The sequence below is a fragment of the Melozone crissalis genome, unplaced genomic scaffold, assembly GCF_028551555.1.
Source record: "Melozone crissalis strain CALT ecotype California unplaced genomic scaffold, PUWL_Pcris_2 ptg000198l_1, whole genome shotgun sequence".
Taxonomy (NCBI): Eukaryota; Metazoa; Chordata; class Aves; order Passeriformes; family Passerellidae; genus Melozone; species Melozone crissalis.
The window spans coordinates 1,998,074-2,066,184 of NW_026535962.1; the positions used below are offsets into that span (position 1 = coordinate 1,998,074).

A 68,111-nucleotide genomic window follows, 5' to 3' on the forward strand; every position below is an offset into this window, starting at 1 on the left:
GGGAAGGGCCTGTATCATGAGAGGCTGAGGGAGCTGGGAAGGGTGTGGAGCATCAGGAGGGGCTGAAGGAGCCCAGAAGGGTCTGGAGCATCAGGAGGGACTGAGGGAGCTGGGAAGGGTCTGGAGCATCAGGAAAAGCTGAGGGAGCTGGGAAGGGTCTGGAGCCCTAGAAGGGGCTGAGGGAGCTGGGAAAGCGGCTTAGCCTGGAGAAAATGGGGATTAAAGGGGAACCTTCTGTCTCTGCACAACTCCCTGACAGGAGGGGATAGCCGGAGGGGCTCGTGCTCTGCTCCCAAGGGACATGACAAGGGTAAAACGCCCTCAAGCTGAGCCAGGGGAGGTTCAGGTTGGAATTTCCTCACGGAAAGGGCGGTGAGGCTTTGGAAAGGACTGGCGGGGCAGTGTTGGAACCCCCATGGCTGGAGGCGCTGCTCTGAGCTGCCGATAAGTCGGACATCGAGCGCACTTTAGGACCCACCGCCCCCGTCAGGACTTTCCCCCCTCAGGCGTTCCCGCCCAGCCGCGCCCGCACGTGACCCGGCGGCGGCGCCACGTGACCCCTCCCCGGCGCACGTGACCCGGCGCCATGGCCGCCAGCCGGTACCGGCGCTTCCTGCGGCTCTGCGAGGAATGGCCGGTGGAGGAGACCAAGCAGCAGCGGGACCTGGGCTCCTTCCTGCGGCAGAAGGTGGCGCAGGCCTTCCGCGAGGGCGAGAACACGCCGGTGAGGGGCGGGAGGGCGGCACGCCCGCGGCGCTGGCCTGGGAGGGCGCGGGGAGCGGCCCGGCGGGGGCTCTGAGGGGGCTCTGCGGGGCCGGGGTTCAGGGCTCACACACGGCTCTGCACCGGGGCTCGCTGGGCTCTAGGAGGCTGTGCTCGGGCCTTCATGGAATATTAGAGCTGGGAGGGGACGGGAACTCCAGAGGTGATGGGGTCCGGCTGCTCCCGGGCCGGGCTCGGCAGAATTTGGGACACACATCCCGGGAAGGCTTTGGAATACCGGGCACGGGCTTTCCAAACTGTGCCCGGGACACCGGGGCTGCACCTGGGACAAATGATTGGTAGCCAGGACACCGGGTTTGTACCCGGGACCACCTGGTTTGTACCCTTGACTCTGGGCTTGTGCCCAGGACACCTGGGTAGTGCCCAGGACACCTGGTTTGTACCCGGGATAAATGGTTGGTGCCCAGGATAAATGGCTTGTGCCCAGGACACCTGGGTAGTGCCCAGGACACCTGGTTTGTACCCAGGATAAATGGTTTGTGCCCAGGACATCTGGTTTATGTCCAGGACAATTTGTACCCAGGACACCTAGTGCATGCCCAGGACAATATCTGACCAGGACAGTTTGTACCCAGGATACCTGGTTTGTACCTAGGACAATTTGCACCCAGGACACCTGGTTGGTGCCCTGGACAAATGATTTATACCCAGCACACCTGGTTCATCCCCAGGACAGCTGTTTTATCCTCAGGATTACTGGTTTATACCCACTTCTGGCACCCTTTACACCATGTTCTTTGGAGAACCCCGTTGCTGTGGTTGTGGGGTGGGGTACAGGGCTTTGGGAGTTTCTCAGCCCTGCTGGAATCCAGTTAATCCTGTGATGTCCTTACCTCGAGGCTGGCACGATGGGATGCTGCAGCACTGCCTGACACTGATGGAATGCAGTGGTTGTACAATTGAATTCCGCCTCCAGATGTAATTCTGTTGGAGTTTAGGCTTTGCTGCTGAAATAAATTAGGGAATCTGCTGCCTGGCTTGGCTGCAGACCTTCCCAGGCACGGAGGTGTTGCTGCAGAATGCAAATGTGCCCTTTCTTAGCATAAAAACATTGTTCCAGAGATGCACTTTAGACCTCAAGGGGCCATTAGAGGCTCCTAATCCTGTACTGGTGTCCAGAATAGTCTGCAGCAGGCAGTTTGGGAAGGGTTTTATTGCTTTTCCATATGCTCAGGACAGCTTAATGTGTTGCACCAGTTGGCTCCAAGATCCCAAAGCTGCCACTGATCCTGGAAATCTGAATTGATGCCTGCAGCAGTGGTGGCAATTTGTGTGTGGAGAGGCTGAATGTGCTGGCAGGAGGAGCTTCTAAGAGGGGAACTAGAGCCACAGGACTTCTTTAGCCATCTCATAGAATGAGATTTGCTGGATTTCCAGGGTTGGGATGCTGTTTGTGCCACCCTTTTAATGGCTGGATCTGCTGGAGCCTTGGGGATCTCCTGCAGGGGGATGTGGCTGTCCCTGTATCCTCTCTCCTGCAGAGACCTTTTCCTTACTCTTCCTACTTCATCCTGGCATGGTTTGTGTTATCTTTACTCTTATTTTAACCATTCATGGACCAACACTGAGTTCTGGGGTGAGCTGGGCTCATTGTACCCCAATAAAAAACCAGCAGGGAAAACATTGTAGACTGGGAAAGCATCTGAGCAGGGGCTGTGCCAGGCAGAGACACCGGGGTGAGCCGGATCTCCCAGCTGAAATAGAAATCCAGTTACCCTTCAAGCTGTTCCTTGTCATTTGTGCTGATTTCCCTAATCAATTACAGGTTATTTTTAGCCCCCTACAGGTGTCCTGGCACCTTGTCCTGGGTGATTCCCTACAATGAGGCAGGTGACAGCGTGGCCTCGCAGCAGGAGGGGCACAGATCTCACAGCAGCAGCCAATAACGTTCTCTGGGGCTGTGCATTCACTGTCAGATCTTGTTGGGGCAGAGTTTCAGATCCATTCTGGGAATCCCAGCTGTTGTTATTCCTGCAGGCCGAGCTGGTGGGAGATGGAGGGGAAAAGCCTGGAGCAGGACAGCAGATGGGCAGCATCCAGCACTGCACTGGGAATTCTGATTGTCCCTTGGAACGAGGAGGGATTTGTTGTGGAGATGCAAAACCAGACTTGTGTGACGCTTGTGTCCCCTGCAGATCCCTGACCCCGAGGCCTGTGACCAAATGTACGAGAGCTTGGTCAGGATCCACACCAACTTCTACAAAAACAAGGTGAGAGCTGAGGCACTGGCCTCTGCCCCTCTGTTTGGGGGCAGCCACCGCCTGCTGCAGGATTCCTGGGGATGGCAGCATGGCTGGGAGTGCCTGAGGGACAGCTGAGGGGTGGGTGATGCAGCTGTGCCTGTGGTCACCCTTGGCAGCTGCTGGGTGAGCAGGGCAGGCCTGGTTCTTGGTGTGGATGAACAGAATCCCAGCTAAAACGCTCTCAGACTGAGCCAGCTGGTGACATTTGTGCCTTTTTCATGCACTACAAGTGAATTCTTTGTCTCTCTCCCTCCTTTTGCTTCTCTCCTGGGAAGTACCCACGCCTGAAGGACACCACCTTCACCGGGGTGACAGTGGAGGATTGCAGGACAATCCTGGCCACAGGTACTGCTGCTGGGCTTGGGCTGAGAGGGCAGGGGAAGGGGACATTCTGGTTTTTGGGGTGCTCCCTTGCACCCTTCCTCAGCCCCTGGGACTGGAGGGTACCAAGGGGCTCCTGCAGTTCTGTGGAGGTGTTGGATGAGGAGTAACTCAGTATTTTGGGGTGAGGAATCAATTGGATTTTGCACTGTCAGGAACCACAGAGAGTTTGCAAAGGCTGTGTGGGGTCAGACAGCAGGAACACATTTGCTATGTCAGCCCAACACTGAGCTCAGCTTCTCTTTCACCATCTTCCAATTCCCTTGGTATTCCTTGTGTGCCAGACCCTGGGAAGGAGCAGGTGCCCCACACAGAAATGCTCTCACCACATCCCTCATGAAGGGCAGAGCTGGGAGCCAGAGCAGCTTTGTTCTGCTCCAGTTCCTGACTTTGATTGCAGTGCGTGGAAAGTGAGTATCAGTTGTTGGTGATAAGAGACTCCCTGCATTGATTGGAAGGGAAACCAACCTCGCCTCGGGCCTGGAATGAAAATTCATTAAGAAGAGAAGTCAGGAAAGGAAATTAGATGGAAGGCAGAGCTGTTTTAAGAGGGTTTCATTTCTCTGCTTGCCTGCTTATCTTCTTCTGGCCCATCTCTGTCTCCCTTCTCCTTTTTGCAGACATTCTGAGACAGATGGAAGACAGGAAAAAAGGAACGTGGAAAAGACTGCGGGAAAAGTTCTCTGCCAAGAAACCCGAGGAGGGTTGAAGTGAGGGCCCAGCTCTCAGCTTCTCCACTGTACATATCCCTGAAGCTCTGTGTGTTGCCATGATGAATAAAACCACTTATTCCTCTTAGCAACAGCATTTTTGTTCAGCCCTACCCTTTATATTCTTCATATTTAGTGCCTCCTTTTTGCTGCTGAGAATCTGGGGCAGAGCTTAACACATCCATCCATGCTGGAGCAACAGAGGGAAGGGGACTTTGTGGTGTCAAACCTGACCCTTTGCATCTCAAAAAATGGAACAAGCAGGAGTTGCCCAGAGGGAGGAGGTGCAGCTTTAAATGTTCTTGTGAAGAGAACAGAGAGGATGTGAAAACCTGTCTGTGCTTGTGTTTGTGTGTTAGCCCAGGGACCAGGGAGGGAGAACTTTAATCACCACATTTATTTTCCTTTGGAGAAGACAGAGGACAGAGGGTGACTTTGCCATGGTGACAGTGGAGCACGAGTTTAATTGAGATTTTAATCAGCTGCTGCTGCTGGAGGAGCCAGCTCTGTGCAGATCCCCCCCAGCCTGAGGAGAGGGATGTGTGGGTTAGTGCAGAGCTGAGGGTGAAGGCAGGATTAAATGACATGCTGCTAGATGGAGCCATAAACACATTTCAAGTGTTCTGCAACTTCACTGTTATGGGCTTTTTTATTCTCTTTTAGAGTTGTACTGCTTTCATCAGTGTCTGTTCTTGGGCTTGGAGCTGGGGCTGGCTTGGGAAAGATGAGTGTCTGGAGCAGAGCTGTGCCAGGGCTCCACAGCACCAACAGCTGCTCCTTTTTATGGGTTTCAGCAGTGATTTCCTGGCAGGCACTGAAAGAATTCAAAACTGCAGCAGGCTATGGTCCAGAGCTCCAGGAACCAAGGCTGGTGCTGGTGGTGGCTCCTCATGGCAGCATTTGGCAGGGGATGTGCAACACCTGGAGCTGGGAGCAGCAGCCTGGGGAGCACCTTGGGTGCCAGCCCTGCTTTGGGTTCTGCTCCACAGCCCCAACACACAGAGGGCACAGGGAAGGGACTTTCTTTACCACGTTGAAGTTTTTATTATAACATGATTCTGTATTTAATTTAGTTAAGGCAATTTACACTTCAGTTCTTAAGTAACAATGATAACAACTAAAAAAAAAAACCAAAACAACAAAAAAAAAGGTAAAACATGACACCAGAGATGAAACTAAAACACAGGACACCCCTTCACAGTGAACTCCTGTAAACCTGCAGGCTCCTACTACTGCTGCCCAAAGATCCTTGGTCCACAGAAGGCAAAAGACTTTTTAGTTCCCACTAGGACAAGCTCAGCTCCTCATCTGGCAAGTTAATTAAATTAAATCCACCTCCTTGAGTTCAGCTGCTCTTTCCTGCACCACAGGATGGAGAGAATTCTGTCAATGGAGAGGGGTCAGCGTGGAGCAGGCACAGCAGATAACGAGGGCTGCTTGGCAAATATCCACAGGGACAAGTGGCACTCGGAATAAGTTAAATAGTGCGGCCCTACAGCTACTTACCCCACAGCTGAGGGGGGCTGGAGCACATGGAGATAAAGATACAACCCTCCACAGTTGCAAAATAAAAGAGTTATTGCCATGAGGAATGAAAGTCCTGTATGGTTTATCTTCCTACGAGGGTGTTGGAAAAACACCTGGGCCCAGGTGTGGGCTCCGGCCGGTCCCTGCTCCTGGGATTGCTACAAGCTCTAAGGGAGATGCTGCCTGGGAAGCCCTTTCCATGTGGTCCATTGTCCCCAGGCAGTGACAATCCATGCCTGGAGGCCAGCGAGGAGCAGCCTCAGCTGCCACAGGTGCAGTCCCTCGGTGGCAGGAGCTGTCTCAGTGGTTCATGGTGTTCTGCACATCCACAAACCCCATCCTCTGCCTGCGCTTCCGCTGCTCCGTCATCTGCAATTCCAACAGGGACATGCTGAGGCAATTCCAGGCCCTCCTGCTCTTGGATGTGCTTCCCAAGTGTCTGACTGTGCTGCTTTGAGCCTCTGCCAGCAAGCTCTGAGCTGGTGAGGCAATTCCCAAACCCACGTGTCCCAAGTGTCCCCAATTCCCCCAAAAAAGAGCTGCAGGAGCCCTGTGCTTGTCTTTGTGCTGCCTTGGGCAGGTCCTTTCTCCCATTCCCTGCCCTCAGTAGCTATTTTGGGAAGGACAGAGGGTTCCTACAGGGGATTCCCATTTCCATACCTGTTCCTTCAGCTCGTTCAGCTGGGAGGTGAGGTGGGACACGAGCTTCATGGTGGTGTTGAGTTTGTCCTGCAGATTGCGGATCTCGTTCTGCTCCCCTTCCCCTTCATTGCTGACCAGAGACATGGCTCGCATCCGGGGGAACCAGTCCAGGTTCTTGTTCTGGGAATGTGACCAAGGGGAGTTGGAGTGAGGGGTCAGACAGGAGGAGGGAAGATAGGGTTTAACAGGCAGCCTCCCTGTGCTTGAGGTTTAAAGAAACTCTTTGCAAAAATCTGCCATTTTTCCATGCATGGTCCATTTCTAGGTTGGTTCATGGGCTTAAGTGCAGAAATTTTTTTTCCTTGCTTTCCTTTCCCCCCCTTGCCTAGAAACCCCATTGAAGCCCCACTCTGCTTGGTTCAACCTTTCAACCCACAGGACAAACCCTCAAACAGACCACGTGGAAAAAACCAGCAAAGAACAAACTCAGGCACTGCACCATTATCCAGTATTTTCCAAAAGGACTTCCCAGAGCTGTTTTTCCTTGGCCAGCCCCTTGTTCCCGGGGCAGGCAGGTTGGGATGGCCAAGGAGCTGCCCTGAGGGCACCTGTACCTTGATCATCTGTGCCACGTAGCTCTCAGGGCCAGTGTAGTCAGTCTTGTTCTTCACCCGCACCAGCACGATGAAGTACAGGTAGTTCCACATGTTGTGCTCGTATTTGATGTGCTCCTCAAAGGACACGGTCTTGTTGTCAAACTTGTCCCTTTCCAGCCCTGAAGGGTGGAGAAGGACAGGGAGGAGATGGGGACGAGGTGAGTGAGCAGCAAACACGTGGAAGGAAATTCAGCCCAGTGCATCCCCTCCCAAAGGTGACATTTAAGTGCTTTTAATAATTAGTTGGCATTCAGCACATAAACATCCAAACCAGGGGGCAACAACCCAGCTGGGGGTCAGGAAACTTCTGTTTAAAATCACAGAATCAGAGAATCGTGGAATGGTTTGGGTTGGAAGGGATCTTTCACCCCCTTCCCCTATCCCAGGGTGCTCCAAGCCCTGTCCAACCTGGCCTTGGACACTTCCAGGGATGAGGCAGCCACAGCTGCTCTGGGCACCCTGTGCCAGGGCCTGCCCACCCTCACAGGGAACAATTTCTTCCCATGTCCTGCTGGCTCTGTCTCTGCCCAGTAAAATAAACCCAGAGGATCTTTAGAGGAAAAAAGCAGAAAGAGTTACCGGGGTTTTCTTTTTTTTTTTTATGTCTACTGCTGGCTGAAAGGATTCCAGAGCATTTTCTCTATTATATTTCTCCAGTGATATGCTGCTTTTTTACCCAACTGGCCAAGGGAAGGTCTCAGTACTGAGATGCACAGCCACAAGAATCCCACAATGTGGTTTTAGTTTAACACCTCATTAGCAGGGTGAGGAACAACTCTGAGAATTTCCCTCCAGCTGTGCCCTTGTTTAAACCCCTCCCAGTGCAGTGACCCCTCAATGAACAGATTCCAGTTTTGCAGTGATAAATAAAAACCAGAATCCAGCTGAAATTCTTTTCCTTCCCCCAACCTGGGAGGGGAGGAAGAACTTTGGGGCAATTCCTGTATTCCCAGTGCTCACCACAAATAAAACAAGTGGTCTTCAGGATCTCTTCCTTCTTCTGTTTCTCACTCCTCAGATCAGCAAAGGTGTCAATGATGACCCCAAAGATGAGGTTGAGGACAATGATAATGACAATGAAGAAGAAGAGGAGGTCGTAGACAACTCGAGCAGGGAACAGGGACTCCTGTAATGGGTGAGAGGGAGAATTGGGTGTCTTGCACAGCTCTGCTCCAGCCAGCCCGGTGACACAGCTGTGCCTGAGGCACCGGGGAGGAGGACGTGAGAGATGGAGCTGGATGTGTTGCAGCTCCCAGGGAGAGGGGCCAGCAGCGATTGCAGCAGGGTTTGGCAGAGGAAAGAAGTCGCAGGTGCTGTCCCCACTCACGTCCTTGGAGGGTTTCCTCAGGATGTCCCCCACGCCGCCGCCGTTGCGCAGGCCGTGGTTGAGGACGGTGACGATGCACATGAGCAGCGTGTCACAGGCACGTTCCCACTGCTCTGGCTCAGCTTCTGGGGAGGAGAGCAGGGCAAGGACTCAGAGCACAGCACAGCACCAGAGCCTGGCGGTGGCACGGCTCCAGCTGCAGTGGCAGTGACACAGGAGCAGCTGCTGCTGTTGTGATGTCCCAGCCAGCAGCTCCTCCAGCAGCCAAAGGCTCCTGCAGCTCCCACCTCCTTTCTGATTAAATCAATCCACCCCAACATTTTTTATGCCAGGGTCAGTGCAAAATTCACAGGCCTCTTGCCCAATACGTCCCAGGAAGCAGATTGAGTTTCTGCCTTGGAAAAGCTGGGATTTTCCTCAGCTGGCTGGCAAATCCACGCTGCCACACACAGCTGGCATTTCCACAGGGTTCTCTTACCTTCCAAGGCAGTGGGTGCAGCAGAGCAGCTGATTTTGTCACTGCTGCACGACTCCATGAAGGTCTCCACGTTCTTTTGCATCCCCAAGGGATCATCTGCAAGGAAGAGACCCCAGCCCTGTGAGAGCAGCACCTCTCCCCAGCAAACCACTGCCATGGGCTCCTAGGAAGATGCCAACCTTCCTGGGAAAAGCTTGCCTCATATCCTCCTGCTTTTTGTAGGCCCTGAAGCTTTTTCTCAGAGTTTAGACCCCACAGAGCTGACCCTTCTCTGTACCCCCTTCTCTGCCAGCACTAACCCCAAGCCCTGCTCTGTGCAGCACGAGCACAAAGCTGTCCCCTCTGTGACCCCCAAACCAGTGTAAAACCCCACCCAGCACACCCCGAGATGTGCGTGGAGGGTCCCACAGCGTCCCACGAGCCCCAGCACTGCCCAACCTTTGGCTTTGCTGTCCGGCAGCCGGTCCACCTCGAGGATGAAGTCATCCTTCAGGAACAGGAAGCCCACGATGGAGAAGAGGTAGACGAGGATGAGGGCCAGCAGGGCTGTCAGCAGGATGGAGCGCCCGTTCCGTGTCACGCTTTTGATGACATTAAACAAGGTCTCCTCACGGTAGATCAAGTCAAACAGCTGAAAGGACCCAGGAGCAAAGAAATGCTGCGGGGTGCTTCTCTTGATAATGCCTGGCCTATCTATATCCCCTTTTATCCTGAGATCTTGGATCGCTCAGCAGACCTTGACTAACTTTTCTCACAAAGCCTTTAAGTTTCCCAGCTTACTGAAGGGAAGCAGAGAAGAATGGTGTGACTTATTCACAGCAGGAGAGCCAAGAATAGGCCACATGTACCCTGGCTCTGCCCTCAGCAGCTCACGTTGCCTCCCAGCTGACCCAGATAAAGCACGCAGCAGATTAGAAGGAGAGATACAGCCCAGGACCAGGAGAGAGACAGCAATAGATGCTGTCAGGAGGCAGAAAGCTCAGCCCATGCAAAGATTAGAGCACAGGGAATTGTTCTCTCCGCTATCAATCAGCCCCTGGGAGGTGTCACAGGAACCTTCCAGCTCCCAAAGCAGCAGCCAGGCTGCCTGTGCCCCCAGGCTCCTGGATTTATCATACCAGGATGCTGTAGAAGAGCTCGTGCACGAAGAGCCCCAGGACACTGGTCACGATGTAGCCCACGTGGTAGAGGAATTCCACATCCATGATCATGGCCTTGTAGCCACGGATGAAGGTGCCTCGGTTGCCCACGAAGCTCACCACGAACACGATCTTGTTGGTCAGCTGGGGACAGCCAGAAACAGGAGGGCGTTGAGAGTTTTTTGCAGGACAATGGACATTGCAACGTTTGCACAAAGCAGCCTTCATATAGACTGAGTAAGTGCCACAAGTCAGTGCATCCCTCCGGGTGTCCAGAGTTGCTGGGGGGCTCGGAGACCCTGGCACGCAGCCCAGAACACCTGTGGGTTTGATTATGACCCCTGGAGCAAATTACCAGCTTTGTATGAGGACATGAAAGTCACAGAAGTTTAAATAGCATAATAATAAAATTATCACAGGGTGAAAAGGTCGATTTTAGGATTTTTGGTATGGGGGTTTTGGGGACAAGATGGAGGGACTTGGGCATGTCCAGCCTTTCTCCTTCTTCTTCTTGTTCTCCATTTTCTGCAGTGATGTTGGCACTTTGGGATTGGTTTAGAATAGAAGTGCACTGTCTAACATAGGTGATGGGTATTGGAAAATAATTGTAAATATGTTATACATAGTTTGTAGTATAAAAAGACAACACTGCCCTGAGGACAGTGAGAGTGCCTGTGGCTGCCCTGCTGAGCAGAGCTCGGCTGGGCAGAAAGAAAATTTTATAGATAAGAATTAACAAACAACTTCAAGACCAAAAACTGAAGAGCTCTGACTCGTTCTTCAGCCAAAACAGAGACATCCTGCACATCTTGGGGCAGCAATTAACAACTAACTAAACTCCGAAAAGTAAGGTCACCATGTCCTTGAAGGACACAAAACAAGAAGAACACGCTCAGAAGCAGACAGTGACAGTTCAGGATGCAAAGGCAGACAAGAAAACCCCAGTGAGACACATGAAGAACGAAGACTAACTAAAATTAACCAAAATATTAAAATGCGTGCGTAAAAAGGATTTAACCAATCATGCATTAGCTTGAGGCGTGAAAAATAGAGAATAGTATAAAACTGGCTTTTTGTAATAAATTGGCTTCACTTGATCATATTGATCATGGTGTGATGTCCCGCTAATGATCCTCCGCATAGGAGGGAGTGGGGCTGGCTGTGCTCTGGGAATGTGGGACAGTGCTCAGGACAGGTTCCTGATGCCCCATCAGGTGCAGAACTCACATTGAGAGTGCCCAGGATGTTGAGGGTGAGCCCGATGCCCAGGTAGTAGATGGAGCGCAGGATCAGGGCCACCAGCAGCGGCCTCACCCCGTAGCGCTTGGTGAACAGGGCCATGATGGAGAAGCAGATCAGGATCCAGAAGAGCAGGGAGATCAGCGGGGAATCCAGCACTCCTGGCAAGAGGAACACATGGATGCTAAAGGCAGGGGCACTGCTGCTGCCAGGCTGTCCAGCCACACTAATGAGCTCTTTATCAGAAATGATGGTGCTGCACTGCAGGGTTTGTGCTGGTCCAGATGGGTTTTGCTGATACATTTCCTAACATCTTTTATCCAAGAGCTCAGAACTACTGTAGGTGATGGAAGCTTTGCCTGACAACAGCAATGTATCCCATCGCTGCTCCCTACATTGTACAAACAGGGGAAGGGCAGCCCAGGAGAAGAGAGGTTTCCCTGAGAAGGAAGGGGTGGGAGGGCTGGAAACTGAAATCCTGATTAATCCTTTTTCCAGCAGAAAGGATTGGGGCTGTAGGAGCCCAAGGATCTGCCTTTATCCAGCCCAAGGACCTGCTCCTTCCATTCCAAGGAGCAGCAGGTGCTGGGCACTTACCCATGGAAGTGGCTTCCACGTAGGGGTAGAAGAAAGCAATGATGATGTTGATGAAGACGGCCAGGTTGAAGGAAATGCTTCCCCAGAGCGTCATTCTGCGGGAGAACCAGTACATCAGCGGCATGCCTGGGGGGAGAGGAGGCAACACAAAAACCTCAGCCAGCCTCGTGCCAACCGGGTCCTCCTGGAGCCCCTGTGCCATCCAGACCCTCTGTGCCATCCCAGACCCCTGTGGGCTCTGCAGCTGCTGCCCCCAGACCAACCCAGCCTCCCACCTTCTACAAACCATTCATGAGGTGTTTTGAAAACATTCCTGCTTGTCAAGTGGCTCTGCTTATATTCCTTGGTCTCCCAGCCCTCTGGAAACCTGCTCTGAGACCCTGGAATCAGCTTGGCTCTGTCCTCCCTCACAGCTCCTACACTACTCCTCAGCAGCACCCCAGTATCCGTAGTGTGACCCTCTACTCAGTTCCTGGGATTTCCAGCCGGGATTTCCACCCTGGAAGCCCCTGAGCAGGTTTGCAGGGGGCAGAGAAACAGGTTTTATTTCCCATGTGCAGCTACAAGACCCAGGCTTAGGAGAAGGCAACTGAAAGGGCTTTCCAGGGCAAACACCTCATCTGGAATCCCAGGGGACGTGAGCAAGGTGCCCCTCAGGCTGTGGAGAAACCTGAGAGCACAGAGCAGCCCCATTGCTGGATTTCAACCCTCACTCCCTGCACTGTGCCACGTTTTTGGTGCTCTGCAGAGCTCTGCAGCCCAGCCATGCCATTCCAGCCCTTTCCCTGCAGGAATGTCCCCGGATTCCCAGCGGGGCAGCCCAGGGGAGGGAGGCTCTGCCTTGCTCTTACTGCGCAGCTTCTTCTGCCACTCCATCTCGTTGTGCAGGAAGGAGGACTGGTCGAAGAAGTCGCTGACTTTGCTGCCCTGCTCGTCCTGCTCCGTGGTGGTGAAGAGCCTGTACTTGGTCTCCTTGGTGAGGAACTCACAGATCCCAGGCACGGGGAAGATGATCTGCTCCATGCTCCGGTCCAGCCGCACGATCTGCAGGATGCACAGCCCTCAGATCCTGCCCTGCTGGGGGTTTTTCCTCCTCCTCACACCCAGCTGTGCCTTCCCCCTCCTCCCTCCCGCTCCACAGGGTCCAAATATTGTCAGCCCCTCGTTGAAAAGCTTCCAAAGTGCCCTGAGCAGAGGCAGCCCTGGCTGGGGTAAGTGGGAGGGTGGGAATGGGGGATCCATGGCAAGGATGAGGCTGCTGGATCAGCTGCATCCCACTGCTGCTGGGAGAGAAGGGCAGGGCCCAGGGGGCTGCTCATCCCTCAGCTCCTGGGGCTAATGCTCCTGCATGGGGGTGGGAAGAGGGGGCAGCTCCTGGTGCAAAATAATCAGACATGAGGCGCCTGGAGCCAGGTGGGATTCATGGAGAGCCAACAGGCAGGAGGTCTTGCCTCGATTTGGGACGTGTGCTTCTCATAATAAGCCAGTGGATCCTCCTCTTCCTCCTGCACTGGGGCCGTGGATTTCAGCATCTGCGACAGCTGCTTGTTGTTAAGGCTGAGCTGGATGGGGAGAGGGGAAGGGAGAGGGTGAGGATCCAGCCAGAAGCTGGATCCGACTGTTCCCACAACGTGCCTCAACACCTCCCACAGCTGATGAGGATTTCAGGGAAAGGCAAATGTATTAAAGCTTCCAGTGAGGGGTGCGAGTGCTCCCCACGGTGACAGACAATCGATTCCCTGCAATAATTACATCCAAGTGCTGCTAATCCACAAATTACAAACCAGTGCTCACAAAACCCCCGGGGAAATCACATTCCTGCTGAATCTTGTCGGGATCTGAGGTACCTGGGCAAGGAACAGCAGCAAAGGACTCAGCCCTTCCTTTCTAAAGGGAACTGGGGAAGTGGGGAAGGGCAGGACCCCCCCAGGGCCACCAGCCTGTGTCACCCCACAGCAGGGCACACACACCTTTGGGCTCCTACCTCTGCCTAAAAGTGCATTTAAGTGTTTCTCCCTCTTTAATCCCCTGAGGAACACCAAAATCCATCAAATCCTGAACAACAAACCCAGGTGGGCTCTGAAAAGGCTTTTTACAGCCTCGGATGAGGGCGGATTGTGGGGGCTGTGCCTCTCCATACCATGGATGAGATTCCCTCCTCCTCCTCCTCCTGGATTCGCTTCACCGGCTTCAGGAGCTGCTGCAGAGACTTGTTGTGTCGGGAGAGCTGGGAGGGGACAGGGGTGGTGACAGTGAGCACAGCATGGCAGGGGGACACGGGGCACAGGATGGCCAGCAAGCCATGGCTGCTCCCCACAGCCAAAGGCACATTTGGCTCCCCAGGGAGGCCAATCTGCCTGCAGGAAATGTGCAAAATTATGGAGGGAAATGTGCAGAATTATGGAGGGAAATGTGCAGAATTATGGAGGGAAATGTGCATAATTATGGAGGGAAAATGTGCAGAATTATGGAGGGAAAAGAGCAACCTGTGAGCGCAGCCTGGCAGGATGCTTTTACAGCTCCCTACCTGCAGCGCCAGGATATAAATGTTGTGTCCAACTTCCCGGGGGGAAACCTCGGCGTTCTCACACTCCTCCTCCTGCAGGTAGGCCTTCTTAATCACATCCACCTGCAGGGCAGCACAGGGGCGCTGAGCTCCTGCCCACTCCCTGCTTCCCCCTGCAGCCAGGATTGGGGCAGGAGCAGCAGCAGCGGGGGCAGAAATTGCAGCAGGACCCAGGGCAGAGGATGTGGGTTGTGGAGAAGGGAGGCAGAAACTGCAACACGACCAGGACATGGGCTGGGGGCTCAGACAGACATTCCCAGTTCCCTCACCAGTTCCTGGGGCCGGAGGCTGATGAGGATCCGCTCGGCGTTCTCGCTGTCGTGCCTGCTCTCCATGAGGGCCAGCAGGAGCTTGGAGGCATTGTCCTGGTGAGGAGAAGCCCTTGGTGAGGGGAGCTGTGCCCTGCCACTGCCCAGGGCTTTGGGGTGGGCAGAATTATCCAACTCCCTTGTGCCAGGGGCATCTGAGCGTGGTGGAGATGCCCCAGCCCTGCCCAAGGGTCTGACACGGGCAGGGTCCCCTCTACAGTGACAACCTCACCCCACAGCACGCCCTGTGACCCTGCCAGTGAGTCCTGGCAGTGACACACGCAGTGACACACGCAGTGACACATGGACATGTCCCCAGCACCCAGCCCAGGCCTCTGTGCACCTTCAGCTGCAGGACCAGGTCCATCCTGTACTTGCAGAGGGGGCTGATGTCGTTTAGGATCAGGGCAGTGATGATGTCGATCCCGTTGGACTCGTGGGTCACGATGCAGCTCTGGGGGAATCAGACAATGTGTTATCCCACAGATCCTGCCAGTCCTCCCAGCTCCACCCTCCAGCACAGCCCTGGTCTGAAACTCTGCCCTGCCTGCAGCCCAGGGCCCACAAACCTCCCCTCTCCCTGCAATTCACCCCACTCAATTATTTCCCCCCCCATTATTTACCCACCAATTTGCAGCCAAGCAGCAGCTGGTGACTTTTGCAGGAACCCTGTGATCCCTGCTGCCCACATTCTGAACCCAAAACCTGTCCCTGCTTCCCCCACATCCCCCCAGGTCTGTGATGAAGTTTGGGGAAGCCGCCCAGACCTGGTTCTCATGGCAGGGCCCCTGGCAATACTCGGTCAGGGTCTCCAGGGTCTGGGTGATGAGAGCCACGTTGTACTCGTTGATGTAGAGCCCCAGCAGCCCCAGCCCGCCCGTGGTGCTGCCACACATGATGTCCAGGAACTGCAGCGTCTCACACACCAGGTTGTAGTTGGTTTTGTTGTTCTGGCACCGCAGGAAGTTCTGTGGAGCAGAGCCCAGCAATTGGGACCCCATCCCTCTCTCCCCACACCCCTCCAGCTGCAGTTTGAGGGACATTTGGGCTGGGACTGCCCCTGGAACCTACAGACCTCAGTCCCACAGCCACTCGTGCCAGGAACTCCTCCCACAGCCCCCAGCTGGATGGAGCACTGAACATGGGGAAACTGAGGCACAGAGCTGCTGGGTGCCACAGCATTTTGGGGCCAAACTGGGGCAGATCCCAACTATCGCCCTGATTTTTAAGATTCTCTAAGCCTTCTGATATTTACATCCTTGTAACAAACTTTTTCACACACTTTCTGTAAATAACTGATTGTTTTCCATTCTTTTATAGAGGAGGAAAAATTTGATGGACTGTTGGTTTGCCTGGTGCCATTGGGGAGGTGGCACTTTCACCCTCCAATCCACTGCCACTTTTAGAAATAGATAAATGTTAGAATCAGAAAATAAACTTCCCCTTTAACCTTGAGAACAGCAGCGTGCCCACGTGGTGTTATTTCATGTCTTATAGTGACACCCAACCTTCCCCAAGCCCAGAGCCCAGCACCAACCTGCAGGTCCCGGTTGTGGTTCTCGCAGAGCAGCTGCAGGAAGCGCAGGATGGGCTCCATGATCAGCACTGTCACCCCCATCTCGTTGTTCTGGCCCTGCTCCCCGGGCTCGTGGCCCTTGCGGAACCCCACGGCCATCGGGTACCGCGTGGGGGTCCCGGGCAGCAGGAAGGGGTCTCCTCGTCCTGCAGGGAATATGGCACACACATGGTCTATGGAAAATCCTTTCCTTAGGATTTTTCCTCCTGAGAAGCTGAGAGGCCTCAGGAACAAAATGTAAACAATGGTTATCTGCTGCTGTGGGATGCAACAGGTGCATCTGTGATTGGTCTCATGTGGTTGTTTCTAATTAATGGCCAATCACAGTCAACTGTCTCAGACTGCCTTGGTCAGTCACAAGATTTCGCTATCATTCTTTTTCTATTCTTAGCTAGCCTTCTGATGAAATCCTTTCTTCTTTTAGTGTGAATATGATATATTATATTAATATATTAATATATTTATGTATTATTTATTATATTATTTTATTATATATTATATTTATATTTATATATTTAGTTTTAATATAATATATATCATAAAATAATAAATCAAACCTTCTAGAACTTAGAGTCAACATTCTCGTCTCTTCCCCCTGCAAACACCACCATAGGAATTGTCCCCTCCTCAGCTCAGCCTGTCACCAAGCCAGTGCTGGATGGACTTTCTTCTACTCTTTTAGAATAGTTTTAATGTAATACATATAATAAAATAATAAATCAAACATTCTAAAACTTAGAGTCAACATTCTCATCTCTTTCCTCATGCTGAGACCACTGTGAACACCACTACAGGAATTTTCTCCTCCTCAGGAATTGTCATCAAGCCAGTGCTGGCCCTCCTGAGGGGACAAGGGGACACTGCCCATACCTTTGGTGCCAGGGTCTGGCTCGTCCTTGTCCTCTCGGGGTTTGTTCCCAATGTCACTCATGTTCACCGACACCGTGGACTTGGTCTCCTGCTGCGCCTTCTTCATCCGGTCGTGCAGAACCTTGAAGAACTTCTCAGACTTCTTGTCGCTCGTCATGAGGTTGTAAAAGGATTTCTGGTGAAAGGACACTCGGTTCAGGCCCCACCATGGGGTTCAAAGTGTCCCTGCCTGTCCCTCTGGGCAGCAGCCTCAGCACTGCAGGCATTGCCCAGGATAATCTGTTTTTTGCTGGAGCCCCACTGCGTTTTTCACCATTTTTCAGCTTCCCTGTGACAAAGGGCTTGGGATAACCCTGCAGGTCCCCCAGAAGCGCTGCAGCCCTGAGCCATTTTAGGAATTCCCGGCAGAGGGCATCAGCAGAACTCCAGAAACAACCTGGAACCACCTGCCCCTCCCACAGCCTGTCATCCAGCCATGGAGCTGGGAACACAAATCATCACATTTCAGCACAAACAAGAGGTTTGTTTGCTCTGCCTGGGGCTGTGCACTGGACCCTCACCCTGCCCACATCAACCCCTGGCTGCCCAATCCCCCTCAGCACCTGGATCTCGGTGTTGCCTCCATCCAGCAGGCGGATGGCCAGCAGGATGCTCTCCTGGAAGATCTTCTCGTTCTTGGTGTTCATGATGAGGTCAGCCACCAGCTTGGTGGCCCCTTCGCGGTCCAGCCGGCACTGGACAGCGGCGATGGCCGACCAGTCCTGGTCCTGGCCTGTGCCAGAGGATAGCAGGGATGTGATGCTGTGGCAGCACAGAGCCAGCACAGCTCCACCGCTGCCAGGACATCTCAGTGCCACCCCTTCACCTCCCCAAATCCTCTGCTCCTCTGTGGAGCTGGCAACCAGCCCAGACCTGGTCCCATCGCCGTTTGGGAGCTGGGAATTTGAGGGGAAGGGGCAGGAGAGGGGCACTCACCTCCCCCTGCAGCATCCCCCATCTCCCCCTTGGAGCTGGACCTCTTGTTCTGCAGGTAATTGTTCATGAGCATTTTCCGCAGCAGGTTGCCCTGCCAAGGCAAACAAACGTCACCAGTGTCCCCATGCCAAGGCTGGGGCCAGGGCAGAACCAGCTGAGCACCCCAGGGTGCCCAGGGTGGGCTCTGCCAGCCTGGGAGTGGGGCTGGATGGACACACATCATGCTGCTCACCCTCTCTCCATACTTGTTCCTCTTCACCAGCATCTGCTGCAGCGTCCTCAGCACCTTGATGCAGAGCTTCTCCTCCGTCTCCATGAGGTCCTTGGTGTGCTGCACCAGCCTGGCACAGCAAAGCCATTGTCACACAGCTGGGAGGGACCTGGGCATCCCAGGGGGAACCACCCCCATCACCCCTCGGGCTGCAGGCACACAGGGATGCAAAGCCCACCCAGGATGAGGGTCCCAAACTCTTCACAGCACCCACAGTGAGGGTCCCAAACCCTTATCCAGCCTCCATGGTAAGGGTCCCAAACCCTTCCCAGCACCCCCAGGACCCCCATGCCAGGCTCACTTGGACAGGAACCCCCCGCTCTCGCAGCGCTGGAACGCCTCTGTCCCCTCCATGAAGAGCAGCTCCGGCCGGTGCAGGACATCCACCAGCACGGACAGCTCAGCCTCCACCAGCGGCTTCAGGCGATCCTCCAGGGCGTTGATGATGTCCTGCAAGCCACAGCAGCCCCTTCAGAGCCAGGGGACACACGGGAGAGGGACCCTGCAATGCCAGAGCCCACCTGAGCCCCGCCACACCCTGCCCTGCCCCATACCTGCAGCTTCTCGATGATGTTCTTGTAGTCCCACTGGTTGGGGGTGGTGGACACGCGGGGGAAGGAGCGTGTGGCTGCCTTGTAGCTCGAGGTGTTCCTCTGCACCGTGCTGGTGGAGCTGCTGTTGAGCAGGGAGCTCACGTGGGCGTCCAGGTCCATGGGCAGAGCGATGGAGCGGCTCTTGGCTGAGGGACACAGGGGTGGGGTTGGCACAGCCATCACCCAGCTGGATCCCACCGCCCTGTCTGGGCATCCCTTCACCAGTGTTCACCTCATTTGCAGCAGAGATTTGGGGTAAATACATCACTAAACTCCTCCAGGCCAGCATGGAGGAATGTTCCCACATGTCCCAGCATCCACAGCACCTCACAGGGTGGAAACTGGCCCCAGCCCCAGTTTTTGGTTGGGAAAGCCCAGCGTGGGGAGGCTGCAAGCACCCTGCCTGGAATTCCAAAGGGAAATCCCCACCCAGAGCCCAGCCACCAGCAATCCTTTCCACGGTGACTCAGTGCTAAGAGCCCTCAGGCTGAGTCAGGCAGCTGCACACCGAGGGCAAAGTCCTGGCCAGGGAAAACCACTGTCAATGTTGGCTTTGTGTCCGGGCAGGGACACACCAGGGAGCTCCCAGCCAAGCCCAGGCTCTGGCTATCCTCACGTTATCCTGGGAGTGCTGAGATGAAGCTCAAACAAAAGCCCATCCCTGAGCTGAATGTCCCCATCCCCAGCTGGCAGCCCCTCACCGTGGTGTCCTGCCACCCCCACAGGAGGGACAGGGTGTCCTGCTCGCTGCTGGCCCAGGGTGGCCCTGTCCCCTGTGCCCTGGGCACGGCAGTGGCTCCTTACCAACCATGGCCAGCGTGCGGATGCAGGACTCCACCGAGCTCTTGTGCTGCTGCTGCAGCCAGGGACACTCCAGCAGCCTCATGGTGGACTGCAGGAGCTGCACCACGATGGTCTGGTGGGTCTGGAGGGGACAGGAGTGTCAGCACACGCATCTAAACCGTGTTTTGGGGGCTTGGCTGAGTGCTGTCCTCCCCTGCCACCCTGCCCACCCGTGTCACCTGCAATGAGGTGCTGTTCTCCGAGAAGGGCGAGCTGAAGAACGCGTTGATGGTGTCCAGCACCACCGTCAGCACGTACTTCTCCAGCGTGGCATCAGGCAGGCGCTTCTCCCTCTTCTTGCACATCTGTGAGGACAGGGAGGACGCTGATGGCACCAGGGCCAGCCCGTGCCTGCCCAGGGGCTGCTGGGACCACACTGAGCTGAGGGACATGGCTGGTGACGCAGCTCCTGTGCCCTGACCACTCCCCAGCCCCAAGTGTGGCAGCTGTGTGAGGTCCCACATGTGTATCCACACCCTGCAGGAGGCTTGAAGGGAGTTTTGGAGTCCCCATCCAAGCCACCACTGCTGTGTCCCTCCCACCCAACCCTCCCCACGCACCTGGGCCATGTCCAGGGTGAAGTTCTCAAAGAGGGTCCAGATGTGGTTGCTGGTGTAGATCTCCTTCATCTCCACCTCCGTGTCCACATAGCAGTGGTTGACAAAGTTCACATAGGCCATCTTCACCTGTCAGGGAGGGGGAAATGGGCAGGGACACTGTCAGGGGACAATCAGTGCAGAGCCCAGTGTCCTCCTGGCTGCCACCCCGTACCTCTGTGATGCAGTCCTCGTGTGTCACCACCCGCACCACGTCCTCCAGGGGCAGCAGGGACGTGCACTTGATCTCGGTGTAGACGTTCTTGCCCTCGGCACAGGCAGCCAGCAGGTCCACCAGGGAGATGTGGTACATCAGGGGGCTGTTCTCCTCCACCCCATCCCTGGCTGCTGTCATCATCTCCAGCAGGGTGGCCAGAGAAGCTTTGTCGTTGTAGAAAACCACCACGTCGTCCCCAGCGTTGGTGAGCTGCAGGGAAGGGTCAGTGCTCAGAGCTCAGGGGTCACCACTCTGAAATAGGAAGGTCAGAAGCCTCCAAGGCCAATGGTGTCCCCTGTGCAGTGGGGAATGAGCAGCAGTGGATGGGAAGAGGGGAGGGATTCATGTTTACAGGGAAAACCAGGCATTTGCAGTGCAATCAAACATTGTGGAAGGTCAGAATCCTCCAAGGCCAATGGTGTCCCCTTTGCACTGGGGGATGAGCAGTAGTGGCCAGAAAGGGGACAGGGATTTGTGTTTACAGGGAAAACCAGCCATTTGCAGTGCAATCAAACATTGTGGGACTCCCAAACCGACTCTTGGACCTTGCATTGAGCCCCTGGAGATGGTTGATGGCCACTCAAGATGTCCACCAGCACTGGGGCTGGCTGGCTCCAGGGAGGATCCAGCACGGCTGGAAGGCTCTTCTCAAGGAAGCAGCCAACAGTGCAGGTTCCAAGAGCTTTATCCTGCTTCACCCACACTCCTGCCCCTCAGGAGAGGTCCTCACCTCAGTCATGATCATGTCCTGGCACTTCTTGACGTACTTGCCCTCGGCCTTGATGATGGTGTGCAGGAAGTCGAGGTACTGCACGTGGCGGCCGTGGGTGGCCACGCAGTGGATGAAGTGCTGCGGCACCGTCTCGTTGATCTCCGAGCACAGCTGGTAGTTGTTGAGGAAGATGTGCTGCATCGTCTCTGCCTCCAGCAGCTGGGGACAAAGGGCAGAGTGAGCTCAGGGAGCTGCAGGAACTCTCCCCAACTCCTGTCCTGCCTGGTGTCTCCTCCTGGCTTTTCCATCCCGTGCTCTCAGCCTCAGGAGTTGTGCTGAATTCCCTCCCTGTGCTGCTGCCCCTCCGTGTCCTCTCCTTACCCCCGGGGTCAGGAACAGGTTGAGGTGTTTGTGCAGCAGGGCCTGGTTCTCCTGGTTGCCAGCACAAAACTTCTGCAGGAACTGGTGGGTGAACTTGAGGATCTCCATCATCTTGGCATCCCCCTGAGGAGGGGACAGAGGAGAAACACGCGGAGCTGAGAGGGATGGGAGTGGCAGGAGCCCACTCAGGGGATGACCCCGTGTGTCCCCTTTGCCCTGAGCACTCAGGACCAGTTTGTTTCTGTCCACCCACCTTCTCATAGGGGATCTGCAGCAGGTCCAGCATCACCTTGTGGGCGTCCATGTTCTTCAGCAGGCGCTGCTGCTTCTTGCGCACCTGCTCCCCCACCCCGCACATCTTGTTGAGTCTCTCCAGGATCTGGGGACAGAGGGACCACAGCAGGCAGGGGCTGAGCCTGGAGCCACTCAGGATGGCCACCAGCACTGGGGCTGGTTTGCATTCCACGTGTTCCCTCCGTAATCCTGGGTGTTCCCTGCTTTGCTCACAAACTTCAGCCTCCCCTCAGTACCATGCACAGCCCTCATAGCTGTCACCCCCCCAGTCCCCCCAGTACAAGGATGTGACAGCTTTTCCCTGTGCTGAGCTGGCAGGAGCAAGCCAGGCTTGGACTTGTTTCTACTGAAGCACAGCAGAACTTGGAATCCCCCCCCCCAGGATTTTGCCCCTTTACTTCCCTCCGGTGCACCAGGGTTTGGTCTCACTCACCCCCTTCACTATCTGGTAGTTCTCACTGCTCTTCTCTCCTGGAGCAATGACCTCCTCATCAGCACCATGCTGCAGGGGACACGACAGCACTGGGGTCACACTGTGCCCCTCCAGCCACACCCCACAGGACCCTCTGGAGCCTCCCCATCGAGCCCATGCAGAGGCATCAGGTGTTGGATTAAGGTGAGCCCTGCCCTACCTCCCACTCCTTCCCCACCCTGGATCCCAGGGTCTTGCTCAGGGCTCTCACCTCCTTCTTCTCCTTCTTGTTCCCCTCCCCTGTGCTGTCCCCTTTGGTGCTGCCCTTCTTGTCCACCCAGAGCTCCGATTTCTCCACCATCGTGCGGAGTTTGTCCAGCTCTGACTTGATCACCTTGTAGTTCTCCACATCCTGGGCTGAGATCAGGAGCTGCACCTGCAGTGACATCCCCAGGGCTTTCCAGCTTGGGGCACAAATCCCACTCCCAGATCCCCCTCCCAAGGAAAGGGCCAGGATCCACACCATGTCCCCCACCCACAGCCAGGTGTGGCATGCTCCAGGTCCCCTCAGTGTCACCTGTTTGAAGGTGTGCAGGACCTCCTGCCTCTGGCTGAAGTGCTTGAAGAGGAGCTGCAGGGAGCCGGAGATGAGTGGAGGGTAGTCGTGCATGGTCAGGTGGATCAGCACCCTCAGGAACATCCTCCCTCCCTCGTCATCCACCTCCAACATGCTGCTGGACTTCCTGGAGCGGGATGGAAGTGCTGGGTGTCAACAGGGAGCTCAGGGGATGATGGGGACAGCTTTAGAGCCTGTAGAGCCTCATCCTGCTCATCACCTGCAGCTCCCAGCCTGGGTGGGGTGGACAGAAGGGGAAGGGGCCTATGGCCAAGGGAGCTATTGGGGACAGGCACTCACCCCACACCAAACATGGCCTCGGCGTGCTCCCCAATCCGGTCGAGGTTCATGGCTGCAGCTGCAGGGAGAGGAAGGGAGTGACAAGGGTGGACAATGCCAGCCCTGTGTCTTGGCAGGAACCCACAGGAACCAACGCAGCTCCCTGAATCTGTTCCCACCAAAACACAGATCCATCCCTCCCTGCGCCCTGCCAGCAGCAGTTCCTGGAGGTGTCACCTCTGCTGGAGGTGTCACCTCTGCCACCTGTGGACGTCCTCCCAGCCCCTGGGGCCTGCTGAGCTGGGGGTGTACCAGGAGCAAAGTGGGAGAGTTACTTGTGGAGTCAAAGGCTGGAGCTGTCCCATCGGCCGCGCTGTCCTGCATGGGGTAAACCTCCACAAACTCCTTCTTGAAGACAGAGAGCAGGTAGGAGATCCTGTAGTCCAGCCGCACGTTCAGGATGAACTGGAAGCAGCAGGGAAGGAGAAACCAGAAGTGACTGAGTGCCCTCTTTATGCCAACTGTGCCCTTCCTTGAGAAAATCACATTACACACCCCCATCCCACAGGTCCCACCACTCCTGTGGCTCCAACCTGTAAGATCTCCAGGATCTTCAGCTTGGTCTCCATCACCACAATGTTCTCATTCTCAATGCTCCTCCCTCTGTCCACTTGCTCCGGGGCAGAGCCAGCGCTGAGGCTGGGGGGGCTGAAGATGGACTGTTTCCTGCTCAGCACCATGGTGGACATCATCTGCCCCACGCCCTGGATCGACCTCCGCACGTTCTTCCCTGCAGAGGCAGCCACAGTTAGTGTGGGTGGAGAGAGAGGTGGCAGAGGACCAAGGAAGGACCCATTTGGACTGGAAAATGCTCTAGACTTAATCAGAGAATGAGCAGAAGGCACCAAATATTTCTTTTGGCATAGCCAAGGGCTCACCACCCCATGTCCTACAGCACACCCAGCCACATCAGCAAGCCAGTGTCCGGTTTTCTTGCGACCAAAACTGGAAAGCACTGGGCAGACCATGGAAAACACTGGGCAGACCATGGAAAAGAGGGACTCACCTGTCACCTCATCATTGTAGACAGCCTGCATCATCAGCTGAGGATTCTGGACGCAGTCGATGATGCCCAGCAGGGTCCGTGTCAGGCGCAGCAGCTCGCTGAAGCTGTAGAAGCCGAAGTAGATGAGGTTGTGGGCAAGGCTGACGACCTGGGGAAGGACAAGGCAGCTCCAGACCTCGCCCTGCTCGGGGCTGAGCAGGAGAATCCATGGTGGGGGACAGGGACATTGCAGCCAGACCGTGGCACACCCTGCAAGGGGCCGCACCTCGAAGGTGAGCTTGTTCTTCTCCTCGTTGGCGAAGGGCACGGCCTCGCTCACCACGTTGTTGAGATAGTCCTCCACGAACTCCATGGTGCTGGCAAACTTGTTCTTCTTGTCATCACGCGAGGTGTTGAGGTTGGAGTCGTAGCTGCAAGGGGACACATCGGGGTGAGCTGGGGACAGCAAGTGTCCTCACACCCAGCTGGCAGGAGCGCTCCTGAGCCACTGTGACCAGCAGTGATGCTGTGACAGACGGAGCCCACTTCCCTCTGAGGGCTCAAACCCACTCCACAAACACTCCCCTGCCACCCCCTGTCCTGCCCTGTCCCTCGGAGCCATGCCGAGCCCTGGTGTCTCACTCTTTGATGGTGATGGCTGTGGGGATCTCCGTCCAGAGCCGTGCAAACTTCACGGGCATCACCAGCTCCTGGGGGTCCCTGTCCACGTGCACGTGCAGCATGAGGTGGCAGAAGGAGGCGCGCAGGTCGAAGGGCAGCATCTCATCTGCCATGCACAGGAAGATCAGGTCCACCCCCAGCTGCTGGGAGATCTCCTTGATGGCCAGGTACTGCCGGTCCAGGCACATGCGGGCAAAGAGCTTCAGCTGGTACCTGCCCAGGGGTGAGGGGGAGAGGGAGTGAGGCCCTGCAACCCTCACAGCCTCACCTGGACAGGAGGTGCCACAGGAGCATCACCTGTAGTAGCTGAGGACGTTCTCGTCGTGGGCATTGCCAGCCCGGGCCTCCTGTGCCAGCTGCCGGATGCTTTTCTCGTGGTGGTCGTTGTTCTTGTCGGTCCAGGTGAGCCAGACCTCCTCCTCTGAGTACTCAATGCTCAGGTACTCGTGGGTCTGGGACATCTCCTTCACTGGCCTCAGCCTGGGACAGGGAAGGGGAAATCTGGAGATGCTGCTGTGGATGGAGGGGCTGCACCTCAAGAGGCGATGGAGCTTCAGTGGGACCAGGCCCAGGCTGTGGTGGGTTTCTTGTAGGGTGGGGAGAAGGTGTAAGGGTTTTATTTAACTTCTCATTGTCCTGCTCTGATTTAGTTAAGAATAACCTTAATTCACATCCCTGACTAGAGCCTGTTTTGCCTGTGAATGTATTTGATGAGCGATTTCTCCTGGTTCTTATCCCAGCCAATGAACCCTTCAAGAAATTTTCTCTCCTCTCTCCAGCTGCAGAGTGAGAGGCTTTGGTTGGGTGCCTGACAACCACCCCACAACGCACCCATGATGTGGAAAGCCTCTCCCTCAGCCACTCACTCAGTTTTGATGAGGATGTCGCTGTTCTTGGAGTCCAGCACGCACTTGCAGATCAGCTCCTGCGTGACGGGGATGGCGATGTGGTTGGACACGCAGAGATCCGAGAGATAATCCAAAAACCTGCCGGGGGAGAGGCAGCTCAGTACATCCCTCTGGGTGTCCAGAGTTGCTGAGGACCCCTCTGGGGGCTCAGAGACCCTGGCATGCAGCCCAGAACACCTGGGGATTTGATTTTGACCCCTGGAGCAAACTGCCAGCTTTGTATGAGGACCTGAAAGTCACAGAGGTTTGAATAGTGTAATAACAAAATGATCACAAGGTGAAAATGTAGATTTTATGATTTTTGGTATGGGGGTTATGGGGACAAGATGGAGGAACTTGGGCGTGTCCAGCCTTTCTTCTTCTTCTTCTTCTCCATTTTCTGCAGTGATGTTGGCACTTTGGGATTGGTTTAGGGTAGAAGTGCACTGTCTAACACAGGTGATAGGTATTGGGAATTAAGTGTAAATATGTTATGCATAGTTTGCAGTGTAAAAGGACAACACAAAGAGTGCCTGTGGCTGCCCTGCTGAGCAGACCTCAGCTGGGCCAAAATAAAACTTTATAGATAAGAATTAATAAACAACTTCAAGACCGAAAAGTGAAGAGTCCAGACTCGTTCTTCAGTTGCGTGGGCCAAAGCAGAGACATCCTGTGCATCTCGGGGCAGCAATTATCAACAGCAACCCGAGACCCCATGGCTCCCCTTCCCCTCTCCCCCTCACAGAGCCCCCACACGCACCGTGGCTCGCGGTTCTTGCGCACCAGGCTGACGAAGGTCTCCACCTCGGTTTTGGTGATGTGCTTCTCCAGCAGCTTGCGGTTGTTGTGCAGCAGCGCCGTGATGGTGTCCTCGGCCAGGATGTCGTAGCCGATCTGCGACTGCATCATTCCAAACTGCTTGGCAATGTGCTCCTGCAGCGGGCAGGGAGGGGCTGTGAGTGATGTCCCCCTGTCCCCCCGAGGCCCCACGGGGATGGGGAGTCCCCCCCAGCACCTGGTTCTTGCGGTAATCCTCCTGGGAGTGCCGGAGCACGCGGTAGCACAGGCGGAACATGTATTGGTAGGGAGCGTTCTTCTGGTCCGACAGCTCTTCCAGCCTCACCAGGGGCCCTTCCCCGCCCTTGTCCTTGAATGGGGCCTTCAGGATCCCAAAGATCTGCCCAAAAGCAGAGATCAGGGCTGTATCCTGCTCCACACCAGCCCCTGTGCATAGCTGGACACCACGACATGAGCTGGAGGCCAGACCCTTTCCCATGCTGTTTTCCACCCCTCTGGCCCCCAGAGAGGCCCTGAGCAGGACAGAAGATGTCCACAGGACAAGTCCCAGCCGTGCTGGGGTGCAAGGCCCCAGGGCCACCCACCTGCTTCAGGATGTTCTGCTCTCTCATCAGCTTCTGCCGCTCCCGGTTGGGCTTGGTCACCACAATGTCCAGCACGTTCTGGCCATTGTTGGGGACATCACTGACAAAAAACACCAGGTCCTCCAGCAGCTGGATCACAAACCTGCAAAGAGACACGGGGTGAGTGGGCTGGGGCTGCTCACCTGCCCAGACTCAGGTCTCTGCAGTGATGCTGGTGGGTTTTGGGGACCAAAGAGCCTCAGAAACCTGCCAGGGGAGCTGCTGGCTGATCCTGCACTCCCTGATGGAGGAGTGGCTGGATGTGCAGCCCCTATGGTTCCTATATGTGCCAGGGTGAATGTCTGGGGGGCTTTGCTCGTGGCTTACACCAGGGATTCTGCATTTAACACCTCTTCCCCTGTGGTCACCCCCGTGGGCCAGGCTGGCAGGGCGGGAGCCGCTCGCTCTGTCCCGCAGGGATCTGTGTTTGCTCAGGAAGCACCAGGAACCCACCCACCTAAAAATAATACAGTGACTAAGGCGGCTGCCCCTATCGTGGGGCCATCTCCCAGCCCCTCGGATATTTTTCTAGGATATTTTTCTGGGATATTTTTCTAGGATATTTTTCTAGGAGGGGCCAGAGCAGGGCTGTGCTGTTATCTGGTTTCCTCGCCAGGCTTCTGCGTTGGGGTTGTGGGCAGGGAAACAAGGGCAGCGCTGGCACCAGCACCAGACAGGGGCCTCATCCTGCTGGGGAGCCCTTGGAGGAGCCCAGCATGGCCCCATCTCCCTTTTACCTCCTGTCGTTCTGGCTGAGGAAACCCTCATTCATCTTCTCCACCACGTTGGCCAGCATGGAGCTGGCATCATTGGCAAAGTCCAGGTCCCTGATCTCAGACACGGGCACGGAGACGATGGCAAAAGCTTCTTTGTCCTCTTTGGTGGGGCATGTGCCCAGCTGGGAAGCAACAGAGAAGCAGCATCACACAGACAGGGCCATGCCAGGCGTGTCCCCACCATCTGCCACCACCCCTGCTGACAACAGTGACCCAGTTTGTCCCCATCAGAGGGGCTGGGGTGGGCTCTGGGTGACTGGGGTGGGCTCCAGGCTGGTGTCCACCCAACCCTTTGTCTCACCCAGGGTGTTTCAGTCCCTGGGTGCTGGGAGGGAAGGAGCAGCCTAAGAGCTCTTGGGGAACAGGGAACACGCCCAGGGAGGGAGGGAGGAGGCAGCAGGGCCGTACCATGAGGCGGATGGGCCTCTCCTCATCGATGTCGATGGGCACGTTGGTGCTCTGGATCCAGGTGTTGGTGCACAGGTGGCGCAGCCTCACGTAGGAGTTCCTGCCAACAGCACAGTGTCCTGCTGAGTGTCCTGCCAAGTGACCCCCACAGGGACACACCAGCACTGCCCTTCCCCAGCACCCAGCCTCCTCCCTGACCCCTCTGCCCTACCGTGGGACGAAGGAATCCGTCTTCTGCAGCGTGGTGGGGTCCAGCTCGAAGAGGGAGGCGATGTCGTTGCCGTGGGGCACGGCCACCAGCCTGTACTTGATCTTCTCCCCGGTGTTCCTGCGGCTGGCACGGCTGCTGCCCCCCTGCACGGTGGGGAGGGGGTCTCTGAGCCCGGCTCGGGGGTCCCCTGTGCCCAGGGCATCGTGGGGATGCAGCAGAAGCTTTGCTGGGGCTGAGCCTCGCATGAGTGGAGCACAAGCAGCGTGGGTGCACCTGAGCTATGAGGCCCCCCCTGATCCAAACATCACCAACAGCATAGAAGAACCCCCCTGAACATCCAGCTCTGTCATCCACCAAGCATTTCCCTGTGGCCTGGGGAGCCAACATGCACTGGGACCCCTCTGAGAGGTTTTGGCAGGGCCCTCTCATGGTGGGACACTGCTCTTAGTGCAGGCAGGGATGCTGGGCTGGCACAGAGGGACAAACTTGGCTGTAATCCCCTCAGGGAGCTCTGTTTTGGGGCATTTCCCTGCTTTCAGGCCCTGGCTGAGAGCTGGCGTGGTTGGGGCAGCGGCAGCAGCGGTTCTGCTCACCGTGGGCGCTGCTTTGGGCTCAGCCACGTCTCCTTTATAACTTGGGTTTTCCTGGAAAGTTAAAGAGGGAGATGAAAAGCGGCTGTCAGTCCTCCTGCTCGGTCCCTCCAAACCCCTGGGGATGGTGTGTGATCCCTGCTCCTGCCTTCCCTGAACACAGCACGGAGAGCAAACCTGCCCAGGTGGGGCTGGAGGACGTGACCTGTGCCCAGTGCAGGTGATCCAGCCCTGGGAGGAAGATGGGGGAGCCCAGGGGAGCAGACCTGGGCTCTGTGTGGCAGCAAGAACTCCCTGGAGGCTCCAGGGTGAGCTCCCAGTGAGCAGCACCAGCCCAGGATGGGCTCAGTCTGAGACCTTCTTTTGTCTTCAAGTGTTAACAGAGTGTCTTTGGGTTTGAAGCACCCGTTTCAGAGCACCAGTGTTTGCTGGTTTCCATCCCACAGTGATGGAAGGGTCCTGGGGGCTGCCCTTGGGTGTCTTCTCCAGCTGGGGAGCATCCCCAGGATGTCCCTGCTGCCCTGGCAGCAGAGCACAGCCCTCGGTGCTGGCAGTGCCAGACACACCCCGGTATCCAAGTGCAGCAATTCTTCTGTGCCTCTATCAGGAGGCTTTGAGCTGGCCTTAAAAGGGAGCAGAAAAACCTGGCAGATGGCACTTCCAGAGTCAGATTTTGCCCCCATCCTCTGCCAGGAGAGGACAGCAGGATGAGTCACATCCCACTTCCAAGCACCAGGCTGTGCCAGTCGGTCCCTTGGCATGGGGTGAGCACAGAAACGCCCCAGCCACCCCCTCCTGTCCCCCTGGGCCAGAAAAGGAGCCAAACTCAGCCATCTGAGTGAGTGAACCCCTCCACTGGGGGATTTCAAGGGGGAAATTTGGACATAAACCAGGTAAATGATGATGGTGGTCAGGAGTCAAGCAAGGAGGAGTCACAGGGGCTCCCAAAGCAAACTGGAGAGGACCAGAGGAAATGCTGGGCATCACTCCCTGCCCGAGGTGGGTGCTGCCTTTGCAAGGGGTGCCCCAGCCCCAGGGCACGTTCCTGCAGCCCTCTGCCACCCCCTTACCTCTGCTGCCAGGTAGTTGCCCGTGGCGAGGTGCTTGAAGCGGTACAAGCCGTTCCAGTGCCCGGCTCCCCCTCGGCACGGGTCGTGGTGAACCACCTGGGAGAGGCAGGGAGAGCTCAGCCACAGCTTGGGACAGCCTGGGACAGCTCCAGTCACCCCTCCATGCCCTCCCTGCTCACCTCCACCTCCCACAGGGCGTTGGAGCTGGTGGCTGAGGTGGCTGACTGGCGCAGCGTGGTGCGGAGGAACACGTGCAGCTTGCCCTTGTACTCGTCACAGGTGAGGAACTTCTCTTGCTCGGCGTGGAACAGCCTCACCACGTCCCCCTGCAGCAGGACACAGGGGTGAGGGTCAGGGGCAAACAATCCTGGAGTCTTTCAATTTGGAAAAGGCTCCAAGATCATTAAATCCAATCTTTCACCACCATGCCCACTAAAACCATATCCTGAAGTGTTTGTCTGCTCATTTTGGAACATTCCCAGGGGTGGGGACTGTCCTGGAGAGCCTGTTCCCATGTTTAACCACTCAGTCAGTGGAGAAATTTCTCCATGACTCTCCTTTAATGCATCTCCTCTTGGGACCCCCTCATGCTGCAAAGGGGACAGGATTCCTCCTGGACACAGCTCCCAACTGCATGGCAGGACTGTGGGACCCTGGGGACCACAGGGCACTGCCACCTCTTCCCATCCAACCTCCTGGAGCTCTGCTAAAACCTGCCCCAGGCAGCTCAAATGCTCCTGTGAGCCCAGGGGACAGGGCACAGGCACCCTGCATTGCCATCACTCCCATTATCCATGCAGTGACCCTCTGCTTCCACCCCCAGGGCATAAATGGATGTGAATCCATCACTTTCCAGCCCTGGAGCAGGCAGAGGCTTCACTCCCAGACCTGTTTAAGGCATTAACACCCTGGGAAGGAGGATGTGGGAAGCTGGGATAAGCACAGTGCCTGGGGATGAAGGGCCGGCTGTAAGATCCCAACAATCCACATCCATCCAGCTGCTTCCTGGAGGACCTCAGCCTCAAACAATAGCCCAGCAGGGAAAGTTCCTTTCCCAGGCAACAGCCACCCTGCTGCACGGCTGAGCAGCTGGAATTGTCCCTGCACAAGAGGCCACTGCTGGCACTGCGTGGGGTTGTCCCCAAAAGCCAATTCACCACCCTGAGGTCGGTAATTTGTGCCCTTAGCTCCCTGCTGCCAGCAGATCCTAAAATATCCCGCTCCGCCTCCCTGCGCTGTTCTCCAGGTGATGAATTCAAGCAGGAATTACAGCCCTCGAGGCAGGAGCTCTTTTGTGCCCTTGTCACAGTGCCAGGTGGCTGCTCACACGTCCTGTCCCACAGAGCCAAGCAGCCAAACCTCCTTCCTTACCCCCTTCAGCACTTCCTCCATGTGGTCGCAGAACTGCATGAACAGGTTGATTTTCCAGCTGGTGTTACAATTGACCGAGTTCACCTGCAGAGCAAGAGAGCGTGGTCACGACCCCAGGACAAAGGAGAAAAAGGAAAAAAAGAAGGAAAAACCCATCCCCTCCTGTACCTCCTTGCAGCCAGCATTGTCAGCCAGCTCGTAGTTGCTGGCGTGCAGCGGCTGCCCGGCGTTCACAGGGTTCAGGATGACTTTGTCTCCCACGACTACCTGGGGAGCAAAATGGGAGAAGGGCAGCGAGGGTGAGACCTGGGTGTGGAGCCCAGCCCATGGAGCTCCCTTCAGGGACTGCTGGGCCCCAGGCTCACGTTGTCCCCGTTGCTCCTGAGCTTCCAGAAGGGCTGGATGAAGAGCCAGGAGCCCTCGTTGCCGGTGGCATCCAGGGTGACCCGCATGGCGTTCTTCTCCAGCAGCGCCGGCAAGCGCTTGTTCACCGTCAGGTACTTGTTGCTCTTCATGTGCAGCAGCTGGAGGAGACAAGGGTGGGGGAGATGAGAAGTGCAGCCGCCAAGGCATCACCAGTCCCTCCCCAGATGTGCTGGATCCATGTTGGATCAATGCTGGATCCATGTTGGATCCATGTTGGATCAATGCTGGATCCATGTTGGATCTGTGCTGGATCCATGATGGATCTATGATGGATCTGTGCTGGATCAATGCTGGATGGATCTGTGCTGGACCCATGTTTGATCCATGCTGGACCCGTGCTGGATCCATGTTGGATCAATGCTGGATCCATGTTTGATCAATGTTTGATCCATGTTTAATCCATATTTGATCCATGCTGGCCCCCTGCTGGATCCATGTTTGATCCCTGTTGGATCCATGTTGGATCCATGTTTGATCCCTGTTGGATCAATGCTGGATCCATGTTTGATCCCTGTTGGTTCCATGTTGGATCAATGCTGGATCCATGTTTGATCAATGTTTGATCCATGTTTAATCCATGTTTGACCCATGTTTGATCCCTGCTGGCCCTGTGCCGCCCCGTACCTGGATGACGCTCCCGTACTTCACCACGTCCCCGTGCACCTTCTTGTTCTCCGTCTCGTTCTGCTTCTGCTCCATCTGCGCCGCGTGCTGCTCCGAGAGGAGAAGAGCTGAGGCTGGAGCAGCACCCTCCTCCCTCCCCAGGAGCAAATCCCAGCAGGGTCACACTGGCAAGGAGGGGATGGGACGGGCTGGGATCGGGGTCAGCACCCTCTGTCCCCCAGGGATGAATTCAACCAGGAATTCCAGCCCAGGGCCACCCAAGAGCTCAGCCCAGGGCCAGGGTGTGGCCTTGACCAGCCCTAGGAACGCTTTAAATTGAGGATTTAAAAACTAGGACAAGGACGAAATGGCACCAGAATTCCCCCAGGACAGCAGGTTTTGGGGTAACACCGAACAAGGGTGCTGGGCTCAGGCTGAGGATGGGGGTCAAACACCCAAAATGGGGGATGTGGGCACTGGGGGCTCTTGGCAGCACCAAAGCCAGGCAGCCAAAGGCAGGGTGCCAGCTGAGTGCCAACTGTGCCATGCCCAGAGATGGAGCAGGCCTGGACCTGCTGCTGCTGCAGGAGGTGCCCCCAGGAGTGAAGAAGGCTCAGCAGCCCCTCTCCAAAACCACAGAGATTTTCCACTGGCTGGCTCTGGCAGTGGGAGCAGTGATGGGATGTTGACGCATGAGGAGTGAGGCAGGAATTTGCTCCCACAGCAAATCTGGGAATGGTGAGGGAGTGCTGACAGCCCCGGCGCCAGGCTGGGCACATCCCGGGCACCTCCAGCCCAGGGATCCCCAAAACTGAGATGGGAAGATGGGAAATAGGGAGGGATGGAGTTGGGAGAGCCCCTGCCCTTTCCCATCCTTCTCTCACCCCTTCCACCTGAGGGCAGAGGAATTGGGAAACATCTGGAATCATTGGGAGGGAGGATGGGGCTGCAGGTCCTGAGTGCCCAAGGAGGTGAAGGTGCCTGGTACCTGTCCCTACAGTGCTCTGGGTGCCACCCAGGATGACTTCTCCATGCCCACAGAGCTCTGGGTGCCACCTGGAGTCACCATCACTGCCCTGCAGTGGTGGCTGCTGCCGTCAGGAGAACAAACCCACTCCCAGAAATCCCACACTGATGCTGCTCTGGGAGTTTAACAACAACCCCAGGGAGCAACAGGGCTCTGATGGGAGACCAAGCACCTCAGATTTCCTAAATCTCCCTCCAGATCTGAGCCAGCAGCCAGGGGGGCTGGCGGGGGCAGCTCGAGTTCCTGGGGCTGATGTTCCCTCACTGTCCTTTGCATGGGGAGGCTCTGTCCCCAAGCCCAGTCAGGGATGCCCACAGGGGACTGGGGGACATCAGCAGAGGGGCTGGAAAACCCCCCTAGCCTGTCTGAGCTGCTTTGGGTGAAGAAAACAGTTTAAACCCACTGGAGCACAGCAGCGAGGGGCACAAGCTCAGGAAGGCGAGCACAGGCATCACAGGCAGGGCTCCTCCACTCCAGACCTGGCTGCTCCTGCCTCAGGAGGTCACCCCCGTGGCCTGGGGGATGCTCTCAGGCTGCTTCTCACCTCCCTGATGAGGGCAGTGCCTGCAGAGCTCAGCAGGGCTGGGAAACACCGGGAGCAGCAGAAAGGAGCCAGGAAATGGCAGAACCTCTTTAAGACAAGCCCTAAACCAAGGTGCAATCAATCAGGCTCAGAAATGAGCCCCGGGGACCACTCGTGGCCAGGACAGCTGGGACGTTACAAGCCTGGCTAAGGGGGGCAGGAAAATGGGGATTCTGTGGGTTCTGTTGGCTCAGGGCTGGGCACTGCCCCTGCCCTGGCACCTCCAGGGCAGGACACCCTGTCCTGGCACTGCTCAGCCCCTCCTGGCCCAGGCAGAGCCGGGGATGGCGGGGCTGGGGCTGGGCTGGAGGCCCGATGAGATGATTTAGTGAAATCTCTCCCCTGCCTCGCTTTTATGAATCATCGGCGGGGCCTTGCCAGCTGCCTCAGGCCGTTGTGCAATGTTTGATGTGGGCCCTGGCCAAGGCTGGGGGAAGCCAACGGGAGCCTTTCCCTTCCCCAGCCCTTTGGAGCACATCCTGCAAGCAGGGCTCCCTCCTGCACGGGTGTCCCGGGGTGCTCAGGGGTGTCCTGGGGTGCTCAGGGGTGTCCTGGGGTACTCTGGGGTGCCCTGAGTGTGCTGAAATGCTGAAAAGTGCTCTGGGGTGTTGAGGATTGTTCTGGGGAGCTGAGGGGTGCCCTGGGGTGCTGAGAGGTGTCCCAGGATGTTGAAAGGTGCTCCGGGGTGCCCTGGGTGTCCTGAAATGCTGAGAAGTGCTCTGGGGTGTTGAGGATTGTTCTGGGGTGCTGAGGAGTGTCCTGAAGTGCTGAGGGGTGCCCTGAGATGGTGAGGAGTGCCCTGGGGTGCCCTGGGGTGCTGAAGGGTGTCCTGGAGTGCCCTGGGGTGCCCCAGGCTGCAGGGCTGTGCTCACAGAGCTCCTCTGCACAAGAAGCATCGGGAGGGTGACACAGCTGGGCAGGGGACAAGGGGGAGAACACAGCTGGAAATCCCTTCCCATCCCAAACCAGCATGAGCAGAGGTGTGGATGCCATCACCCAGGCAGCCGGTGGGCACTGCCAGCTCCGGGCTCCTCGCTCCTGCTCACCTGGAGCTTCTGCAGCAGCACCACATCGGCAATCTTGTCCTTGTCCTGCTTGGTCTGCTTGGCCTTCCAGTACTGCTTCTGGGCAGAGTAGCGGTTCATGGGACACACCTTGAAGAGGCAATCTGGGAACAGAGCACAGAGCAGAGCCTGAGGAGGCTGCACAGCCACCAGGGCATCCCCAGCAGGGCCAATGTCCCCGAGGGGCTGGGACACTCCTGGGATGGTCCCCCCATTAGTGAGGAGGGCTGCTGGAGGTCACGTCAGCGTGTGCTGGCTGCTGGGTCGGCTCTAAATCAGGATAAATAATGAGTCCAGGAATGACTGCACTGCTTGGACTCGTGATTAGGAGTGTTCCCATCGGAAATGGCTGTGCTGCTCGGGAAGGAAAGCTTCAGGGGGGAGAAGGAGCTCTGATGGAGCCCAGCTGCACCAAAGGAGGAGAGGATCCTGGTGGGAAGGATCCAGGAGGGAGGCTGGGACACCATCAGCCACCTCCAGGTCCCTTGGCTCATTTCAAAGCCAGCCTTATCAACACCTACCCTAAAGAACATGGCATTGAGTAGGGGTACCATGTCCCCTACCATGCACCAGCTGCAAACAAAGCAGAGAAGTACAACAGAGTATTAAAAACCACACTGAAAGCATTAAGTGAGAAATCTTTCAAAAACTGAGAGCAGCATCTGGCAAAAGCCACCTGAATAGTTTACACCCAAAGCTCTACTAACCCAGTGGGCCCTGCCCAACCTAAACCTTTCACTGACCAGAACCAAAAGAAAGTTTTCCTAAGAATTCTCTGCTTTTAACCCCCTGTGCTCTCAGAAGGGTATCCGTATCTCCAATAGCCACACCAAGGGCCAATATTCAAATCTAAGCACCTATTAGTTTAACCACAACATCCCAAAAAACCTCACTTCCTCTCAAACCACATTTTGTCACCCTCAGGACACCCTGAGCCTGCAGAAGCTGTGGAAGGAGCCTGGGGTGGCCATCAGGACACAGACACCCATCCTTCCCTGACCTGGATCACCAGCACTGGATGCTGCAAGCATCCACTCCCAAAACCTCGCTGTCAGCAGCTCTATTTCCGACTCCTGAAGGATGCACAAAATGCATCCCAAAAACTCCTCCAAAGGCTCCCTGCAGTGCAGATTGCCCCAATTCCCCTGTTTTCCCCCAGGATGGTGGGCGGGAAGTGCAGACATCCAGGGCCAGGAACTGGAGCAGGACAGCAGATGTCTGCACACAACCTCACATCTCCCAGCCCCCTTCCCGAGCTGGGAGGGCAGGAAGGGCTCTGCAGCCTGAATCGCCCTAATTATGCCTGAAAATAGGAGCCCAGAAAGTTCAGACACAGAAAAGACAATTTAAAAAAATAAAAACCATATAAGTTATAAATTTATATATTATAAAAATATAAATGATAAATTTATATATTATAAAAACCATATAAATTATTTTAAAAATTAAAAATATAAGAAAATTTCTCAGACACAAAAAAGAAAATAAAAAACATATAAATTATAATTTTTTATACTAAAACATATAAATTATATAAAATATATTATAAGAACATATAAATTATAAATTTATATATTATAAAAGCATATAAATTATATAATTTATATAAATTATATGAAACACATAAAAACATATAAATTATTTTTTAAAATTTTTAAAAAATTAAAAGAAAATTTTTTCAGACACAAAAAAGAAAATTTTAAAAAATAAAACCCATAGAAATCATAAGTTTATATACTATAAAAAACATATAAATTATATAAATTACATTAAACATATGTTATAAAACACATAGAAATTATAAAGAAATAAATTTTTTTTTTCAGACACAAAAAAGGAAAATTTAAAAAAATTAAAAAACAAAAGACAAAAAAAACAAAGTCCCTTCCCTGGCTGGCGGCGGGCCCGGGTGTGTGTTTATTTACCTGGGAGTGCCGCTCTCACCGGCTGGGGCAGGGCCAGGTTTCACATCTCCTTTGCCAGCCCCGTTTGCAACGCAGCCAGAGCAGCCCCCAGGGCTGGGGCAGCGACCCTGAGCCCCCCGGAGCACCAGCACGGGGCTCCGTTAATGGCCAATTAATGGGTCATTAATGGGAGCTGCACTGGAAGGTGCTGGTGGGAAGGAGAAGCCAAGGGGAGGTAAAAAAAAATCCAGCACAGTGACTCTGAAATGGCTGCAAATCCAAATCCTGGCTCTGAGCGTGGCTTTGTAAGGAGGGAAACTGAGGCACGGCGGGGGTTGTGTGTGTGGAAAATCTCCAGCACAGCTCGTGTTGGGAGCAGGAGGTTTTGGTACCTGGCTAAAGCACGGCCAGATTTGTGAGAATGGATTGGGGTGGGAAAGAGGGGAGGAGAAGGAATTTCCTGCAGAAGCAGTGCCCAGAGTGGGCAGCTCGGAGGGGGACGTGGGGCTGGAGCCAGAGTGGCTTTGGGGGCAAAACTTCAACCCAGAGTGGCTTTGGGGGCAAAATTTCCATCCAGAGAGACCTGGGGGGCAAAATCTCCACCCAGAGTGGTTTTGGGGGCAAAACTTCCACCCACAGAAGCTCTGGAGGTAAAATTTCAACCCACACTGGCTTTGGGGGCAAAACTTCCACCCAGAGAGGGCTGGGGGGCAAAACTTCAACCCAGAGAGGTCTGGAGGGCAAAACCTCCTCATCAGAGAAGGCTGTGGGGCAAAACCTCCACCCAGAGTGGCTTTGGGGCAAAACCTCCTAATCAGAGAGACCTGGGGGCAAAACTTCAACCCAGAGAGGCTTTGAGAGCAAAACTTCTACCCAGAGAGGGCTGAGGGGCAAAACTTCTCATCCAGAGAGGACTGGGGGGCAAAACCTCCCATCCAGAGTGGCTTTGGGGCAAAACTTCAACCCAGAGAGGACTGGGGGGCAAAACTTCAACCCAGAGTGGCTTTGGGGGCAAAACCTCCACCCAGAGAGAACTTGGGGGGTAAAACCTCCAGGTGACTCCCTTTGGGAACCAGGGACAGCAGTGGCACAGCTGAAGGTCCCGCTGTCCCCTGGCCTGGCAGGGTGGAAGCTTTTCCTGCCGTGCCTGAGCTGGGCTGGGAAGAACCTCTGCAGAGGGAGGGAGGAGAAACCGCAAGAAACAAAAAAAGCAAAAAAAAAAGCAAATAGCTGCGAGGTGTGGAGCCGGGCAGGAACAGCTCCCAGGTGGGTTCTGGCATTTCCAAAGAACCTTTTGGGAGCCGAGCTCGGCTGTTTCCCCAGCGGGAAGCTCCGGCACGACCCGTGTGAGCTTGCAGGATAGGGCAGGGTCCGGCCACAGGATGTGAGGACGAAAATCTCCCGCAGCCTCGGGGCCGGGAGCAGCCCCAGCCCTTGTTTCCACCTCGCTGCAGGCGATGGCTATCGAGCAGGGAGAGCTCTACCTTTCCGGCCATTAAAACAAACAGCTGGATATCCTGATAGGGAGCGCAAAAAGCAGGGCTGAGCCCAAAAACCTGCGCCTGGAAAAGAGATAGGGAACCGCAGGCACGGGGTGGCTGCTGAGCATCCAGCCCCGGGTGGGATATGGGGATGGAGGTGCTGGGGGATGCTGGAAGTGCTAGGTGTGCTAGATGGGTTGTTAATTAGATTAATGAATGAATTAATGGTAATGACTGCTGTGGCTGGAGCACAGAGAGCAGGGCTGAGCCCAAAAACCTGCGCCTGGGAACGAGATTGGGAACCGCAGGCACGGCCAGGCTGCTGAGCATCCAGCCCAGCGTGGGATATGTGGGTGGAGGTGCTGGGGGATGCTGGAGGTGCTGGATGGGTTGGTAATTAGATTAATGAATGAATTAATGGTAATGACTCCTGTGGAGAGGCAGATGCTTGGTGGGATTCTGAGAGAGTGGAAGAATTGATGTCTTGGGATGTGTTGGGGGAAAGGAAGGTGGTCAGGGGTTGGGTGCTGTTAAAGTCACTCTGAGAAAAAGGTGGAGGCACAAGGCAGAGTGGGGAACTGATATTTAAAAAGTCTTATTTAAAAGAAGATATAAAATGACAACAGGGGGGATGAGAGGAGCAGCTGCCCTAAACCAACACTCCTGTCATGGGTTTGGGGACATTTCCCATCTCTGCTCCCTGGCTGTGTGATTCAGGCACTCAAATCCTGCCAGGATAGGGCCCTTCCCTGAGTGTGCAGCACCCTGAGCGCTTGGGGCAATCAGCACCTCGCAGGTGGGTGCAGCACAGGGCAGAGCTGTGCCCCCATCCCATCCCATCCCATCCCATCCCATCCCATCCCATCCCATCCCATCCCATGGATGGTATCAATTAACCTCCCTCTCTATTTCCTAGTATCAAAACCAATAACCAACTGTCATCATCACTCCACAACCACCCCCCAACAAACATAGTGTTAACCCCAGAACTAACCTCCCCCCAAAAAAACCCAACAAAAATACAAACCATGATGATAAATCATCAACCAATCACCCACCAAATTTGATGTTCTTGTAGCTTATGAAAAGCATGACACTGAAGATGTCAAGATCTTGGATCCCATCCCATCCCATGGATCCCATCCCACCCCATCCCATGGATCCCATCCCACCCCATCCCAGGTGGATGCTCAATGCCAGGACTGGCCCCAGAGCTGCTCCCAGAGCTGGAGCTGCCCCAGCCTCACCTCTGAATTTCTTGGGGGGGTTGTCCAGGTCTCCAGCTGCCGGCTCCACCACGCACCGATCGTCCACCAGCCTGAGGGGGACAAACAGCAGGAGCAGGGTCAGGAACAGCGGGGCTGAGGGTGTACAGTGGTTGTCATGGCCCAGAGTGACAAATCCAAAGCTTCACCTCCTGTTTCCCACCCACAAACATTCCTCAGGAGCAGAATCCCCCTTCCCTCAGCTCCCACTGCTTCCCTGGGTGTTTTCCATGCCCTGCCTTGGGCTGGCACAGCACTGAGGGACCAGGGAGGGTTTGTGGCAGTCACTGCAGCTCCTTTGCAGGGTGATCAGTGCCAGAGGCGACCCTGCCCTGCCCAGCTCTCCCTGCTGCACACACAGCTCTGTTATTGCACTTTTAATCCAGCAAAAACAGGAGGAGTTCAGCTCCATTCACCAATTCCCCTTCCCTGGCTGGGAACTCTTCCCACGGGGACGCATGGGGGTGGCAGGGGCCCCCCAAAACCAGCTATTAATTATTATCTTCCCACAGGGACACAGAGGGTGCAGGTGCCATGCATGGAGGTGGCAGGGCCCCCCAAACCCAGTTATTAATTATTATCTGATCAGAGCTGCAGGCTCTGCCCATCAGATCAAGGCTCTGTGCCTCCTCCCTGCCCACCTCTGCTTTCCCAGCATTGAGCAAAATCCCTCAGGCTCGGCTTTGGGTGCTGGGGGCTGATTTTGGGGTGGGTGGGACAGGATTGGCCTTTGGGTGCTGGGGGCTGATTTTGGGGTGGGTGGGACAGGTTTGGCTTTGGGTTCTTGGGGCTGATTTTGGGGTGAGTGGGACATGCTTGGCCTTGGGTTCTAGGGCCTGATTTTGGGGTGGGTGGGTGGGACAGGCTCAGCCTTGGGGGCTGGGGGCTGATTTTGGGGTGGATAGGACATGCTTGGCTTTGGGGGCTGGGGGCTGATTTTGGGACGTTGCTTTTCAGAGTTAGGGAGAAGAGCAAAGCAGAGCCTGGCAGGCAGGGGGATCAGAGGGGGGAGCATCCCCCGAGGGGCTCCCTGTGCTGGGAGGGAACTGGGAGCTCCAGCAGGACAGGCTGTACCCGCTCGGCCGCTTTCCCCAGCCCTGGGAAGCCGCAGAAACAGGAGGAACTCTGCTCCTGCCCAGCAGAGAGAGAGAGAGAAGCATGTCCCCATCCTCGGGAGGATGTGAGAGTGGCCAGCAGAGCTCCCCCATGGTGGGACAGGAGGGCGGGGACAGCCTGGAGCAGCAAGGGGAGCCTGCGCTGTCCCTGCTGTCCCCAAGGGACTCTCGGTGTCCCCCAAACAAGCCGAAAATGCTGGAGATGGCTCTGCAAAGGGATAAAACGGGAGCAGACCCATCCCAGCCGCAGCTCCAGCCTCCTTCCCTCAGCCCAGCCGCTCTCTGGAGGAGGGGAGAATTCCTTTGGCTCGGCACGGAGGAATTTGGCCTCGGTGCTGATGGATGGGGACCCCAGGGACCCCGGGGCTGCCGTGGCCTTGTGAGGAGGCGTGGGCTGGCACCGGGCTCTGACACCCCTGTGCTGCTTTCTGCGCCTCACGTTTCACAGAAAGGGAGAAAAGCAATTTGCCTGGTGGCAGCAGAAGCTTCAAAACCATGAGCAAAGACCTGGGAGGTTGGAAAAACCCCAAACCCATGAGCTGTGGGCAGACAGGGCCTTGCAAACAGGGGGTTTGGGGCTGCCCAAACACCTTTTCCTTGGGTCAGGGCAGCAGGGAAGTAGCCAGGGACATTCCCAGATTGTTGCAGAGCCTTGGGAGGGCAGGGGAAGAGGGAAAGAGGAAAAACCAGAGCGGCTGCAGCACCACAGGGGACATGCAAAGCCCCAGCCCAGCCCTGGTGTCACTCAGGGGCAGTTTTGGTTTCTGTTCTGTTCTTTTGAGGGGGATCCAGGGCAGAACAAACCCTTGGGATGTGCCTGGGAGCAAAAACCAGCAAGGACTGAGGACACCAACCCATGGGCGGGGGATCAGGGAGTGAAGCCCTGCCCCTCAGGCAGAAAGGCTCCATTGGAAAGATTCATCTGGGCATTTAAACCCCCAAATCCTCCACTCTTATTGCTGGGGGTCTCTGAGGAAAGGCCTGAGCTGCCGGGTTTGTTTTCAACACTGAAGAAAAGAGCACAGGAGCCTCTCCTCTCCCTCCACTCCTGCTCCCCTGCCCCACCGGCCAGGATTACAGACAGTGAGTGACCTGCCAGCCTGGAAATCTTAATTAGTTAACGATCTCAAGGCACTTCCAGCATCTTTAATCCCAGGATTACATGCTCGGCAGGAACAAGAAGTGTTCTTTTTATTAAACTGATACTCTGGGCGAACATTCCTCAGCTAAAAATCTGCTGAAAATAATGAAAAAAAAAAATAATAAAAAAAAAAGGGATTCTGACAGAGTGGACATGAGTCACCTGGGAGGCTGCTGGGGCCGGGACAACAACCGGCATTCCCGCGGTGGGATGGGCCAGGGAAGCTCCCCAAAGGGCACCTTTTAATAGGAAAACGGTGTCTGAGCAGCGGGAGGAGGATCCCGAGCGAGGCAGGAGGCGGGATGCGCCCATGGAAGGTCATTTTGCCATTCCAAATTCCCCTCCGGGAGCAGAAAGGGAGGGATCCAGCCCTGATGAGCCCCTCAAGGCACGGGTGAGCATCTGGCCGGCTCTTTCTTAGCCCCAGCTAAGAAAGTGCTTTCCTGGTGCTTCCAAATCCCGAGCACAAAGTGATTCCCTGGCCCTGGGATGGTGCATTTGGCCCCGTGCGAGGCAGAGCCTTCCCCGAGGTAAAGGGAGAAGGAGCTCGTCCAAAATCCGGGGCAATGGGACCCTCCTGACCCCTCCCCGGGGTCAGTGCACAGCTGGAGCCCCCTGGGCTGGGCAGAAACCACCCCCAGATGTGGCACAGAGGATGCCAAGGGGCACATCAGGGTACAGGGAATTCTTCTCTGGGAAACCACAGGAGAACCCCAATAGAAAGCCCAGCAAACCCTGAGGTGAGGAAAAGGAGGAAGATGAGGGTGATCAGAGTTCGTTGTTGGCTGTAGAGCCGGGTCAGCCCTTCTGGGAGGGAGGAGAGAGCAAAGTGAGCGGGGTAGCCACAAAAATGCAGCTTTTTGGTGCTGTCCCGGTGCCAGGAGGGCTCGGCTTCCTCCTCCTCCTCCCTCCGGCAGGGACGGGATCATCCTGACCCGGCAGAGCTGGAGTTACCCTTTAACCAGGTGCATCTCCACCCCGAAATCCACCTGCAAGCACAGGTACAGGTGTGATTTCACCTGAAACAGCTGCCTGGCACCCAGCTGGGTTTGTCACCCACCCTTCACCTCTGCCAGTGCCCGTTCTGAGCCCCTGAAGGGTCCCAGGAGCCCCTGGCAGGGATGGGGCAGCACAAAAGGAGCCCCTGGCAGGGATGGGGCAGCACAAAATCCTCCCGAGCAAATCCCTCACCCCCAAAACCTCTTCTGGCCACTCCAATCTGCCCATCCCGTGCCTCCAGCCCCACAAGGGTCACTGTGAACAGCTCTGAGCCTGGTTCTGCCTTCCCAGGGCTCTGCTTTGGGCTGACCCGAGCGTTTGGGCTGGTTTGGGTATCTTGGCATTCCCCCTGAGCTCCACACCCATCCAGGGATGTTTTTCCTGCTCATGAGCAAAGAAGGGATGAAAGGGAGAGTTTGTGTCCGACTGAGATATTTGGGGAGCAGAGGAGCCTCAGGTGGGGCTGCAAAGCTCCCCACACCCCAGAGACCCCACAGGGATGTGACAGCAGCCACCCTGAATGTGACACTGGTGATCAACACCTGGGGACCCTCCTGGGGTCACCCCATAAAGAGAGGATCCCGCTGCAGAGCCAGAGCCCAGAGGGAGCCCCTCCACAAGGAAGGATGTCAGGAAGGCTTCCGCAGGGGCAGGGCGGCCGCGTGGGCTGGCAGAGCTGTTTGCCTTGCAAATGAGCTCAGGAAGGTCCCGGTGGCAGGAGGAGCACGCCGGGTGAGTCACCTGGTCCCTTATCGCGGGAGTGATTTAAGGTGCGGTTGGGTCTCCCATGTCGCAGGGCACCAGGGAAAACAATTTCGGGAGGGAGGAGGGAAAGAACCGAGCCTGGGAAAGTGGGGCTGCCCAGCAGAGATGTGCTGGGACACAGAGAAGAGGCTCCCCAAGCAAGCCCTGCCCTTCAGCTGCTTCTGAGGAAGTCAGGAGAAACACCTGGCAAAAAGGGGGATGCGAGGGCCAGAGCTGCAAAGGGATCAGTGCTCTGAAAAATGAGCCATTAATTCTAACTGAGCCACTGGGACAAGTTTGGGGACAATAACCAGCGCTGGTCCCTGCAGAGCCTCCTGCACACCCCATTTCCAAGGGGCTGGAGGAGTGCTCAGCATCCCCCGCTCTCCAAGCAGAGCTCTCCAAAACCCCCCTGGGGATGCAGGAAGTGCTGGCACAGACAGGCTGCACCTGCAGGACCTGCTGCCCGGCACTGGGGCTGCACACACGGCGGGTCTGGGCACTTCTGCCCCCATTTCTGGGCAGCCAGGTGCAGGGAGCCCCGGTGGGCAGCAGCCCAGTGCCACACGTGCCCAGTGGTGGCTGAGGGAAGGCGTGTGGGCGCAGGTATGTGCAGCTCAGGCATGTGGGAGCAAGTGCATTCACTGCAGATTATAGAGCCGGGCAGCTCCTGCCCCAGGAATCCCATCCAAGTCAGCATTCCTGCCTGAGCTCAGCCTCTCCTACACGCAGCAGCGTGGGGCAGGAGCTGGCACGGCCGCACATCCCCCCTGCCCGGGGCTGCGGGCACCTTTGGGCTCCTGAATGAGCCTAAGGAGAAACCCAGCCGTGCCCTAGGGTGGCCCTGCTGTCACCCACTGTGTCCCCAGGCAAACATTCCCGGGGGGAGCAGGGGGACATCGCTGGCCTGGCTGTGCCCAGGAGTGACACGGGACAGGTCCCCAGGTTGGGCAGAGATCCCTGGCCCGTCCAGGGAGCTGCCTCAGCCCGGGACTGGCACTGCCCCGTCCCCCAGCCCGGTTTGGTGTCCCTGCAGCGATTCCCGGGCTGGCACTGCCCTGTCCCTCAGCCCGGTTTGGTGTCCCTGCAGCGATTCCCGGGCTGGCACTGGCCTGTCCCCCAGCCCGGGACTGGCACTGCCCCGTCCCCCAGCCCCGCTTGGTGTCCCTGCAGCGATCCCCGCTGACCACCGGCTGTGTGCGACACTGAGGGGACAGCGGGAGCCGCCACTGCCCGTGCAGGTCTGACAGCCTCCGGTACACCGGGCAGGGCTGGGAGCACAGAATGACCCCGGAGGGTCCCCGGCTGGCCCAGCTGTCACCCTCACTTGTCCCCATCCTCACCCCACCGACCCCGCGCTGATCAAACCCATCTGCTCCCCCAGCCCTGAATGGGGTGAAGCAGCTTCTGGCCAGGGGAAAGGGGGCTCAGGGTCCCTGCAGGGTCACATCGTGCCCCTGGCAGCCCGGGGACAGCCTGTCCCCCTGCCCGGCTCCTGTCCCCGTCCCTGCCCGCAGCTTCCCGGCTCCTTTTCCCACCGCTCCCGTCCCGTCCCTGCCGGAATCCCCTCGGGGCGGCCCCGGGAGCCCCTGGCTCACCCCAAGGTGCTGATGAATCCATTGACGGAGCCCTCGGCGTACAGGGAGACGATGTCCCCGATGTGCAGGAAACTCGACATCTCATTCATGGTTACCGCCGCTTCCTCCCGCAGTCACCTTCCCGGGCCGAAATCCAGCATGGGCCAGCGGAGCCGGGGGGTGTCCCCGCTCCGGGGATGAGGAGGGGTCTCTGCTCCGCCGGGGGGACGAGCCCAGCCCGGCTCCTGCCGCGGGACGGGAGCGGAGCCCCACGCACAAGTTTTACATGTGCCGGGCAGGAAGGGAGCCGGGCGGGGAGGGAGGAGGAAGACGACGAGGAGGAGGAGGAGGAGGAGGAGCGGGGGGGGGCGGGGGATGAAGCTCAGCTAAGTGTCCGCATGGGCTCTGTCCGTCTGTCCGTGCCCCGTCCCGCACAGCTGCGCTACCTGCGGCCAATGCGGCGGGATCAGGAAGTCCCGCCGGCAGCAGCGAGCGGGGAGGGGACCCGGGGCCGCCCGGGACGGGGGGGGGACACCGGAGGCCCCACCCCCGCACCCGCCTCCCGCCGGGGGGGCGGCGGCTGCGAGCCCCGGTGCCCGCGGGCAGCCCCTGTTCGGTGCCCGGGTTCGGCTCCGTGACCCCCCAGAGCCCCGGTGCCCGCGGGCAGCCCCGGTTCGGTACCCCGGTTCGGCTCCGCCACCTCCGAGCCCCGGCACGAACCCCGCTCGGGCCGTTCAGAGCCAGCACGGAGTCCCCAGCCCAGCCCGGGGGTCTCTGCCCCGCTTGGGACGGCCCCGGTGGTCGCGGGGAGCCCCCCAGGCACCGACAGCGAGCGGGCACTGCCGCCGCTCCTTCCCCGGCCCCGACCCCTCCTGTGCCGTCCCCGGGGTGCAGCCCCTCCTCAGGTGGCACTGCGAGAGCCGCAGGTCCCCGTCCCTATCCTCGTCCCTGTTCCTTTCCCTTTCTCTGTCCCTGTCCCTGTTCCTTTCCCTTTCTCTTTCCCTGTCCCGGTCCCTGTACCTGTTCCTTTCCCTGTCCCTGTCCCTGCCCCTGTTCCTTCCACTTTCCCCGTCCCTGTTCCTTTCCCTGTACCTGTCCCCATCCCTGTCCCCCTCCTTGTCCCTTTCCCCGTCCTAGTCCCTGTACCTGTCCCTGTCCCCATCCCTGTCCTGTCCCTGTTCCTTTCCCCATCCCCATCCCTGTCCCTGTTCCCCCTCCCTGTCCCTGTCCCCATCCCGGTCCCGCAGCAGGGAGAGCCCCAGGTGAGCTCCAGGCGGCTCTCGCTGGATTTTTCTGCCATTTTCCTGCCCCTTCTTGCTGTTTTCCCGCAGCCCAGGTGGCTCCTGCGGCTCCCAGCAGGGCCAGCTCGCACCTGCTCTGCCTCCCACCAGCGCTGTCCCCTCCTGTCCCCGCTGCGGTGACATCCCGGCCCTGGGAGCAGCACAGGGCTCGCCCAGCACCCAAAAAGCCACATCCAAATCCTGCATCACCACCAGGGGATGTGGGCAGGGAGGAGAGACCCCCACGCCCTCCTCCAGAGCCCACCCTGTCCCTGAATCCTTCAAGGAGCCCTCCCAGCACCTCCAGGCTGGGCCAGCTCTCCCAGATTAACACAGGTGGGGAAGGAGCACGTCCTCAGAGCATCTTCTGGACAGCACAAGCGACCTAGTTCTTCACTTTAATTAAAATTTGCCTGCTGTAAAAACAATATCGGGAGAGGGAAAAAGAAAAAAAAAAAAAAAGAAAGCAGCATGATGCTTTTCTCATTTATTTCCCTCCTGTCCTCTTTTCTCGCAAACAAACACAGGTTTCGGGAATATAAACCTTGCCCTAAATAGTGATTTTTTTTTTTAATTCTTTCCACTAGGAAACGGACAGGTCCCCTGGCAGAACAAAGGGAAAAAAAATTAGTGCAATTCCTCTGGGGGGGAGATGCGAATTCAGGTCCATCAGGATTAGCTGCGTTTTCAGCACAGGACAAATTTAGAAGCATTTATCTCAGGGCAACAGAGGGGGGAAAGAGAAGATCATGAGAAAAAAAAAAAAAACCAACAAAAACTCACTGCTTTTAGAAGCAAATGAAGGTTTCACAACAGGAGCTCAAGGGAAGCCCCAAAGTCCCAAACTTCACACCTGGATCTGAGCACAGACATGAGCAGTGCCTCAGCTGAGGGGCACTGTGGCTGTGCCACACCAGTGCCACCAGCCAAACTGGGCATGGCTGGGCAAGGAAAACCCTCTGGAAGTGCAAAAAATCCCACGGAATTACTCAGACAGACACCTGGCCTGGTTTCTGCCACCCAGGAGGACTGGGAATAGCAGGACAGAGCCTCCATCCCACCCATGGCACCACCGGGTGTTGCCAGTGCCCAGCCAGCTGAGGAACTCAAAATATTCCAGGGGTGCCACCCTGCCCACTCTGAACCCTGGGAATGGTGACACAACATCATCAAATCATCCCTGGATGGAGCTGGGATGGATGAAACCCTCCTCATCCTCCGGCTCTGGGACAGCCCTGTCCTTGTGGGGGACACAAAGAGGGATCCCCACACCATGGGATTGGTGATATCTCTGTCCTTGTGGGGGACACAAAGGGGGACCCCCAGCACCCCAAATTGGCACAAACAGAGACCCCCAGCACCCAGGAATTGGTGACAGCTCTGTCCTTGTGGGGGACACAAAAAGAGACCCCCACACCAAGGGAATGGTGACAACTCTGTCCTTGTGGGGGACACAAAGAGGGATCCCCACACCATGGGATTGGTGACAGCTCTGTCCTTGTGGGGGCACAAATAGGGACCCCCAGCACCCCAGACTGGTGACAGCTCTGCCCTTGTGAGAAGCACAAACAGGGACCCCCAAAGCCCTTGGAATGGTGATAGCTTTGTCCTTGTGGAGGGCACAAACAGGGACCCCCAGAAGGCCGCCAAGGTTTGTCCCCACACGAGCAGCAGCACGGGCAGGTGGCTTCAAGGAAAGAGAAATGACTTTTCCCTGGGTCCCAGTGGATCTCAGGTGTTGTGCCCACACTGAGCCATCCCCCTGCCCACCCTGGGTGTCCCCACCCTGCACAGGGTCCCTCGATGGTCCCAGCCTGCGGGGACACTCCGTGCACGGGCTCAGAGCCCGTGGGGAGCGCAGTGCTCAGGTGAGGGGGAGCCCTGGCCATGGGGATGCTCCTGTGGCCACCTCGCCCTGCCGGCGCTGGCCCAGGCCCCGGGGAGACAGAGCAGTTAAAAATAAGAACATTTCCTTCCTTCACCCCTACTTTAAGCCGTGTGATAAATAAAAACTGGGAGTTTCTGCCTCCCGGAGAGGAAGCGGCTGCTAGGAGGCTGCCAGTGAGTCAGGCCAGCAGAAATCATCCCTGCTCCTGAGCACAGCCTCCATCCCATCCCATCCCTGGCAGGCCCGGGAGCCACATTCCTTTCTCATGCTGAAATTGCTCCTCTGAAGGAGCTGCAGGGTCCCCTCCCTGCCCCAGGCCCCCGCCCTGCCCGCGGGGTGCTCCCTTGGCAGAGCTCCCCTTACCTGCCCACCCTTCCCGTGCTGGCAGGGAGCGTCCCCTGCACTGGGATGGGGTTGGATTCCCAGAACAGATCACCCGGGGTTGGATCCTCACCCCCAAAGCTCCACAGGATCCCACCTGGAGCTCAGCTTTGTCCAGATGCCCTGGCAGGGGATGGAGCAGCTGGGGGGGGCAGATGGGTTCTGGTGCCCAAGCTGCTTCCCAGCACCCTGCCAGGGCCCCTCTGCCTTCTGGGCCCCTCAGGAATCCCAAATCAAGGCCGGCAACTCAAGGGTGGAACCGCTTGGAAGAAGAAGAAGGAGGAAAATAACTATGGCTGTCTTTGTTTGAGGAGGAGGAGGGAGGGAGACACTCGGTCCCTTGTGCCGGGCAGAGCAGGCAGTGAGAGGGCTCTGCTGAGGGTCAGGCAGAGGACGGGGGTTCTCGGGCCAGGAGGGGAATTTGTCCCCTCGTCTGGTGGCTCTGGGGGCAGCAGAGGGGTCAGGAGCACCCAGAGGCAGCACAAAGCCTGTGTGGAGCCTTTCAGCTGCTGCCCTGTCCAGAGAAAAGCAGAGCTGGGATGGATGAAACCAGGACTGACCCCAGGCCACAAAAAAAAAGCTTGTTTCAATCCCATTTCTCCTTCTGGGCAAGCATTTCCGAGCTCAGAGCGCTGACCAAAATCGCTCCTTTGGCACAGAACATCCCCAGCGATGAGAGCGACACCCCAAATCTGCTCCGAGCTGCAAACCCCAAACCTCCCCCTGCAGCAGCCGCTTGAAAGGCGCCCCAAGGTCTGCGGGGGAAGGGCTGAGCCCCCTCGGGTGATTTCATGAAGGGAGGAGGCGGCAGCATCTCCCTCCTTCCCTCCTGCCCGTCCCGGCCCGGCTCCGGCGGCGGCTGTGCCGGGGCTCCCGCGGGAGCAGCCGCTCTCCCCCGAAATAGCTCTCAGACTGGATGACTTTGGCCCACATCCTCAAAGGTGTGAGGCTCCGGGTTACCTCGGGGCACCCCAGCCCCAAAACACACCCACGGCGAGGGCAGGACGGGGCTGGGGAGGAGGAGATGCTCGGGGCAGCCTGGTGGGTCTGGGACAGGGGAAAGTAGAGGGATTGCCAGAGGAATATGGGGTAAATCCCTCAAACCCCACTCTTCCTGCCATCCATGCATCCAAACCCATCCTGCTCCAATCAGGAGCTGAGAAAAAGGGAAGAAATCCCCCCACACACTCCTTTCCTCCCACTCTCATTCCTGGTGGGTCTGGGAGAGGGAAAAGCAGAGGAATTGCCAGAGGAATATGGGGTAAATTCTTCAAACCCCACACTCCTCCTTGCCCACCTTGCCAGAGGGATATGGGGTAAATTCCTCAAACCCCACTCTTCTCCTTAACATCCATCCATCCAAACCCATCCTGCTCCAAGCAGGACTGAGAAAAACAGGAAGAAACCCCCCCCCATACACTCCTTTCCTCCCACTCTCCCTCCTGGGAAGGGTTAAATGGTGCTGGTTTTTGTACTTGGATTTAAAAATACAGACAGATTCCTCAATGCCAGGAATACGGGGTAAATACCTCAAACCCCCCGCTCTTCTCTTTGCCCACCTTGCTGTCCATGCATCCAAACCCATCCTGCTCCAAGCAGGACTGAGAAAAACGGGAAGAACTCCCCCCCTAAACTCCTTTCCTCCCACTCTCCCTCCTGGGAAGGGTTAAATGGTGAAGACACTTTGTACTTGGATTTAAAAATACAGCCAAAGCCCCCGTGGCCCAGCGCCATGCAAGGCACAGGTATATTTCCACACTCGAGCCAATAACCTTCCCCGAGGGAAATTTAGGCTTTTTATGATTAAAAGGGGAAAAAATAATAGTGGGGAATTAAATATAGTACAGAGCTCGGGAACAATTAGCAGTTGCTGTTAGCGACACCGGGCCAAGTTTGGGACAAATGCCGTGGGAGCAGCGGGGTTGGGGACAGCCAGGGGGTGACACCTGGGCAGGGAGGGATGCTCGGCCCTTGCCAGGTGGCCCTCGGGAGCCCCAGACCCCTGGGAGGAGCCTGTGGGGTCCGGCCACGGGCAGGGATTTCTCCTCCCCTGGCTTTATCGAGAGCAAATGGAAGTGTTTGCACAGGCTTGTAACTCCCCTAATGAGCAAACACGGGTTAATTGGGGGGTGGAGCAGGGGCTGGGGCTGCCAGCTGTACCCTCAGGATGGCAGAGGGAAGAGCCCTGTTCATCATTTCCCGTCCCTTCCATCAACTGCCCAAGAGGTTTTGCACTGCCCAGCCCTCCTGTGTGCAGCCACCTTCAAAATCTTCCTCAGCTGTGCCCCAAATCCGCTGCTTTTTCACCCATTACAGCTGTGCCCGTGTGGGAGCAGCGCTGCCAGCCTCACTGGCTCAACCCCACAGGACTTACATCGCAGGAAAATCCTCCTTTATTCACCCCAGGCCTTCTCCTGCACATCAGGGCAGCACCCAGACCTGGTCCCATCAGGGCTTGGAGCAGCCTGGAAGAGTGGAAGGTGTCAATGGCAGGAGATGGAAATGGGGTGAGCTTTGAGCTCCTTCCCACCCCAAACCAGTCTGGGATTCTGTGACAAACAGGCAGATTTCTCCAGCAGCGCTGGGATCAGATCCCACATCGTGCCCAGCCCTTGCAGAACCCCAAAGGGCTCCAGCAGGGCCAGGCACAGCCTCTCCTCCCAGCAGCTCCTTGCAGAGGGGCTGCCAGGCCACGCTGTGCTTCCTCTGCTCCCAAGTGGGCCGTGCTGAGCCTCTCATGTGGCCTGTGGTCAGCGCACAGCCGTGAATGAAGGCACATCTTATCAGAGCCTGGCAGGAAATGTGCCCTGGGCACGCAGCCCGCGGTGCCCTGCCAGCCCCAGGGCACGCTCAGCTCCATCCCAGCCCGAGCTGGGCTTTGGGGATGCTGTGCCAGGCAGGTTTGAAGCAGGGGGAGCAGCAGTGAGGCTCATCTTGGGGGTGTTCTGCTCTGTAAGGGCTCAGGGGGACGGCACAGAGAGAAGGGACAGAGCCAGCCCTGTGCTGGCTCCATTTCTCCCAGTAAAATCCCACATAAAATGGCTGAGCTGTGGTTTCTCCCCTCCTCCCCGGAGTTTTGAGGCAAGTTAGTGCCAATCAGCCTAATTACAGCCCTGGCTGAGCAAACCACAGCCTTGCCTTGCTTCCTGCTGAGTGACGGGCTGGGAAGGCAGTGCCCCGTGGGCTGTGCCTCCCTGTTGGCCAGGCCACCACCCCTGTCACACTGGGAATGTCCCCAAGGGCTGGGGGGACAGGAGGGGCTGCTCCCCTTGGTGCACACAGCCTGCCTGGGCTCCTCCAGGTGACAGTGTCAGGAATGGGGGTGCCAGCTTGGAGCTGTTCCTGCTTGGATGGCACTGGGGATGCTCAGGGCACAGCTGGAAGGGACCCTGTGCCCATCCCAGCATGGCCCGAGTGCCCTGGGCACCCTGCACACCCTGCTGGGACAGGATCATGGATGGGTTGGGTTGGGAGGATCTTAAATTCCATCTCATCCCACCCCTGCCATGGCTGGGACACCTTCCACCATCCCAGGGTGCTCCAAGCCCCATCCAGCCTGGCCTTGGGCACTGCCAGGGATCCAGGGGCAGCCACAGCTGCTCTGGGCACCTGTGCCAGGGCCTGCCACCCTCACAGGCAGGAATTCCTTCCCTATTATTCCTTCTGGGCATATATTCCATCACCTGGAACTGGGAACTGGCCATGGGGGTAACAAAGCCTCATCAGTTTCCACCCTCAGGGAGGGTGGCTGTCTCTCCCAGGTGAGGGAATTCTGCATTCCCAAACTCAGGTGAGGGAAATTCTCACTCCCAAACCCAGGTGAGGAAAATCCTGACTCCGAAGCCCAGGTGAGGGAAATCCTCACTCCTAAACCCAGGGAATCCTGACTCCCAAACCCAGGTGAGGAAAGAGGCATGTCCAGCCTTTCTCCTTCTTCTTCTTAGCCTCCATCTTCTGCTGTGATGTTGGCGCTTTTAGATTGGTTTAGAGTAGAAGCTCACTGTCTAACATAGGTGAAAGGTGTTGGAAAGTAATTGTAAATATTGTACACGTAGTTTTTAGTACAAAAAAATAACACAGGGGGCAAGCAGAGTACCTCTGACTGTCTCAGGAAGACAAGAAAAAAATTTTAGAGATAAGATACAATGAACAACCTTAAGACCAAGAAATAAAGAGCTCTAACTCCTTCTTCAAGCACTGGGCTGAGAAAAGAGACTTTTTAATTTATGTCAGGGTCACTCTGAGCAGCTAGAAATGCCGAGATCAGCCCCATTGCAGCCCCGCTCCAAGGGAAGCAGCGCTGGGGCAGCCGGACATCACCTCCATCAGCTCCTGGGATGAGTCAGGCTGTGCCAGGGCGGTGGCAGCTCCCAGCAGAGCCGCAGGGCGCTGAACAAAGGCGCCATCCCAGTTTGGAGCACAGGGAAGGGTTTAGTCATTGTGGGGCTGAGTCACTGCAGCCGGGACAAGGGACCAGGGACAGCGCGGGGTGGCAGCCGCTCTGCAGGGACTCCGCATGTAAATCAGCCTTGTGGCGGTGCCATAAACCGGGACAGGCACGGGTGGAGGGGGAAGAACCGGAGCCGGGCAGGATTTACAGCTGGGGGGGAAAAAAGGGAACACAAGTGGAGTGTTTAAGAATTATAGGTGATATTGCAGCGTATTTCACATGCCACCAGCAGAGCCCAAAGCTGTTTGCTGTGCTGGATGTGTGAATGAAGAAGCTGGGGATGGCCCATCCCTCGAAATATTCCGGGACAGACCTTAAAGATCCCCCAATTCCATCCTCTGCCATGGGCTGGGACACCTTCCACCAGTCCAAGCTCCAAGCCCTGTCCAACCTCCCCTGGAACACTTCCAGAGATGAAATTTGTGCATCTGGAGGCTGCAGAGGGGTTCAGGTCATTCCCAAATGTACAGCAGGAATATCTGCCTGGAAAAGCAGCCCCAGCTCTCACTGCAGCCGCGGCAGAGCCCATGACAGGAGAATTTCCTACCCACGGCCGCCTGCGCCAGAGCTTGAATCATTTCTGTCTTCGAGGCAGAAAGTCAGAGGATTTCCTTGAAAATAGAGCCTTTGTTTGGCAAATATTTCTCCCATCTGCTCCGAGGCTGTGAGTGCCCTTTGTTGGTTTGATGCTGGTCCTTTCCTCAGCCAGGGCAGTGCCAGCAGCACAGAGGGGACCCTGTGGCCCCAGGGCAGTGCCAGTGACACAGAGGGGACCCTGTGGCCCCAGGGCAGTGCCAGCAGCACAGAGGGGACCCTGTGGCCCCAGTGCCAGTGGCACACAGGGGACCCTATGGCCCCAGTGCCAGTGACACAGAGGGGACCCTGTGGCCCCAGTGCCAGTGGCACAGAGGGGACCCTGTGGCCCCAGTGCCAGTGGCACACAGGGGACCCTGTGGCCCCAGTGCCAGTGGCACAGAGGGGACCCTATGGCCCCAGTGCCAGTGGCACAGAGGGACCCTGTGGCCTGTCTGAGCTGGCGGGGCAATGAGGAACTGCTGCCTGTGTCACAGCCCAGGTTTGGTGTGTCAGAAATACCAGGCTACATCCTTAGCGGTTTGGAATTTGGGGCACAGATCGTGGAGCTGTTCTGTGCTTTTAGAGCACCTGAAAAAAAAAAAAAAAAATTGGGATCTGAAGCTGGAGGCGACCGCCTGGAGCCTCCCGGCCCCATCATCCTACAAATGGGTCATAATAAAAAATAAATTAGTGTGAGTCCACAGAAAACTGCAGAGCTCTATCACTTTCACAGGCTGAGGATCCCCATGAATATTTCATTTAAAATATTCTCCTCTGCTGGCTCGGATCACTGGAATATCCGAGTGGCTCACATTTGTAATGCAACTTTACAGCAGCTTCACGAGCCCTGTGAATCTCAGCCTGGACATCATTCCAGGCCTTTCTTTCCCTCCCTGTTGGTGCAGCACGCTGCATGGAGGAGGGAGCAGGAGGTGCAGCAGGAGCAGCACAAGCCTGAGTGGCTCAGGGCAAGGCTGCAGTGAGGAGCTGGGTGATGGAAAGGGGATGGAGCTGGGACAGCTCTCCAGCGCTGGATCCCGGTTTTCCATGGAGCAGGGGAAGCCAGCGAGGCTGGAAGAGGCTTTTCATCACACACAGTCCGTGAGCAGCTCCCCCTGCCCTCGCAGCACGGCGCTGTTTGTAAACAGCCACCTTAAAATACCTTAAAATACCCCCAGCAGGATGTGGCAGCGTCACTGCAGCTGCACCGGGGTGACAAGTGACCTCAGAGAGCCAATATATAGATATATATGTGTGGCACTCAGAGGGCCCCTCAGAGGGCCAAATATGTTCTTTCATAATATATTCACAGAATCACAGAATGATGAGGTTGGAAGAGACCTCTCAGATCATCAAGTCCAACCTGCGCCCTAACAGCACCCAGTGCCATGCCCAGTCTTTTATTAAACACATCCAGAGATGGTGATTCCACCACCTCCCTGGGAAGAGCATTCCAGCACTTTAGTATTCTTTGGGTGAAAAATTTCTTCCTAATATCCAACCTGTACCTTCCCTGATGTAGCTTGAGGCTGCGTCCTCTGTTTCTGTTGGAGACCAGCCCTACCTGTCTGCAACCTCCCTTCAGGAATTGTAGAGATCAATAAGGGCACCTCTAATCCTCCTCTTCTCCAGGCTAAACACCCCCAGCTCCTTCAAATGTTCCTCATAGGGCTTGTATTAATTCATATTATTAATATTATTTTTTCTAGAAATTATTTTATAATATAAAATAATATCTGAATCATAATATCTGAATTATAATATCTGAGCTGCCCAGCAGAGCCTGGCTGAGGTGTCTTTGCTTTCCATGGGGACAAGGAGCTCGGTGACACTGAGGAAAGGCCTGGCTGTCCCTGCCAGGCTCCTCTCAGCTGCTTCCCTCAGAGGTGCCCAGAACTGTGGTGGTGCTCACAGGGGTCCCAGGATGAGGAAAGAGATGAGAATCTTGACTCCATGTTTCAGAAGGCTGGTTTATTATTTTATGATACCTGTTATTTATAATAAAAGTAAATTACATATTAAAACTACAATAAAGAATAGAAAAAAGGATTTCATCAGAAGGCTAGTAAGGAATGGAATGATAATAAAATCTTGTGACTGAACAGAGAGTCCACGACAGCTGGACTGTGATTGGCCATTAATTAAAAACAACCACATGAGACCAATCAAAGATGCACCTGTTGCATTCTATAGCAGCAGATAATCATTGCTTTTCTTTTCCTCAACTTCTCAGGAGAAAAATCCTGGCAAAGGGATTTTTCAGAAAACATCCTGGTGACACAGAACCCCACCAGGAGCTGCCCTGCAGTGACTCAGCCGGGTCAAACCCTTCCTCCCGACACCTCGGCGGTGTTTGACACTTGCCCTGGCAGAGGCTGAGCTCTAATAATAACAACCCCCACATTTTCTACAGCTTCGGGAAATCTCGGGCGGTTTTGCACAGCCTGGAGTCTATTTGGAGCTCAAGGCTTCTAAGGATGTGTCAAGGACGGAGAGTTTTGGTACCTGGGAAGGCATCACGGGAAGGGGCCGTTGCCAGGACAGCTCTGCTAAACCACACCAGCAGGAAAACAACGATGGCTGAGTGAATTTGCCACTGTCATGGTCTGGATTAAACACCCTGGGGATGAACAGGGCATCTCTCTCACAGCCCTGATTTCAGGATGAGCATCTCTCCCATAGCCCTGATTTCAGGGTGAGCATCTCTCTCACAATCCTGATTTCAGAGTGTGCATCTCTCACAGCCCGGATTTCAGGGCGTGCATCTCTCACAGCCCCAGTTTCAGGCTGTACATCTCTCTCACAGCCCCAATTTCAGGGTGTGCATCTCTCACAGCCCCAATTTCAGCCTGGCCAGGGTTAATATCCCTCTCACAGCCCCGGTTTCATGGTTAGCATCTCTCACAGCCCCAGGTTTCACCCTGACCAGGGCAGTTTGGGTTCTACATCCCCGTTCTGTGACGTTCTCCAGGGATGGGCAGGAACACGAGGTGGGGCTGGGAAAGCCTCCAGCACCTCAGGGCGTCACCAAAATGTGTCCCCACACCTGGAGCAGGTGCCCAAGCCCCGGGCAGGTGCGGGGAGGGAGCAGCGAGGCCGGGCCGGCTCCAGAGCAGCCCCGGGGCGCTCAGGGGAAGCCCGGGAGCGCTGGAGCGAGCAGCGCAGCCTTTGTCCCGGCTGGGTGTGCCCTTCCTGGCATACAATTCCCAGATTAGCCAGAGCCGGGCTGCCAGCAGCTCCTGCGGCCCGTGACCGAGCTGGGAATGCTGTCAGGGCTGGGAATGTCTGGGGGCTGGGAATGCTCTGAGGGACGGGAATGCTCTGAGGGAAGGGAATGCTCTGAGGGCTGGAATGTCTGAGGGCTGGGAATGTTCTGGGGCCTGGGAATGACTGAGGGACGGGAATGCTCTGAGGGCTGGGAATGTTCTGCAATCTGGGAATGCTGGCTGGGAATGCTCTGGGGCCTGGGAATGTTCTGGGATCTGGGAATATTCTGGGACCTGGGAATGGTCTGAGGGAAGGGAATGTTCTCTGGGCTGGGAATGCTCTGAGGGCCGGGAATGTTCTGAGGACTGGGAATGTTCTGGGATCTGGGAATGCTGTGAGGGCTGGGAATGTTCTGGGATCTGGGAATGCTCTGGGAATGTTCTGGGATCTGGGAATGCTCTGGGGGCTGGGGCTGGGAATGTCTGAGGGCTGGGAATGTTCTGGGGCCTGGGAATGTTCTGAGGGCCGGGAATGTTCTGAGGGCTAGGAATGTTCTGAGATCTGGGAATGTTCTCCGAGGGGTTGCACAGCAGATACTCCCCTCCAAAGCACCTCATGGGCCACTGCCAGACTTGTGAACGCCTCCAAATTTCAGCCTGAGGGGGGCTTTGTGCAGGATCGGCCCGCTGGCTGTGGAAAGCCTCCATTCCGTGGGGAATTCCTGACCCTGGCTGCCCTCAGCCAGCAGCACGTTCCTCCCGCAGGCAGGGACAGCCCGGGAGAGAGGAAAAAGCCATTTCCTTCGTTCTGTGCTCCTGCAGAGCCCAGAGCCAGCACGTGGGGACACCACGGGAAAGGTGCCCTGTCCCCCTCGGGACCCCCAGAGGGAAACTCTGGGACAAACCTGGCCAACAACAGGGCTTTGCTGGGTGGGGTTTTACCATTCTGGGATTTGCTGAGGGTGCAGGAGGTGAATCCACCCACCCCAAAAAAACCTGGAAAACCGCTTTGTCCCTTGCAGAGCCGGTCCCATCGTGCTGTCCCCGCTGTCCCCTGGCCTGGAGCCGGAGCCAGCGGTGTCTGCGCCTCCCAGCCGGGTTAGCCCGGCTCAGCTCGGCTCGCTGGGAAGTCGGACAGTGCCACCTGGTGCTCCGAGGAGATTGAGAACCGGAATCCTCGGGTTGGAATGGACCTTGAAGGCAATCCAGTGCCATTGCAGGTGTGAAAAATGCATGTATTTTATGATTGGCACTTCGCAAATATTAAAATGAATATTATATGTGTTGTGTTAGAAAGTGATGCTGTGTTAATTCTCTTAAGTAGTGTGTTAAATATAGTTTTAGGTTATAAAAAATGTTAAAATAGAAACTATGCTATGTAGGATACTTTTTTCAAATAAAGGACTCGCAGCGAGATAGCAGCCACAGGACACCTAAATCCTTCAGAGAAAGAGAATTTATTGCCCTCTTATCAGAAGAAATGAACTTCTTCCCGCCTCGAAGGCGCTGTCAGGATTCAGAGGAAGAAGCTCACGATGACCAGACAGAATCCTGTATTTGAATGCAATTTATGCATCATGTATGAAGCGTATGAATATGCAACAGGCTGTTGTTTTCAAGGGTTAATCCTTTGTTAACGTGGGTCCTTTTTCAGGCTTGTGCTGCCCAGAAAAAGCCACCCAGACTGTCCGTAACTCTTTGTCTTTATTGTCTCATATTGTCCTAACTCAATTTGTCCAAGTTATTATTACTCTAATTGTATTACTATTTTTATAACCATTTTATTACTATTAAACTTTTAAAATTTTAAAAACAAGTGATTGGCTTTTTTCACAGCAGGGACACCTTCACTGTCCCAGACTGCTCCAACCTGGCCTTGGCCACTCCAAGGTCAGCCCCAGCTTCTCTGGGCACCCTGTGCCAGGGCCTGCCCACCCTCACAGGGAGGAATTTCTGCTGAAATCCTGTCTAGCCCTGCCCCTGGCAGGTAATTTCTGTCCTGGCTCAGCTCCTGAGCAGCAGCAGCACACCCCAGGGGTCTGCAGGGCTCTCTGCAGCCCCACTCAGGAGCAACTCCTCCTTGCTTTCCATCCCAGCGCCCAGGGCAGGAGCCTGCAGTGGAAACAGAGCCAGGCAGGGATGATGTCAGTGCTGACAGTGTCCAGCAGCTCCCTTCTGATGGAACTGACACCAGCAGCTGAGCTGGGAATAAACCTCTCCCTCTGCTCCCACCCTTCCCCCTCCTGGGGCCATTTCATCACCCAGAGCTCCTGGAATGGCACGGGGCAGATGTGCCTGGCACCAACGGGCCAAGCAGTCCCAAAAGCCAAGGGCTGCCCACTGCTGACCAGCGCATGCCAAGGTTATTCCCTCCTCAACTGGGAGGGATGGAAGAACCTCCAGGACTCCCTGGGGAGCCACAGCCTCTGACAGGGCAGAGCTGGGATCAGTTTTGCTCCTGGTTCTCCATCCTTACACCTTTTCCAAGGCCTGGGACTCTCCTCAGCAGCATCCCAAGGTTATTCCCTCCCCAGCTGGGAAGGGCCATTGAAGGATGGAAGAACCTCCAGGACATCCCTGGGGGGCCATGGCAGAGCTGGGATCAGTTTTGCTCATAGTTCTCCATCCTTACGCCTTTCCTGGGACCCTCCTCAGAGCATCCCCCACTCTCCCCATCCTCTCACCCCCCTCACCTGAAGCCCTTTGCTGGCTGCTCGTGTTCCAGAGCCTCTTCCCCAGGGACACCTCTGCTTTTGGGGGCCCTGCACCTTCACCTGACCAAAACAATCGCAAAATAAAGGACAGTGACTCCCCCGAGCTGTCACCTCCCGTCCCTCTGTGGAACTGAACTTCTCTCAGGAATGGCTGAGAGAGGATCCTCTTATTCCAGATATTCCAAAGCCAAGGGACCCATTCCAGGCAAGAATCCCAAAAATCCCTGGGCAGAGCAGATCCCTCGGAGCGCTCCTGCCGGTCGGGTGATGCCATAATCGCACTCGGGCTCTGCCCAGCCCCAAAGCTCCGCTGCTTATCTGGCATTTGCCAGCCCCGGCAGCCTCCCTGGCAGCGGCCCAAGCAGCGAGGAGAGGAAAAGCAGCTGGGGTTCAGATTGCTGAACCCTCCAGGGCTGAATCTCTCTCGGGCTGCTGCGATTTCCCCCAAAATCTCCGCGGATTTCGAATTCCCTGAGGCGCTTGGTGGGAGCCGCCTCTGCCACCGAGGACTTCGGTTTTTTTGACTGCTGGATCGATACGAGTTCCCTCCTAGGAAAAATAAACTCTCAAATCGTTACTTCAACCGGGCTCTCAGCCTGGCAGGGGAGGAATTTAAGGTTCAGCCGTGAGGAAAAGCCAGGGAGGAGCCGAGGACGTGCGGGAGAGCGGATCTCCGGGGATGGCACCGGCTGTGCGGTACCAACCCCGCACCCTGCACCCCCCGAGCCGCAACAGGGACCGGGAGATGCTTCAGCCTCCCCCAAGGAACCCCCAGAACCCCCCAAAAAATCCCCCGGAGCGCGGGGGTTGGTGCCTCTAGAGGGAGCTGAATAAATCTGAATAAAGCGCGGCTCTATCTATGGTCACTGGGGTTGGGTTTCTACTTGATTTTTTTTTTCCTCTTCTTCTTTTCCCTCCTCCTCCTCGGCCCCGCGCGCTTCCTTTGCCCGGGCGGGAGGCAGGAAGGGAGCGGCCGGAGGGATGGAGCGGGTCCCGGCAGGGATGCGGTAGCTCCCGGGACATCCCGACGCGCCGGGACGCGGTGAGTGGAGTTTTCCCCCGTTTCCCCCTCCCCAAACTCTCCCGGAACGGGTTATCCCCGTTCTCCGGTCCGGGATGGGATGGGCAGGGACGCAGCGGCGGTGCGGGGTGCGGGGTGCGGGAGGGGGGACAGGGACAAAGTTTGCGGTGGGTGCGAGAAGCCCCCGGGCCAGGGCTGGAGGTCCCGCTCCGGGCGGGTCGCTGCCCCAAAAAGGGAATTTTCCCGCCCCAAAAAGGGAATTTTCCCTCGTTTAATCGATATTTTTTCCACCCGGGAGGTGACAGTGCCCGCGGCATCAGGGCAGGGGACACCGGTGGGCAGGGGATATCGGTGGGCAGAGCTGTCCCCGCCGGGGATCGGGTGACACCCGTCCCGCCACGCCCGGGCGGTGACCCGGACACGGGCACGGCGCGTGGGGCTGTGCTGGCCCCGCCGGGACCCCCGAGCACGGTTTGGGGGTGACCTTGGCTGGATGGATGGTGGCGGTCCTGTGCCCACCCTGGGGCCGTGCTGGGTGGGCAGACCCCAAACTTGCAACCCCCGAACTGGGCAACCCCCAAACTGGATGACCCCCAAACTGGGCAATCCCCATATTGGGCAAACACCAAACTGTTCAACTCCCAAACTGTGCAACCCCCAAACTGGGCAAATGGCCCCAAACTGGGCAAATGGCCCCAAACTGGCCAATTTTTGCTGCCCTGGGTCAGGGGCAGGAGCAGCCCTGGCCCCGCTGGCCGGTCAGGGATGGGGTCAGGGATCCTGTGGGATCTCTGTCCTGCAGGAATCGCTGCCAAATGCTCGTCCCAAGGGATGCTCCATCGATTTCCTGGCATTCATAACAGTCAGGGGGTGATTCCAGAGCCCCTGGCTGGGCTCGGATATCAGGATTGCAGCTGCTTTAACTCCTTGCAGCCTCCTACAGGACCCTCGTAGTGTGGATGAGACCCTGCAGCTGCCCCGACACCCTCCATTTGAGCCCTGACTCACATCTTGGAGGGTTTTTATTTCCTGCAGCCCCGGGCTGTCTCTGGGTGTCTGGGTGTCACCTCCTGGTTCACACCCTTGTTCCTGTAACAAAGGGGGAACAGGGAAGCTGGGAAGCAGGAGGAGCACGGGCAGCAGCTCTGGAAGCTGGAGAGGATGGCCTGAGACACTCTGAGCCCTGCAGAGATGGACAGTGAGCTCTTCTGGGAGTCCACATGGACATTTGGGGCCGGTTGAGGGTGGTGACAGCAGTGACAGGGCCTCAGCATCACGTGTGACAGAGAAAACAGCGCTGCCAGGACCCAGAAGGAAACCGAAAACAAAGGACACCGCAGGGCTTCAGAAATGAAACTCAAGTTGAAAATCATGAGTCATCTGCTCTGGGCTCCTGTGCTGCACAGGCAGCGCCGTGCTCCAGGAAGCCCTCGCTCCTCACTTACCCATCCCAGGCAGGAAAAGTCCCTGTCACCCCTGGGCATCCCTGTCACCCCTGGGCAGCCCTGGGTCTCTGTGGGCACAGCCCTCTGCCCCACAGGCCGAGTTGGAAAAGCTCCAGAGGATTCTGAGCTCTATGCTGGGTGCACTCACACCCTGCCCAGCATCCTGTGCCACCTGAGCAGTGTCACTGCGGGGTACAGAGGAGATCCCCACTGTTCCCACAGCTCCAAGGAGCTGCTCCCAGCTTGGGAACAGCTCTGAGTCCTCCCAGTGCAGGTGGGCTCAGCCATGGGCTGGGATGGCAGAGGGGGAAGCACAGGAGGCTCCTGAGTGGGGGAGGAGATGGACATCACCCAAAGGATCTGTACATCCCAGGGGATGGACACTATCCAAGGGATCTGCACATCCCAAAGGATCTGTACATCCCAGGGGATAGACACTATCCAAGGGATCTGCACCATCCCAAAGGATGGACACCATCCAAAGGATCTACACCATCCTAGGGGATCTCCACCATCCCAAAGGATGGACACCATCCAAGGGATCTGCACCATCCAAGGGATCTGTACATCCCAAGGGATGGACACCGTGCAAAGGATCTGCACCATCCCAGGGGATCTGCACCATCCCAGGATAGGGAATTCTGTGATTCTGAGAGCCAGGAGAGGCAGCTCTGCAGCTGATTTGGCCCGTGCCCAGCAGCTCTCCCAGGGATTTACCCCTGGTCCCAGCTGATGATCCTCACTGCCTTCTCAGCTCTGTCTTGGATGGGGATTTTGTGTTTGGGGAGGAAGGGGGCAATCCTGTCCTCCATCCTCAGAGTGTAGGAAAAATCAGCATTTCCATCCTGCTCACCAGGCTCAGGCCCCTGTGCAGCTGTGCAGGACCTCGTGGTTTTCCCAGCTTTGCACTTCCAGGCCCCATCCCACAGCAAATGGGCTGTACTTCCATTTCTTTTGCCTTCTGAACAATCTCCAGTTTGAAGCCATGAGCTTGAACCACATTGTGCACTTCTTCCATACCCATGAGTGGTTATTTATCCCTACCCAGCACTTCTTTATTTTTGTCCAGGATGCAATTTAAATTTTGAGGTGTCAGGAACTGTGTTTCAGCTTTGGTGCAGATGAGGAAAGTCCCCAGCTCAACCCTGTGGAAGTGTGGGCTGGGAATGTGCTTTGGAATGTCAGACAGCAGCAAGGAGCTGCCCTGATCCCATTAATCCTGACAGGAACTTTGTGGCCTCAAGGACCTCTGATGAGCCCTGAACTGCAGGTTTAGGACACCTGTGAACTTCAGGGAAAAGATGAGCTTTGTGTTTTGTTCCCATTTATTTAATTTTCTTATTTTCTGAGAGGGGAAATGTAAAGAACAAAGGGAGTTAGAGGAAATTGGAGTCCTGGAGGAAATCAGGGCTCATCTCATGGTGATGTTGTCAGGCAGCTCAGTGTGGTCACAGCCAGGAAACCTCAGAGCTGCTGGAATTTTTGTTAAAGACTTTTGGAAAGCTCTGTGGGCTGGGCTGAGCAGGAGCTGGTGCAGCCCACAACTTTTGGAAGCAGTAGGAAAGTCCATTAGAGGTGTGAGGTCTCTTTTCATGACAAAAATGACATCAGCACCCTCCTTAGAAAATGAAACCATCATCAGCATCCTTGTAGAAAGGGAACCAGGGAAGTCAGAGTGCACTCAAACCCCTCCTGTGGGTACAGAATGAGTGTTCTGCAGGGGAGGAGCAAGCTCTGGCCAAGATAAAAGCACTGGGCTCTGCTCCTCGGGCTGTGAGGGGCCACAGGGCTCCTCCAGGCACTCACCATCTCCATCCCCTTCCAGGTGAAGCTGCCATCCCCAAACCTCTCTGCAATGGCCTCAGGGAATGAGGGGAATGAGGAACGCCGGGGGAGCCACGGGCTCAGCTCAGGTAAAGGGTTCTGGGGGCTCTGGGTGCTCCCCTCCTCTTCAAACCTTTGTTTTTTAATTCATTCCCATGCTGTGTTCCTTTGGCAAAATGGGATTTCCTGTCTTCAGCTTTTTGCAAGGCTGGGGTAACAGATCTGCTCTGTAAGGAGCTGGATTGGACTGGGAGGTGTTCAAAGCTTTTGGGAAATGCTGGGAGCATCCTGGTCTAGAGGGAGGTGTCCCTGGGTGGAATTGGGTAAGGCTTGATGTTCTTTTCCATCCAAAATAACCAAGGATTTTGTGCTTGGCATTGGATGGTCAGGGTGGGCAGCAAGGTGGGATTGGAGGCACGGAGAGAACAAAGTGCTGGGAGCTGTCTGGAGTTGTGCATTGCCTTCCCTGAGCATGAGAGAGCAGGAGGTGTTTGGGGTTGAAATCACAGAGTAAAACACAGATCTCAGACAGTCTGGGTGGCCTGGGGGTGACACCAGGTGCTGTGTGCCCTGGCAGGGCAGTGGTGACAGGCTGGGAGCGGGGCCACTGTCCCCATGTGAGCCCAGCCCTGCCCTGGTTACTGGGTGAAACTGGGAATGGGGCTGGCAGGAAAAACCCTCAGCTCAGCCCAGCAGGTGAAGGGTGGGACACGGTGACTCCTGGTGCTGCTGGGCAGGTGAGGAGGGTAAATCACACACAGAGCAGACATGGAGCAATTCCTTCCTTCTAGAGATCCCTGAGCAGCTCCAAACCTCCCCTTGGCACTGTTTGCCACCAGGCAAACCCTCATCCAGATCCCTTGGGTGGGAGAGATCCCAAGAAATCCCAATGGGAATAGCACCTGTGGGAAGGGGGAATCTGTCCTCCTGTCCTGGCGTTCCTAAAAATAGCTCCAGGGATTTTTTTTGGTGCAGAGATTTCCTCTTGTCTGGCTGAGTGTTTGCCCTCCTCTCCCTGAAACTCTGATTCAGTTGGTTTCATTTTCTTGCTCTCCCCTTGGAACAGTCACAGACTGCAACTCTAAGAAAGTGAAAGAGAGGGGAAATCTGGAGATCTGTTTGCCAAACAAACCCTTCTCTAGGAACAGAAAATAACCCCTGGAAAAGTGACAGGAGCTGTCCTTTCCCTTCAGCTCTGCTGGTGTCACCTGAGCATGGCAGATCCAGCCAGGACAGGGAGGTGGGAGCAGCTGGCAAAGCCTGTGAGGAGCATTTGGTGGGGTTTGGGGTTTGGGGATGGGGTGTGTGGGGCAGCACTGCCAGCACAGCTGTGCCCTCACTTCCCAGCCCTGGGCAGGAAAATCTCAGGATGGAAATGCAGATTCTGGAGAGCTGTGTGGCCAGTCTGGATTTCTGGGATTTCTGAGATTTCTGGGACGGTGGGACAGGGTTTGGTGTTCCTGGTCCCTGTGGGGTCACTCAGAGGGGCTGTGGGAGCCACTGTCCCCTCCTGGAGCTTCTGGAGCAGCCCAAACCGAGCTCCAATCCAGGACATCCCGTGGGGACCTTGCCTGGAGCTGTGGAATGTGTGTGATGAGGGATCTGTCACCGCAGGGCTGAAACACTCCCTGCTGCAGGGGGGCTGGTCCTGGCTGTGTGGGGACAGGGACACCTGTGTGGGTCTGCAGAAGGTTCTGTGGGAACATGTGTGGGTCTGGAGACATTTTTGTGGGCCTGGAGATGTTTATGTGGGCACAGGGACATGTGTGTGGGTCTGGAGAAGGTTCTGTGCGGACATGTGTGCATCTGGAGAAGGTTGTATGGAGACAAGGACAAATGTGTGGGTCTGGAGAGAATTGTGAGGGTGTAGGGACACCTGTGTGGGCCTGGAGATGGTTCTGTAGGCCTGGAAGATGTTTATGGGGGGATAGGGACATGTGTGGGTCTGGAGAGGGTTGTGAGGGTGCAGAGACACCTGTGTGGGTCTGGAGAAGGTTCTGTGGGGACATGTGTGGGTCTGGAGAAGGTTGTACGGAGACAAGGACAAATGTGCGGGTCTGGAGAAGGTTTTGTGGGTGTAGGGACACCTGTGTGGGTCTGGAGAAGGTTGTGTGGAGACGAGGAGACCCGTGTGGGTCTGGAGATGGTTCTGTGGGGACATGTGTGGGTCTGGAGATGGTTGTGTGGGGACAGGGATACATGTGGGGGTCTGGAGAAGATTGTATGGAGACAAGGACAAATGCGTGGGTCTGGAGATGGTTCTGTGGGGACATGTGTGGGTCTGGAGATGGTTGTGTGGGGACAGGGATACATGTGGGGGTCTGGAGAAGATTGTATGGAGACAAGGACAAATGCGTGGGTCTGGAGGAGGTTCTGTGGGGACATGTGTGGGTCTGGAGGAGGTTCTATGGGAATGGCCCCTTCCAAACCTGAGAATGGAGAGAGCTGGCCTGATGTCTCTCCGTGTGTCCCTGCAGAAGGCCGCGTGGCAGAGGAGGCTGAGGAGGTGTTCCGCAGCTACGCCTTCTACCGCTACCAGCAGGAGCGCCAGGAGCGCGGCGCGGAGCTGCCGCCCGACCCCGAGATCGAGCAGATCCAGCAGGAGCTGGAGAGGTAAATCCCTGCTCCCACCCCTCCCCTGAGCCAGGCCGTGCTCCAGAGCCTGGCCTGACTCCTCCTCACCCCCCAGCACGGGCAGCCAGGTGGGGCAGCGCCTGGCCATCATCGGGGACGACATCTACCGGCGCTACGACGCCGAGTTCCGCACCATGCTGGAGAGCCTGCAGCCCACCCGCCACAACGCCTACGAGACCTTCACCAAAATTGCCTCCAGGTAAAGCCTCAGAGCTCCTGGGGTGGGCTGGGGGCTTCCCCTGCAGGAGAAGGGAAGGGGAGGTCAGGTGTGGTCAGTGCTGTTGGTTAAACCCACACTCTGTTTGAGCTTCACCCTCCAGCCCTCGAGCTTCCCGGGGTTATTCCTGTGTTTCCTGCCTGTCTGCACTGCTCCGATCATTGTGCCCTCCCAGGCCTTGCCCAGCTGCCTGGGGTCCCTCAGAGGATGTCCCCCACGCCTGTCACAGCTCCCCCTCTGGGGCACAACCAGCTCCTGCTGTCCCCTGCTCCAGGCTGGGACATCCCAGGGAACAACCCCTGTTGGAGGTGGGATGGTCACAGAAATCTTGGAATCATGGAATGGTTGGGTCAGGAGGGACCTTGAAGACCACCTCAGTCCAACCCCTACCATGGGCAGGATGCCACACACGAGGTGGCTCAGAGTCCCCACCCAAGCTGGTCCTCATGGACACCTTGGTATGGGAGTGGCTCCATGGGCTGGCAGAGCCTGCAGGTGACACACACAGAGCCTCCTGCAGGTGACAGCCACCCAAAGCACAGTGACAGGTGAGGAGTGAGGGCACAGACCTGGAAAATTTCCTGCCAGGACTTCCCAGGGAAGTCTGGATTGAGGAGGCACCAAGGGGTTCTGTGCCCACCCAGGTCAGGCAGGACGGGTCTCTGGGCTCCTGTCACTGCTCCAAACACGTCTGGCTGTGACAGCCCTGTCCCTGTGCTCGGTGTTTGTGTCTAATTCCTTCTTTTCTCCAGTGTTTAACTCCTTCCTTTCTGTCCTTTTCCTGCTCCCCTATCCGGGCAGCCGTGCTGGCTGAGGCGGCAACACACGCAGGTAAATTAACCCCTGTCCTTGTCC

At 56.3% G+C, this 68,111-nt stretch overlaps 3 protein-coding genes across 3 annotated transcripts in view; 2 read left to right on the top strand and 1 right to left on the bottom strand.

The window, feature by feature from the left end:
• Positions 1–564: 564 nt before the first annotated feature.
• Positions 565–4,205, top strand: LOC128949192 (ubiquinol-cytochrome-c reductase complex assembly factor 2). Its single transcript, XM_054294039.1, has 4 exons — positions 565–724; positions 2,919–2,993; positions 3,302–3,371; positions 4,028–4,205. The coding sequence occupies exons 1-4, from the start codon at positions 587–589 to the stop codon at positions 4,114–4,116; spliced, it is 372 nt and encodes a 123-aa protein (XP_054150014.1). The 5' UTR covers positions 565–586; the 3' UTR covers positions 4,117–4,205.
• Positions 4,206–5,140: 935 nt separating this feature from the next.
• Positions 5,141–45,758, bottom strand: ITPR3 (inositol 1,4,5-trisphosphate receptor type 3). Its single transcript, XM_054294024.1, has 58 exons — positions 45,642–45,758; positions 40,027–40,097; positions 35,377–35,498; positions 32,742–32,828; positions 32,057–32,215; positions 31,860–31,958; positions 31,692–31,775; positions 30,500–30,646; positions 30,321–30,416; positions 29,254–29,304; positions 28,661–28,803; positions 28,450–28,549; positions 28,003–28,163; positions 27,227–27,368; positions 26,860–27,021; positions 26,605–26,777; positions 25,824–25,943; positions 25,255–25,437; positions 24,919–25,170; positions 24,563–24,707; positions 24,298–24,445; positions 23,825–24,021; positions 23,567–23,696; positions 23,253–23,310; positions 22,914–23,079; positions 22,608–22,772; positions 22,358–22,426; positions 21,884–22,009; positions 21,631–21,753; positions 21,268–21,468; positions 20,496–20,747; positions 20,285–20,410; positions 19,904–20,029; positions 19,686–19,806; positions 18,843–19,027; positions 18,590–18,738; positions 18,250–18,358; positions 18,018–18,108; positions 17,645–17,814; positions 17,043–17,217; positions 16,134–16,318; positions 15,364–15,564; positions 14,940–15,050; positions 14,558–14,653; positions 14,250–14,351; positions 13,863–13,949; positions 13,174–13,284; positions 12,574–12,766; positions 11,723–11,848; positions 11,114–11,286; positions 9,866–10,030; positions 9,186–9,378; positions 8,748–8,843; positions 8,270–8,394; positions 7,903–8,068; positions 6,901–7,061; positions 6,305–6,466; positions 5,141–6,013 (listed from the first exon to the last, which is right to left on the bottom strand). Exons 1-58 carry the CDS (start codon positions 45,728–45,730, stop codon positions 5,945–5,947), a joined length of 7,995 nt encoding a protein of 2,664 aa, XP_054149999.1. The 5' UTR covers positions 45,731–45,758; the 3' UTR covers positions 5,141–5,944.
• Positions 45,759–61,077: 15,319 nt separating this feature from the next.
• The window catches only part of BAK1 (BCL2 antagonist/killer 1), a 9,696-nt gene continuing 2,662 nt past the window's right edge, over positions 61,078–68,111 (top strand). Inside the window, exons 1-4 of the mRNA XM_054294000.1 lie at positions 61,078–61,157; positions 64,407–64,494; positions 66,883–67,018; positions 67,095–67,238. Of these exons, the coding sequence (XP_054149975.1) occupies positions 64,437–64,494; positions 66,883–67,018; positions 67,095–67,238 (338 nt within the window). The 5' untranslated portion in view covers positions 61,078–61,157; positions 64,407–64,436. The remainder of the gene's footprint in view (positions 61,158–64,406; positions 64,495–66,882; positions 67,019–67,094; positions 67,239–68,111) is intronic.

Bases quoted from the DNA above. Each gene is read 5' to 3' on its own strand.
- ITPR3 (XM_054294024.1), bottom strand. From the start codon at position 45,730: ATGAATGAGATGTCGAGTTTCCTGCACATCGGGGACATCGTCTCCCTG. The intron at 40,098-45,641 runs GTGAGCCAGGGG...TGTCCCCCTCAG, and splicing joins GGATTCATCAGCACCTTGGG to GCTGGTGGACGATCGGTGCG. The intron at 25,171-25,254 runs GTGATGCTCCTG...ACCCCTGGGCAG, and splicing joins AACGTCCTCAGCTACTACAG to GTACCAGCTGAAGCTCTTTG.
- LOC128949192 (XM_054294039.1), top strand. From the start codon at position 587: ATGGCCGCCAGCCGGTACCGGCGCTTCCTGCGGCTCTGCGAGGAATGG. The intron at 2,994-3,301 runs GTGAGAGCTGAG...TCTCCTGGGAAG, and splicing joins CCAACTTCTACAAAAACAAG to TACCCACGCCTGAAGGACAC. The intron at 3,372-4,027 runs GTACTGCTGCTG...TCCTTTTTGCAG, and splicing joins CAGGACAATCCTGGCCACAG to ACATTCTGAGACAGATGGAA.